The sequence below is a fragment of the Mustela erminea genome, chromosome 9, assembly GCF_009829155.1.
Source record: "Mustela erminea isolate mMusErm1 chromosome 9, mMusErm1.Pri, whole genome shotgun sequence".
Lineage (NCBI taxonomy): Eukaryota > Metazoa > Chordata > Mammalia > Carnivora > Mustelidae > Mustela > Mustela erminea.
Window position 1 is genome coordinate 80,159,312 of NC_045622.1, and position 72,089 is coordinate 80,231,400.

A 72,089-nucleotide genomic window follows, 5' to 3' on the forward strand; every position below is an offset into this window, starting at 1 on the left:
TGCGTATTGATCAAAGGCTTGACATGCTGCGGGGCCTGCAACATGATACAAATCCATCCAAATAATCACCACGATCCCTAAATCCCTTCCAAATGTCACAAGCCACAGTTCAAATTCCATGTGTGTGGGTGGGACATGATAGCTCTTAATGACCTCATGGAAAAGACCCAGGGTGATAAGAGAGCCATGGGTTATGCTCTGAAATTTTATTTCCGAGTGGTAGGTGTATCTTCTTGTTATCTGGAGTTGAGATCTCATTCATGTTAAGAAGAACCACAGAGGAACCCTGAATACCTACTACATGCCATCGGCTTTTTGTATCAAAGACAAAGCAATGAAAAAGACAGGGTCTCTACCCTCATTGATAAGACAGTAAATACAGGACACTCTGGTAGCTTATTGAAGGGCACCTAGCCTATCCTTTAGGTTAGTGGTCAAGGAAGGCTTCCTGGAAGACATGAGCTAAAGGAAAAAGAAGGAAAAAGGGAAAAGGGTTGGCAGAGAGAACACTGAAGCCCAGAAGAAAGAGAGAGAGAAAGAGAGCAACTTTTGGAACTGCGAGTATTTCTCTAAGGCCAGACCAGAATATGCAAGAGAAGGAATGATATGAGATATGTGGATCAAGTCCGGAAGGAATTCTGTGAGTTGTTTAGACATTTCTGTTTTATTTTGAGGGCAATAAATAAATAGGAAGGTGATTCTTTTTTAAATTGGGGGTTTTGTTTTCAATGCCAGAAAGGAAACCAGATGCCTTAAGATTTGCAGGTAGTTTCTTCTTTCATTAGATGGATTAGGCATCATTTATAGTTGAGAGAAGGTTAAAGCAATAGACTAGACTATGAAGCAGGAGATGGGCAATGGTATTCTTGCCAATCTGTTCTCTGGGCTTCCTCTGTACTCTGTGGTGCTGTGTCTTGTAGAAGTGAGCATAGTCCTCCCTTTCTTGGTCCGATGTCAGTGTTGACTATCCTTCCTAGACACTGGGATCTTGAAAAATGCCGTGTCAGTAGCCAGGAAAGGAGCTGGGGAGCTTCCCAGAGATACTGAATTTGAGGTCACAATAAAGGATTTTTAACTGCTTATTTTCATGAATTGCACTAAAAGCACTTCTAAGGCATCTCCATTGGCACTATTTCTGCCTTAAATCTCAAATGGGATACTCCACAGAACAATTTCTATGATTTCATTTAATCTTTTCCAAAACTGACGTCCAGGATTGTGTTTCTCATTTGACAGATGAGAAACTCTGCCTCAGAGTGGTTCACCCAGTCACAGATCTCATTTGTGGAAGGGGACAGTTTGGGAACTAGGCATCCTGATCCAGAGTGTGGTAGTAATTGCTCCCAATACTCAAAACCAGGCAATATGAAGAAAGGCTGCAGAAATACGGAAGGGTGGTTTTTAGCCTAAAGAAGAGAAGACACATTTGAAACGTTCATGTGTCCAATAAATTGAGTGTCTGCTATGTGCTAGGCAAGTGATGAGGAAAACAAAAGTGGCTCCAGCTAATATGGCATATATGATTCAGGGGGAAGATGGGCATTTAACAGAAAAACCTCAATATTTTGTGGTTTCTTGGGATTTCTTCCTTTGAGAAATTATCCATTACCCTTTTCATAGTGGAGCATGAATTTTTCTGAAGCACTGACCTTATTAATTTCCCTGTATGTCTATTGAACCCAGAGTGGGAATTTGACCTAGATCTGGTTCATCAATGACCCCTGGCTTTAGTGATTGGTTTAAGCCTGGTCATGATCATGCCCAGGAATTCTGTGGAAGTCACTGGGGAAGATACCTGTGCTCTTTTCTTGGGGATCTTGGTCTCTAAAGAAGTATAATAGTGGCCATATTTGCTATCCCATAGGGAAAAAACATCTTCAAAATAAACGTAAGCATGGAATAAGGCAGAAATTAGCAGATGAAGAGAGAAAGAGCACTAGAAACTTTATGTAACTCCTGAGTCTAGAGACACTTTTGGGTTGGGTAGGATTTATTGCTAATTTATAGATTAAATTAGCTAGTATTGGATTTCTGCCCTGGTTGACACAAAAAGAGTTCCATAATTTCAAATTGTGGCAAGTACTAAGAAAAGAACCAATGTAAGACTTTGAAAGAGCATAATTGTTGGGACGTGGTTCCTATAAGTTTGTTAGGCAAGTGACATTAAAGTTACAACATGAAAGAGAAAGAGGCTGTAGTGGGAGCCAAAAGTGGGGACAAAATGTCCTTGAGAGAAAAATAGGGAAAGGCCTAGAGAAAGAAAAGAGCTGTTGCAAGCATTGGAAGGGCTGTTAAGCAGCATGAAATAGATTTTATTTAGCTACGTTGTACTATATGCGTCAATGACTACTTGCAGTAGGTCGGGCATAGATTGAACAAGAAGAACTTGCTAGCGGTAAGAAAACCATGATTTCCCCACTTTAGAGGATATCAGAAGTGGATGTTCTTACAAATCAAGGTGTTTTACAGGGAAGTTCATTTACTAGATAAGGGGTGGCTGGTAGTCATTTCTTTCTTTATGCATTCAACAAATACTGTTTGAGATCCTACAGTGTTCCAGGTCTAACACTGTACAAGACGGTAAACAATGTTCAGTATCACAACTGACTCAAAGAACTGACAGGCTAGAAGGGGCAACCAATCACTCACTTGTCAGCTCCGCTACAGTCTGGCAAGGGGCCGAGCAGGTGTAAATACAAGGTGCTTTGTGAACATTTAAGAGGACAGCTCACTCAACTGAGAATAATCTTAAAGGTGGGTCCCAATCCTGTAAAAGTATGATCTTGAATGTTGGGTAAGTTTTCTGTGAAACCACCAAATGGGATCCAAGAGCAAGTTCCTGTTATTGATGGTAAAATCCATCTCCAGGATAATGTCAAATGAATGAATTCTAGCGCTTATCAGGAGAATTAGGTAAGCAACCTTTGTCGTAGAATGGCATCTTAGCAAAGATTATAAAGTGAAAATATTACATCTGAATAGTTAGCATAGAATTCATCTTGGAGAGGGCCCTGTCTCTGGGAAAATATCTCAAAAATCTATGAGGGGAGGACCATAAAGAATCGGGGCACAACGGACAGCAGGAAGGTTCACAGTAAAGTGAGCTGGTTAAGCTTTTCCGCAGGAGGCAACAAGAGAAAGTGTTTGGTTTTGTTTTGGTTCTCTTTTCTCAAAGGTTGAGTGATCAGAACGGCAGACAGAAGAGAGAAGTCAAAGAAGTAGACCATAGAACTCTCTCTGGCCATTGGCATGTTAAGACCGGAAGAGGCCCAACGTTCCATTTGAAAAGCCTGCATTATTTTTCCATCTGCCCTGGATCCCTGACTCTTCAGTGTAGTCTACCCCTCTCGGGAATGCCTCCAGAAAGGGTTTGTATATGTTCTAGCTGGGTGAACAACTAGGAAGAAAGGTGGATTTTTCATGTATCGGTGTTGCGTAAAACAGAGACACCATGCATGGACATAGAAGCCCAGTGGTGACTGATAACACCTACGCCTACTGATAACACCTTCTATGGAGGCACAGGATAGAGAATTTTAGACCAATTTTGTCTTGATCTCAAGGGACAAGGAGGACTCAGCACCAGGGTCTCTGGGTTATACTCACCTTATTCTAGAATGAGTATACTAAATGTTATGCTTCTGTTACAAGATGACTTATATCATAACACATATGGTTTCCTCTCAGTCACCCCCACCCCAAGTGTGAAATCCCTGAAGTTCTTTATAGTTCTTTGGTGCCTAGTACCTGCCAAAGATGGGACTAGATACATGCTTGTTTGGGGTCTTGTGCTTTTCCCCTAGAAGCACAGAAGATATGAATCACCCTCAAACCACTAACAAGTTACAAGCTCCTAGACAAAGGCTTGCATCGGTTCTGGGAATTGTGATAATGAGGCTGCAGAGGGCCTCTGAGCTGAGCCAGCTGCTAAGGACACAGGCCCTGCCCAGCTCCTACCTCGTGTGGGCTCTAACTGGAAACAGGGATGTGGAAGCTCATTAGGGAGGAATGATTTAAAAAAAAAAATAGCATCATCATCTCTAATCAGGCAGTGGGCTAAGGGTCAGATCCCTCTTAACAGGAGTGTGGGCTGGGAGGCCAGGGATGGGATAGCCGTGATAGGGCACGAAGGGGCAGCTGACGAGTGACACTTCTGGTCACCCTCGCCCACCTTCAAGGGCACTGTGCTGGAAGGTCTTAATTAGGACCCCTGCGGTGCAATCGGTTCCTTGGGAAACACTGCCAGCCAGCACGGCCAGCCTGACAGGAAAGAGCAGATGTGCTCAGGCCTGGGCTTTGGGACGGAAAGGCGAGGCCGGCCTGGCACGGAGTAAGGAGCAAGAGGAGGCCGATCGCACCCACACAAGCCTGGCCCTGCCAACAGCTCTGGGCTTGTGCTTCCGGGACTTCTGATGGGAATGCTGAGAATGGCTGAGGGGAAGGCCCAGACTTCCTCCCCACACAGACACTGCTTATTGGAAGGATGTTGGCGCAAACCACACTGCTGGCTGTCCCCCGCTTCCCCTCAGCTCAATTAAGGCAGTGATCGGTATTTCTTAATTGCTGCTCCTGCTCCATCTCCTGCCCCACCCCCTCTCTCCGTCCACCGCAGTGTGGTACCAGGAGACCAGTCTGTCCTCCGGGCTGGCCTGGGAAGGAAAGGAAGTAGCTTGAGGAGGCTTAATACCCTTCACGCCTGACAGGGAAAAGCCTTGCAGAGACAGCGCTCTAGCTGGAATACTACCTGACCAGGCCCAGACCCGAACTGGAGGCTCCCCTCCAGCGCCGAGGGTGATATCGGTGCAGCATCTGGGTTTCTCTCTACCTGGCCTTGCTTTTCCAATTCCAGTTTCTCTAAACTCGATTCTCATTTTATAGTTATGGTCTTTCATTACAGGGGTCATTGTCTGGGGCGAAGCTTCTCACATCTTTGTGGAATGAGGCTAGGTATAAACAGAAAAAACAAAACTACGATTACTTGTGTGGCAATAAAAACAACTGGGTAGCTTGATGGTGAGTGACTGGTGGGTAAGTGGGGCGCAGTTAAAGGAGGGCTTTTTGATGCTGTCAAACCCAACTTAGATGCCCTCCTCTGAGGAGACAGTGAGGTGACTCGGTATAGGAGCAACTTCAGAAATTTGAGGGTTCGTTCCTGTGGAGGTGTCTGGGGAGTGTGGGGGAGCCTGGGAGACTCTCTGGAACTTTCGGATTAAGATTTTCTTTTTTTTTTTTAATTTAAATTTTTTTAATTTTTTATAAACATATAATATATTTTTATCCGCAGGGGTACAGGTCTGTGAGGATTGAGATTTTCTAATAGGATGTGCTTCTTGACTCTCCTTCCTTCCCTTCCAGCCTTTCTCCCTTCTTCCACTCCTTCCTTCCTCGATCGTTCCTTCTTCCTACCTTCCCACCTTCCATCCTTCTTTCATTTACTTCCTTTACATTTAATTGGTATGACGTTCAAGGTTCTGTATCAGGTAAGAACGCAAAGATAAATGAGATAGGAATCTTTATTGGAAACTTTCTTGGATCTGTGTTCTAAGAAAGGAGATCAGATATGTTCACACACAACCATCCTATGGGGTAGGCAGTGAGAAGTGTCTTTGAAGAGACACAGCTAAAGCATGAGTGGAATTCTTTATTCCCCACTTGTCCCTCATCTTGGCCGTTCACCTACTATATCCAATGCCCAGAAACGGTATTCGGGTATTCTTTACACTTTTTTTTTTTTTTTTAAAAAAGATTTTATTTATATATTTGACAGACAGAGATCACAAGTAGGCAGAACGGGAGGCAGAGAGAGAGGAGGAAGCAGGCTCCCTGCTGAGCACAGAGCCCGATGCGGGGCTCGATCCCAAGACCCTGGGATCATGACCTGAGCCCGAAGGCAGAGGCTTTAACCCACTGAGCCACCCAGGCGCCCCTATTCTTTACCCATTTAAGGCAATCTCCCTTGGGTGGTTGACCAAGATTCTTGGGTCCTGTGAGTCTTTGTCTCAAGGGAAATACCTATATGAAGCACAGGGAGCCAAAGGTCTATTTAACTCACCTCTTGAATAGCTCTGAGAAAGTGCCCAGTTGATGTAGACGCTCTTAATTGGTGATTAAGTTGCCAGTGCCAGCCTGTCTGTGAGAGGCTGACAGAGAGTGAGGATGGTATGAAATCAAAATCCAGCCCAGAATGATGGACTGCAGACAAAATAATGCTTTCCCCCAACTTGACTTTGAAATTGGCCTCTATTATACATAACTTATACATCTTCCAAAGCTCATTTGTTAACTCTTCCTGAACCCAGCTGAGAACTGATGTGGCAGAAAAGATCATGCTTTCTATATTCTGGAAGTTCAACCTGGCCACTGACCCCTAAGAACCGCTCAGGCAGCCTGGGAAGTGGTCAGTGGCTCCATGCAGCTGTCAGACAATGTGTGAACAATGTTATAGCTTGGAACAATTCTAAGACTCATTCAACCATTTGGACCATGCTCTCCAAAAGAAAAACATAATGTGAATCACAAACATGAGCCACTATATCATTTACAATTTTGTAGTAGTAGACTTATTTTTTAAAAAATGGCAGGATTTCACTTACTTGTGGAGCATAAGGAATAACACGGAGGACATTAGGAGAAGGAAAGGAAAAGTGAATTGGGGGAAATTGGAGGGGGAGACGAACCATGAGAGACTGTGGACCCTGAAAAACAAACAGGGTTTTGGAGGGGGGGTGGGTGGGTGTTAGGTGACCCTGGTGGTGTGTATTAAGGAGGAGGGCACGTATTGCATGGAGCACTAGGTTTGGTGCATAATGAATGAATCTTGGAACACTGAAAAAATAAAATTTTTTTAAAAAGTGGCAGGATTTTAAAAAGTAAAAGGAAACAAGTAAAATTAATTTTAATAATATCTTTAATTCATTATATATAAATATCATTTTAACACTTACGGGGAAAAACCAATTTTTTTTCCTTTTTCTTTTTTTGTGCTAGGTCTTCAAAATTTGGCCCCGATTTTACATTTACAGATTAGTCACACTTTAAATGCTTAGTAGCCATGGAGGACTAGTGGCTATAAAATGGAACTACAAACTTGGGACAGTTGGGAGAAACTTCTTACCACTAGAGCCCATTGGCAAGAAATACCAGCATTAATTTTTATCTTCATCCCATACATATACACATTGCTTTTCTTTTCAAAATACAGCTTATCTATGTATGTATGTTATCCCCATTTTGTAGATGAGAGAACTGAGCTCAAAGAAATGAAATAATGTGCCTTACAAATTACTTCGACAGGTAAATCATAGAGCTGGGACTTGACTCCTCTTCTAAATCCCATCATGCTGGCATTTTCCAGAGTCTTATAAACCCCACAAGATAGATTTAGGGTCAAGGATATTTGTGGAATGTTCCATTTGATGGCTCAGTCTTGGGGATTCGCGGTACGTATTCCATGTGGAATGTTCCAGGAAGTCCTCTAGTTAAAGGAACCTGTTTACTTTTGTTTCATCCCAAGTTTCCCAAACATGGAATATAGAACTGTTTTTCTTGCCACATCTATTAACATTCTAAGGAACTAGCGTTTCACATAACTGGCTTTGGGAAATGCAGTCTGCCAATGGAATTCTACTTATTGGAACAAGTCTCTCAGCCACAGAAGAGGTCAAATCACAAGTAATGACAGGATTTTTGAATGTCAGCCTCAGGCGTTCAAAGGAGGCACTGTCTGGTGACTTCAGTTCAGCAATAATATTGTTCCTATTTGGCCCCTTCAGCTTCAGATTAAAATCATGGAGTGTGACCCACAAGGTTCATCTTGGCCAGCCAGAATTCACACAGTACAAGAGCTCAAATAACGAACTCTTTCTCCATCTCACACAGTGAAGATTTATGTTTGTAATGTTAATTGGGGTCCTTTAAGACCTTAGAATAACTTCTGAACCAAAACACAAAGAAACTTGCATCCATACAGTGTAGTTTTAACATAAAGTAAAAGTGATCATATTTCCATTTTTTTTGGAAAATCACCAGTTTGCATTTGGGAACACTGGTGCTTAAGTTGATTGAGTACTTATATGTATTCAACATGGTTTGAAGACTTCATGGCAACTCAGTGGAGGTAGGAACCATTATCATCATCATCACCATTTTAAGCTGAGGAAACTGAGGCATGCAGGGGTTCTGGAACATTCCAGAAGCCATGCTAGAAAGCAGCAAGGAGTCTTTGATTTCAAGGAGTCTGGCATGTAACACATACGTTTAAGCCATCACCATGTAATCCTGAATCAATGAATCCTCCCTAACCACCCATTTTAGAACCCAGTTGGACAAAGACGGTGGATGTGTGTGTGTGCATATATGCAGAGAGATAGAGAAAGAAAGATTCATAACAGAGAGAAGAAAACTAGACCATATTAGAGATTGAGAGGGAAGTAGTGATAGAACTCCCAGTCAAAAAATACTTTATAAAGAGTTTATATATATAAATATATATATATATATAATCTCTTTATAAAGAGATTATATATAATCTCATTTGATCTTCAGAATAATTTATTTGAGTTAGGAACTAGGGCTTCTAACAAAGTGGCCGAGTAGTAGAGGACTTCTAGGGCTCTGCTTCGAGGTCACAACCCTGGCTACAATGAGACTGTTGCTCAAAGAAAATTCCTTTCAGCCTTCTCTACTTGCCTTAAATCATCTAGAGGCGTGTTAAAATAAGGACTGCATCCATACTTCTAGTACATATCACAACCCTCCTTAAAGTTCCGAGTCCAGACACCATCCAGGCTTCCCTCCACATTGCTAAGGCCCCAACAAGACTGACCAACAGTGTGGCAGGGAGCCAGCATTCTTATTTCCTGAGGTTGGATGACTGGGAGGCCTCCGGGTGTCTCGGCCCATTTCCCGGCACACAGCTGCTGTGGCAGAGCCTGTAAAAATGTTTCAGCATCAGACTGGGAAATCGCATGAGGGACCATTTGGAGAATGGAAACAATCTCCTTATGTCAGTGTCAGGAAAGAGGGAAGCAAGCTAAAGCTTACAGGGGGGCCTGGATGGGAACCTCTCTGGCGGGTACCCTGGAGAACCTCTGACCCAGGTAACAGCTGAAACCCCCAAACTCTTCCCAGTTCTCAGTTGCCCTCAGAGACCCCAAAGGACTGGCCAGGGACAAGTGTAGGACTTTCATCCTGGGGGTAGGGTGGCATGGGGTGTGTGAGTGTGAGTATTAGAGTCCCTCAGCCCAGTCCCTCTGCTAGAGGGTCACATGGACTGGCTGTTCCTTTGAGGGGACATAGGTGACATCCTGGCAAACCTCTTTGTTTCCATTGCTGGTTTCTTCCAGATGCAAGTAGAAGGGCCTGTTTTATATTTCTGCTTAACAAATTAGTTACACCTTTTGGGTTTTCTCACATAAGCCAACACATCAAAACATGCCTGAGAGCACTGGAGAATGTCCCAATGGGTCCCAGACCCTCTGGAAAAACATTCATCTGGACAGCTGCAGGAGGTGGGACCAAGGACTTCCTTTGAAACCCCTTAGTTGGAGGAGGAAACTTGCCAAAATGGCCCCTCAAAAGGATTGGGGAGGGAAGCTATGACGAACCTGATTCTGTGACCAAAATGGATTCTTTTACTAGAATGATCATGTTACTGAGAATGGTCATGTTACTAGCTACCACTTATTGAGTATTACTTAGCAAGCATTTAACACATTCATTCATTCATTCATTCAATAAAGATCACTTCACATTATCTTATTTAGTTCTCACAATAACCCTTTATGAGCTAAGTATTATTTTCTCCAGATGATAAAATTGAAGGGTAGAGCCTTTTTAAAACTTGTTTGGTTTCCCTCAGCTGGTTTTTATAGTGGAGGTGGGATTTGAGGCATTGATTTTTTTTTTTTTCTGATTCCTAAGCTCATATTCTTTATTTATTTGATCATCCCTTTATTCATTTATTAAATGAATATTTATTGACTGACCACTATGTGCTAGGCATTCTTCTGTGTCTAGGGTTGTAGGAGTGAACAAAACAGGCAGAGCTTTCATTCCAACAGAGAGACAGACAAAATCCAGTGAGCTAGTGAAATTGTAATATTTTAGATGTTGATGGGCAGGAAGAAAATGATGCAGGTGTTAGATGTTAAGTGCAGGAAGAAAATTTAAGCAAGATACGGAGTATAAGGAATACTAGAGTAGGGAGGGGACTTTCCTCAGCTTAAAGTGATGATGATGATGATAATGGTTCCTACTTCCATTCAGCTGCCATGAAGTCTTGCTATTTTAGATTGGCCAGTGAGGAATATCATTGCTCACAAGGAGACACTTAAGCAAGGACCTAATTTAAGAGAGCCATTTCAGTGAAGAGGGTTCCAGCTGGGGGAGTAAGTGCAAAAGCTGTGAGGAGAGACTATACTTGGCATTGGAGGAATAACAAAGAGACCAGTGTGTGTAGAGTGTGGCAGAGTAGAAGGAAATTGGGTCAGAGAGGAAGCGGGGGCCCAGTTCGAGCAAGGTCTTGTATGGGGTGAGTGAAATGAGGAGCCAAAGGAAAGTTTGGGTCAGAGGAATTACTTGAACTGACTTACCCTCTAAAGACTGCTGTGTATGGGTATGTGTGCATACATATAAATCATAGTTCTGTCTGCTGATGGGGCCTGGAAGCAATGACATCCCCCTACTAGCAGGTACGTTTAGCACCTAGATCTCAGCTTCTAAATATCATTTCCCAATGAAGAAAACCAGGGATCCTTAAAAAAGTTGTTATTTCCAGGATTAGGGGAGGAAAAATACAAGATGGAATATCTTTTGGTGCCAGCAGTAAAGGAAGTATCTGTCTGAAAAAAAGTTTGGGGGCATTTTGAAAGGAGACGGAAATCAACTTAAAGGTCAAATCTAGGACAATCTGAGCAGCAAAATAAATAGTGGCAGAATTAGATTAAATCCACAGAATAAAATAAACAGTGATATAAACATGTAATTCATTAAATAAGTAAAGGGGGGAGGAGAGATGGAAGAATTCAAATTAATAAATGTAGAATCAATGAAGGAAACATAAATTCACTATTAGTACACCATCTTAGTAGATGCTGCAGGCAAGTTCCACCAATAAATGCTCAAGTTGGATAGTGAAAATTTGAATAGAATAGAATATTGACACAGTTTTGAGGTATATCCTCCAAAATATTGACTAATTACAAAGGAAACAACAATAACATGGTAGTGAAGAAACCCAATAAATGCCATTTGAAATTAAGTGGTTAAGATTAACATCACCAATAAGATGTTGATATCTTACACCTTCTTACCTCACCATCATATGTAGCTTGAGTATGGTACACTGAGAACACATTTCTTTGGTGTGCTTATTAAAATGTAAAATCTTGGGGCACCTGGATGGCACAGTTGATTAAATGTCAGACTCTTGGTTTCAATTCAGGTTGTGATCTCAGATTCATGGAGATTGAGCCCCTCGTTGGGCTCCCTGCTCAGTTTGGAGTCTGCTTGAAATTCTCTCTCCCTCTTCCTGTGCCCCTCCCACTCATTCTTTCTTTCTGTCTTTAAAATAAATAAATAAATAAATCTTTTTAAAAGTGTATAATCTTAATCTCACCATGAGAAAACACCAGACAAACCCAAGCTGGTAGATATTCAACAAAATAACTGACCAGGACTCATCAGAAGAGCATTAAAGTCAAGGAGAAACAGAAATTGTCACAGATTACAGTGCACTAAAGAGATAACATTATGTAATGTGGGATCCTGGATTGTGTCTGTGGAGAGGAAAGAAAAAACCTGGGACAAAAGGGGAAATCTGAATACAATCTGCAGTTAATAGTCTTGTTAATGTCCTGGTTTTGACCACTGTATTATGGTATGCAGTTGTTAACATTAGGGGAAGTTGGGTAAAGGATATACACAAACTGTCTGTACTAGTTGGGAAACTTCTGAAAGTCAGTAATTCACAATTAAAAAACCCGTGTAGGGAGGCCTGGGTGGCTCAGTTGGTTAAACAGCTGCCTTCGGCTCAGGCCAGGGTCCTGGGATCGAGTCCCACATCGGGCTCCTTGCTCGGCAGGGATCCTGCTTCTCCCTCTGCCTCTGTCTGCCACTCTGTCTGCCTGTGCTCCCACGCTCTCTCTCTCTCTCTCTAACAAATAAATAAATAAAATCTTTAAAAAGAAAAACAAATGTAACTAGACTTACTGTGGTGGTCATGTCACAATATGTAAATATATAGAACCATTATGTTGTATACCTGAAATGAATGCAATGTTATATGTCAATTATATCTCAAAAAATTTTTTAAAAGACTAGATTAAAAAGTCTCAAATAAAAACCTTTAACTAAAGGCTGCTAGATTGATAATATGCTGTATGGGGCAAGACTCTCAGGAGTCAGAAAACCAGTTAGAAGCCTACAATGGACATAATTCTGGTGAGACTGATGGTAGTTTGGAGTAGGGTATAGCCAGGCAGGATGTGAGAAGTAGCTGGATTCTGGAAATTTCTTGACAATAGTGCTGACAATATTTGCTGGTAGAATGATGTTAGGAGGAAAAGAAAATAAAGAACGCAGGATGACTTTCACATGTTTACCCAACGAACCAAACTTCCAACAGAAGACATCTTTTAAAGTGCTTTACTTGTATTATTTCAATTAATCCTCACAAAAAATTATGAGCTAAGTACTTTAATCACCCTATTTTAATAGTAGTAAAAACAACTAATATTTCCCAAGTATTTACACTGGGTACTTCACATGGAAAGTCTCATTTCATCCTCACTTTGTCATTATTCCTATTTCATATTTGAAAAACCAACACCCAGAGAGTCTAAGGAGCCCTCCCACTGGCACCCAGCTGGTACCTAATAGAAATGGGATTCAACCCTCTGGAGCCTGATTCAGGTGCCCGTGCACTGAGCTGTGGCACTCGACTACCTAATTTTATAGCTGGGGAAATGGAAATTTAGCAGGTTGCATAATCTGCCAGGATTCACACTGTTCAAATGTGGGAAGGCCAGAATCTGACCCCAGCTGTGATTTCGAAGCTTGAGCTCTTCAGCTTAATGCCCTGCTGTTGGATCCTGTACTTTAGAGCAGAGATGGTGTCAGATAAGGAGCTCTCTGGCACAACTTACAAACTGTTGGCTGGGGGCTTTTGGTGGCCAGAGGCCACGAAGGGTAAATCGGCCACCTGTGGGGACCAGGCCCCAGCCAGCGATTGGAGCGGCTTCCTTGCCATTCCATGCCCTGAGCAATGAGGAGGGAAACGTCATCACCAGCCCAGGCAGCACCACAGTTCCATATGCTGGAGCCACACGTGCCCAGGAAACCTGCTATGCCCATCAGCCTCTTTGGTCAGTCGCCAGTTGGAAAGGACAGATAAATCATGTACTCATTTTAATGGGCCAAAAGGTCCCTGCTTTCCCTTTCTACTCTGTAGCAGGCCAGCCCGACCCACCCTGGCCCCAGAAGCACAGAGAAATAGTCTCAGTCTCTGAAAAACAGAAAAAAAGTCTTCTCACAAGGAAAAAATATGCCCAAATAATCAATCTTGAGTGTCCTGGGTAATAATTAAAGTCTAAGAACTAAGAGAAGGTGATTTTTTCCCCCTGATTCTTTCTATATTTTTTTCTTTTTCCAACTTTTTATAATGATCATGTAACTTTGAATTTCTAAAGTATCGATTACTTGGTAATTATTAAAAAAAAAAAACTAAGTGTGGACTCTGACTTAAGAATCCTTACATTTGAATACTAGGTCTATCTACCACTTACCAATGTGACCTTGAGCAAATGAACTATTTAAGTCAGAGTCTCTGTATCTGTGGAAATGGGTTAACATAAGATCCTACTTCATGGAGTTTTTAAAGAAGGATTAAATGAGATGATATATACAAAATAATTTAGCAATAACTTCTAGCTGTATTATTAAATTAGTATTAACTTTTCAATTTTATCCAATTTTCTTTTCTCCATGCTATCCTCTCTCTTTTGCTCCCATCTGGGTGCTAAACCAATTCTGCTGGGGAACAGGACTGCTGGGGAAATGGGGGGGGGTTCCTGCCAGTGGGTGGTCTGAAAGTGGACTGCGGGAGATTTCTCTAGAAAAAGTAGCCATTTCATCACTACCATTCTTAGCAAGGCAGTCAAACAAAAGCTGGTGGTTTTTGTTATTCCCGTTCTCCGGGGAGCACATCCTCAGTGTCTCCAGTAAATTGGACTTTCAAAGGTAAATGTAAATTCTAGTGTTAATTTATTTAAAGTAAATTATTCAGAGAATCATATGTCAGCAAACCTCATTTTGTGGCACTATATTAATGTCTTCCTTAAATACAGCTCGCCCTTTCTAAAAGCTGTTTTATGGGTCCAGGAAATCTGTCTATTACAAAGAAGTGCTTATTGTAAAGGATGTTTTAGTCTTAGGGTTCAATTAGGGAGAGAGCCAGGGTCAATGGGAGCCCTATGTGTGAAAGAGCGTTAATAGCTGAGCTGTAGTAGGGAAGTGGGAAGCCCGCTAAAGCATATGGGTTTTTAACCGGCAGGAAGGGATGTGAAGAAAGATAAATGAAGGGCTTGATTCAAATTTCACCAGCCTTCAGGGAGCCTAGTGACAGTGTCTGACCAATGCATTGTAGTGGAAAAAAGGCAGGTTCCGAGTGGGAATTTCTGGGTCCTAGTGCCTTCTCAGGGACAATTCATCTCTCCACATCTGGATTTTTTTTCTCTCAACATTGGGAGAGGAGTGTCTTCCCTCCAGGGCTACTTATTATTGGTATCAAGTGAAACAGCTGTGAAATGCTTTGAAAGATTCAAAGAATCATACAGAAAGCATTTTACATATGGCTATTAATTACTATTTTTGATTATTAGCTGATCTCAGGTACATTGGATTGCATTACTTCTACTCCTTTGTTTTTGAAATGTTATCATCGCCAAGGTCCTTTTTCTTATTTATTCTTTATTCTTTTTGATCCTGGTTCTTCATCCCTGTTCTGTGCCTACCACCACCGCTTCAAAGAACTACTTTAATGTGTTTAATGTGTTTAGAAAGGACACACACATACTTACACACGCAGGTGTCTCATATGCATGGAGTTGTAATTTACACATGAATAGCATTGTCTTTCAGAGTTCCCAGACCCAGTTCCAACATGGGGGTGTACCCACAGGTTACCAAGCGATCATCCCACATCAGCATCAGATTCCACAGGTTAGGGTCAGTCCCACAAGACTGCCCCCTACTCCACTTCAGAGGTCAGTTGCAAGCACCTGGCATTACCTGTGCATCTGACCAACCGCCCTCATACAGATTGCACTAATGACCTCCTTATGTTCAATTAATTTGTTAGAGTGGCTTATAGAACTCAGAGAAACACTTCCTTATGTTTATCAGTTCATTAAAGGATATGATCAAGACTGCGAATCAACAGTCAGATGAAGGGATGCATAAGGCAAGGTATGGGGAAAGGGTGCAGAGTTTCCAAGACCTCTCCAGGCATTCCACTCTCCCCAGGCTCCATGTGTTCACCAACCTGGACCCTCTCAGAACCTAGATCTCTTGGGTTTTTATGGAAGTTTCCTTGTATAGCCATGATTGGCTAAGTCATTGACCCTTGGCTGATTGAATGTCTAGTCCCTCTCTCTTCTCTAGAGGTCAGGGTGGGACAGAAAATTCTAATCCGCTAATCACATGGTTGGATTTTCTGGCAACCAGCCCCTGCCCTTGGGTGGGGTCCAAAATTCACCTTTATTAACATAACAAAAGACATAGCATTATCCTTATTACTGGAAATTCCAAGGGTTTTAGGAGCTGTGTGCCAAGAACCATGACCAAATACATATGAAAAATACATGTTGGTTGTCTGAATGACCAAATACATACTATAAATCAAAATATCGTATATCATTTTATAGATCATTTTGTTTCTTTTACCACCCATTTCTCCATTTCTAAGAATCTGTGCTTCTACCCATACATCTAGTTAATCACTTAGAATTGTCACATAGCACCTCAGAATATTCATTCACTCATTGTTCATTTTGAACAATTAACTCTCTGAGTGAAAGGCCTTACCACTGTCTCCAGCTCCTGGCCACATCAAATAAAAGCAATGATTACTTTTGTGCACTGCTCCTTTTGGTACATTTAAGAATGTTTTTTGGAAAAGAGGTGCCTGAGTGGCTCAGTCGGTTAAACCACTGCCTTTGGCTCAGGTCATGATCTAGGAGTCCCAAGATTGAGCCCCAGGTCGGGCTCTCTGTCCAGTGAGGGGGAATCTGCTTCTCTCTCTCCCTTTGCCCCTAGCCTGCTCTCCTGCACTCTCTCTCTCTCTCTCTCCCTCTCAAATAAATAAATAAATAAGTAAAAATTTTAAAAAAGAATGTTTTTGGAATATAGGCCTAGGAGCTGAATTGAGCAAAGGACAAGAATAAGCAATTTTTTTTTTAAAGATTTTATTTATTTATTTGAGAGAGTGTGAAAGAGAGCATGAGCAGGGGAGAGGGGCAGACGGAGAGGGGGAAGCAGACTCTCACTGAGCTGGGATCCCGAGGCAGGGCTCTATCCCAGGACCCTGCGATCATGACCCAAGCCAAAGGCAGACCCTTAACTGACCAAGCCTCCTCAGCACCCGAGAACAAGCAATTTCCAGAAAAGGAAGGACTAGCAAGCATATGAAGTTTTGCTCAAATGTATTAGTAATCAGAAAAATATGAATCAAAACAAATGAGCTATTACTTAACATATTTTAGATTGACCATAATTAGACAACTTAGAAATGTCAAGTGTAGGTAGAGATGAGGAATATAATTGCCCTTATTCACTGCTGGTGGGGAGTGATGGGGAGTGGCAGCAGGCATTTGACCAGTATATAGCCAAATTCAGACACAGAGAGTTTCAGAGAGTTATTATATTTTATGATTTCCTCATCATTAAAAATAATTTTCAAGGGTGCCTTGATGTCTCAGTTGATTAAGACTCTGACTTTGGCTCCAGTCATGATCTCAGGGTCCTGGGATCAAGCCCTGCCTTGGGCTCTCTGTCTTCCTGCCCCTCCCCCTGCATGTGCATTCTCTGTCTCTCACCCAAATAAATAAAGAAAATGTTAAAAAAATATATATATTAAACACCTACTCTTCTCATTCAAAAATAATTATTCAATCTAATCTAATTCCATGTAGCTCTACGGGTGCTAAAGCTACAACAGTGTACTGCTCAGACATGGTCCTTGCTCTTAGGGAACTTAAGACACAGTGGGAAATGCTAGATCATCTCTGTATTACCAGGACCTAGCAGCGTACTTAGCTCACTCCTGCTCACTGAATGTCTGCTGGATGAATGAACAAGGAGCGGCAGATATTAACCACACCACTGCTTTCCAATCTTACCATAAGTATGGATCAACTTTCAGCTCTAAGACAGTCACCCAGGCAAGGCTAGTACTTTTCACTCCGTAACCTACTCTTGGCCTCCAGGGTGACCCTTAAACCCACCTCTCCCACCTTAACCACCACCCCTTCAAGTTATCTGCAACTAACATTACTTATCTTCCAAAAACTTGGCTAAGCTTCTTTACTCCCTAATATACATTCAATGATGTAGGTACTACTACTATGCTTCTTTTCTGGATGAGGAAACAGAAGCTTGAGCAGGGCTGAAAGATGCCCAAGATCATACATCTTTTTGGGTTCAGGCTGAGCTCTGCCCCAGATCGTATTCTGCTCCATGGCTTGAATTCTTGCCAGTGTGTTTTGGGTGGGTGGGTGGTGGGATGTGCCTTAGTTCGGGCTGCTATAACAAAACACCATGGATTAGGTGGCCGGGGAGGGCCTTCTTGGGGTCACAGACTTCTATGTGCATCCTCACATGGCGGAAGGGGCAGGGAGCTCTCTCGGGCCTCTTTCGTAAGGGCCTTAATCCAATCGCCTCCCCTAAATCAGCCTAATCACCTCCCACCACATTGGGCATTAGGATTTCAACATATGAAATTAGAGGGGACGTGGACAGTCAGACCACAGCAGGGAGCATTTACCTTTGTGGTAGGACCTATCACCTTCAGATAGATGCAGAATGTGCTTGGCAAATAAACTGCTGAATGAAAATGGCATTTATGACTGTCTGTTAAGGCTTTAGTTTTCACCGCAAGGTCTGGTTCGAAAATGACCAACACCAGCCTCCTGCCCTCACCCTCCATCAGCAGAAAGTGCTCATTAGAATGGAACCCCAAAGCTTTGCCTTAGCTCCTCCCAGGAACCTCAACCCGTCCCCTCCCAAGTGGTTCTGACCGAGGGTTGAAAAGATTTATGGCATCCTCTAGCTGTTGACAGTGTTTCCCTATTGATCCTGCTTCCGGAGCTCTGCTCAGAAGACAGGGAGTGAGCAAAATGCTAAATTTTTGCCAGGCTCACTGTGAAATCAGCCAGACAACCCAAACCCTCTTTGGGATCTGGAGCCAAAGGCGAAGAGCCACTGAGTCACACATGGTTTCTTCTGATCCGTAGTGGGCAAATTGTCCCCTCCTTCAGTCAGTGCCTCAAGAGCCAATTTACAGGTGTAATTCAAAGTGTTTTCTTTGAAGGTTTCACTCTTGAGACATTTATCCACCATGGCGCCACCACACCTCACTGTACATCCACTAATATCCCTTTCACACTGCTGGCTGAGATCAGTCTAAAACATGTTTATATTTTCTATCAGCCTTTAAACTCTGAGGGCAGGGACTGCACAGCTCCAGCACTTAAAACAGGGTCTGCGGTGGGTAATGTTGAATGAAAGAATGACACACTTACTGGTCAATTTTCACGGCAGGAGCTAAGACTATGAGAAACTACTACTACCGTGGAGGAGTTAGAAATGGCAGATCTTAGTTCCACGATTCCGGAGAGCAGGAACATTCCTTGTTTCATTCTTAGAGACAAGAGACCTTATCCGGGCACCTGGGTGGCTCAGTTGGTTAAGCAACTGCCTTTGGCTCAGGTCTTGATCCTGGAATCCTGGGATCGAGTTGTACGTTGGGCTCCCTGCTCAGCAGGGAGTCTGCTCCTCCCTCTGACCTTCCCCTTCTCTTGCTCTCTTTCTCTTTTATTCTCTCTCTCAAATAAAAAATAAATTAAAAAAAAGTAAATAAATAAAAAGAAAATGTGGCATGAAATTAAAAAAAAAAGAGAGAGAGAAAGATCTTATTCATGGGACAAAAACAGCTCATTGAGAGCCAAGTATATGTCCGTATATCACCCCTCCCTGTGATCACATCTATGACAGATATTAGTTGTTCAAGGCATCCTATTTCACGGAGAATCCAGGCAGCCTTTATAAACCATGAGAGATGAAATCTGTGTCATCCTTTGGCTAGAAAGAGTTTGCCACGTCATGCTTTCCACCACAGTTTATACAAAGCCATGGTTCTCAGAGTCTAATTGGAAAGAAAGTGCTTTCACATATGAAAAAGTATTAAATAATACTACAGTGATCCAGGATAGCTTATTCATTTATTTAACAAAAATCTATTGTGCATCTAATAATGCCAGCTGTTATATGAAACGCTGGGGATATATGAAAATGCCCGTTCCTGCTTCCAAGGAGTTTGTAGTGCAACAGAGGACAGGGAACATGCACTTAATATGCAATGTGGTAAGCTGGTATTGAGAGTGTGGGGCACGATGTGGACCAGAAGTGGCCTTGAGAGATCTAGGAAGGACCAGAGAAAGGGCACTGCATTAGTTTCTTGATTACCACTAATTAGAGACTTAAAACAACAGAAATCTATTCTTTCACAGTTCTAGAAGCTGAAAGTCCAAAGTCAGGATCATACTCCTTCCAGAGGCTCTGAGGGAAAATCCTTTCTTTGCCTCTTCCAGCTGTCAGTGTCTGCCAGCCTTCCGTGACTTGTGGCCTTGGCACTCAAGTCTTCAAGGTCAGCATCTTCAAGCCTCTCTCTGCTCTGTTCTCTCATCGCTGTCTCCTTTGTGTTTGTGTCAAATCCCCCACTGTCTCAACATTATAAAGATACAGGTGTGGCATTTAAGGCCTAACCCAAATGATCCAAGACCCTTAGTTCAATCACATCTGCTGTTCTTCTGTTTGCCATATAAAGTACCTATCACGGATTCCAGGGGTTAGGATGTGGATATCTTTTGGGGGGCATCTTTCAGCTTCCCACAGCACTCTACTTGAACTGTGTTTAGTACTTATAGGCACTCAGTAAATGTTTCATGCATCAGTAAAGTTGCAGCTAATCTGAGAACCTAAGAATGAGTATGGAGAGAATTGCTAACTCTTGCACAGAGAGGAACTAAGAAAGGAATCAAGAGGAGGGGTCATGAGGCCATGTAGCCCGCCAGGCCCGGGAATTCCACAAGCCACAGGTGTCCCTGGGCATCCCTGGCACCACCCTCACCGTGGAGCCCCCCAGAGCTGAGCTCACAATGTAAGCTGAGCCAGTGGCCTAGAGCCAGCTGGCAGGCATCCTGGAGGTGGTGGGCATCCTGGAAGTGGTGGTGCTAGAGGCAACCTGATGTGCAGCCTGGCCTTGGCTGATAGCAGCACGATAGGACAAGGGCAGGGGTGAAGGTTGCAAAGAGGATAGAGGTAGGTAGGAACTGGCAGAGACCGTGTTGGCAGCCCAGCTCCCTGCCCAAGTGCTGGTGACCCAGGGCCCCATGTCTACCTTCAGGGTTGCAGGTGAAGGTCCCAGGCTGCGGACCAGGAAAGCCCAGTGAGACACCAAGGGAAGGTCGTTGTCAAATAGGACCACGAGAAGCTGGGGAAGTACCTTGACATAGAGGAGTGAATTCTGGGGCAGCTCACTCACCTCTATAACTTCCAGGAAGAGATCCCAGAATTAGAATTTGATGTAGATGAACTCTTGAATGTGGAGAGTGATAATACCATGCCTGCCAGGGTCAAGGAGTAGCTGGGTGACTGTGATAAACCCACTGGGGCCTTCCTTGGACTACTGGACAAGACCTGGGGAATGCAGAACCGAGCACACCCCAGAAGAAGGAAGGGTCCTTGACCAAGCAGACCAGTGGCTCCCCCAGGACCATCGCTGTCCCTCAACTCCACAGAACTGGTAACAACAGCAAATACCAGGGTGCTTTGAGCCAAGCCATGGGCCATGAACAGGCCTCTTTGTGCATCTGGCCTAGAGTCCTCCTCCCTACCCCCTCAGTTTCTATTTTGGGCTTGTTTTATTTTAAATTGTTATTAAACTGATGGAACTTTAAAAAAAAAAAAAAAAAAAAAAAAAAAAGGAAGAGCTGAGGAAAGAAGCAGGAAGACCAGAAGTTCAAACAGATTCAGGTGGATACCAAAGTGGAGCAGGCAGGAGGTAGGAAGCAGGGCAGGGGACTATGGTGGGCAAATGCAGAATACCAAGAAGGAAAGTCAAGGCCAGTGTAGGATTAACCTCTACAAAATAGAAAGTTCACCATGCAGTTTAGGCACGACTTTGATCCCTTTGCTGAGCAAGGACAATTGTGGGGAGAGTGGTCAGGACTCTATGATGCCATGGGCTCCACAGTTTCCTACCTGTCCCTTGTGCCTGTGGTGCCCTTGCCCCACAGCTTCCTTGCCAACTCCTACTCACCTTTCTGGTCTCTGTCCATGAGTCTGTTCCTGATTCTGACTTTCTTATTACCCTGCTCCCTTCCCACAGAGCCCAGGGTAGCCAGTGGGAGAGGGGAACAGCAGCAGCATGGTGGGCTGTATGGCAATGGAAGCTCTGCCCTGGCAGAAGCTTCACAGGCAAGGATTTTGCCTATTTCCTTCACTGTGGTGTGCCTACTGCCTGAAACAGTGCCTGGCACACAGTAGACACATCCTTGTCTACAAAATCAGGATACTAGTATCTGCCTCATGGGATTGTTCTGGAGTGTAGAAGAGTTAATATGGGTAAAACATTTATTATTTTTTATTATTTTTAAAATATTTAAATAAATTTAATTTTTTAAATTAACGTATGATGTATTATTAGCCCCAGGGGTACAGGTCTGTGAATCACCAGGTTTGCACTTCACAGCACTCACTATAGCACATACCCTCCCCAGTGTCCATAACTCAACCTCCTTCTCCCTAACCCCTTCCCCCAGCAACCCTCAGTTTGTTTTGTGAGATTAAGAGTCTCTTATCGGGGGTGTCTAGGTGGCTTAGTTGTTAAGCATTTGCCTTTGGCTCAGGTCATGATCCCAGGGTCCTAGGATCAAGCCCCAAATCGGGCTCCCTGCTCACCGGGAGGCCTGCTTCTCCCTCAGCCTGCTGCTCCCCCTACTTGTGCATGTACGCTCTCTCTCTCTCTCTTTAAAAAAAAAAAAAAAGAGTCTTATGATTTGTCTCCCTCTTAATCCCATCTTGTTTCATTTATTCCTTTCCTACCCCCCAAATACCCCACGTTGTCTCTTGACTTCCTCATATCAGGGAGATCATATGATAATTGTCTTTCTCTGATTGATTTCTTTCTTTCTTTTCTTTCTCTCTCTTTTTTTAAAGATTTTATTTATTTATTTGACAGAGAGGAATCACAAGTAGGCAGAGAGAGAGAGGGGAAAGCAGGCTCCATGCTGAGCAGAGAGCCCGATGTGGGGCTTGACTCCAGAACCCTGAGATCATGACCTGAGCCGAAGGCAGAGGCTTAACCTATTGAGCCACCCAGGTACCCCTGATTAACTTATTTCGCTGTGCATAATACCCTCTAGTTCCATCCACGTCGACATAAATGGCAAGATTTCATTTCTTTTGATGGCTGCATAGTATTCCTATATATATATATACACACACACACACTATACTATACTATATATATAGTGTTCTCTCTCTCTCTCTCTCTCTCTCTCTCTATATATATATATATATATATATATGCCACATCTTCTTTATCCATTCATCTGTTGATGGACATCTAGGTTCTTTCCATAGTTTGGCTATTGTGGACATTGCTGCTATAAACATTCAGGTGCACATGCCCCTTTGGATCACTATGTTTGTACCTTTAGGGTAAATACCCAATAGTGCAATTGCTGGGTCATAGGGTAGCTCTATTTTCAACTTTTTGAGGAACTCCATGCTGTTTTCCAGAGTGGTTGCACCAGTTTGCATTCCCAACAGTGTAGGAGGGCTCTTCTTTCTCTGCATCCTCGCCAGCATATGTCATTCCCTGACTTGTTAATTTTAGCCATTCTGACTGGTGTGAGGCGGTATCTCATTGTGGTTTTGATTTGTATTTCCCTGATGTTGAGTGATGTGGAGCATTTTTTCATGTGTCTGTTGGCCATCTGGATGTCTTCTTTGCAGAAATGTCTTTTCATGTCCTTTGCCCATTTCTTGATTGGATTATTTGTTCTTTGGGTGTTGAATTTGATTATCTTTTTAATTTTTAAAAAAGATTTTATGTGTTTATTTGAGAGGAGAGAGAGAACACAGAAGGAGAATGAGGGTGAGAAGCAGACTCCACACTGAACAGGGAACCTGATGCAGGGCTCGATCCCAGGACCCTGAGATCATGACCTGAGCTGAAGGCAGATGTTTAACTGACTGAGCCACCCAGATGTCCCTGAGTGAAATGTTTAGAATTGTGTCTGGCCTAGAGATATTTTTCAAATCTATACTACAGAGATACTCAGACGTTCTCCAAAGTGCGGGAAATATTTAATTTTAAAATATATTCTAAACTATTTTAAAAACTGCAGCTTACAAAAGGATACACATGTGTCCTGTAGCAGAATCAACATCCAACAAAACACCAGTGCTTCCCTTTGCTGCCTTCTTATTAACTTTAAGATCAGTACCTGATATTATCTAAATTTTCAATTTAGAGCTCTTCTAGCAAAATAACTATTAATTCACTCTGTTGGGTTTTTAAGAAGACGTTTTGCTTGAACACAAGGTCCATCCCCTGGGGGAGATGCTGGCAACCACAGCCACTCTCAACCAATTCCATTAATACAGTGATAAGATTTGATTCCATATGTTTCCAAACATATAAAAGAAGGTGGTAAAGTTTGCCTTATTTGAGGTAATGTCCTTGTTCCGGCCCAAAGGAAGAGGGAAGGGTTATGATTTGTTCAATCACCAGCGTCTTTCCCCTTGTGTCCTACTGTGGTTACAAACTGTGAGGCACCAACATGGTGTCGGTTATCAGCTCTGGAGGCTCACTTAGGGGAAAGAGAGTTGTGGCAGAGATGGCAAACTGATTGAATGTTCTTTTAAAATGGATAGCTTGGCTGGGCCCCTCAAGCTATTTTTTAATTGTTCTTCTTTCTGGCAATGAGAATTAACAATATGTGCCAGGTGCCAAGGTTGTGGTCACAGTAGAAGCAAGATAGACAAGTTCCCACTGTGATTGAGCATGGAACTCTTGTGGGGTGGGGTGGAATGAAAACCTCACAGAAGAGGAAGTGTGAGAAATCCTCTGCTAAAGGGAGTGCTTCCCTGTGAGAACTAGAGTAAGTCACTTAGTTCTAGAAGAAACTTCCTTGGGCTTTCAGAGGAAGAGATACTTAAGTTGAGACCTGAAAAGAAAGTGTGGGGAGTCCAGGGGGAGAAAAATAATCCTGCAGAGAGAAGGCCATCCATGAAGGTATAGAGGCTGGAGACAGCAAATCATACTTGCAGAATGGCAAGAAATTTAATATACCTGGACCGTAGAGCTGGGATTTTCACCATCATCAACAGCCCTTATTTTTCAAACATGCTCACTGGTTTATCACTCAATGTATTTCTTGGCCTTTAATTTCTTTTTTAATTTCACCTCTCTTTTTTGATTGTTGCTTGCCCCAATACAATAGCCACTTTTCCAGATGGTCGCTACTCTTTGCCATATGTCCAACGTACCTTCAACTTTTTGATCTTCTCTAGCATCCCTGACTCGGCTTTCCCATTGTAGTATAAATGACACCTTCTTGTCTGGTGGCTGCCCAAAAGTTTTTCTCATCTGCCTCTCCTGGGACTCAAGTTTCACACTCACAGATAACAATCTTCAAAGAGAGATTGACTCAGTGTAATAAACTCTCCAGCTTGGGTTTTACAAAATGAAGTGATGTCTTTGATCCCTTTCTGGGTGCCCTTGGAAAGAAATAAACTCTTTGAAGTTTGGCACACCTAGAAATGACAAAATAGGACCATAGGAATTACAAGGTTAAGACAAAGAGGGTGCTCCATGCCGGTTATTTTGTTAAAGAATGGATTTGAGAAGATGATCCAAGAACCTAGGTTTAGACTGTCAAAATTAGCATCAGAAACTAGATGATGATTCAAGCTGAAAGATCTTCCCCCGCTATCCTGGCTCTGTGCAACTGGGTAGCAATCCCAAACCATTACACATTCTCCCCCTAAGAACTTTCCAGAATGTATTCCAGATGCCATACAAATCAATATTCAGATTAATTTCTCACAGTCCTCAAACACACACTATTTGCCTTCTAGAATTACACCTGGTAATGCACTGGCCTCTCTGCTAAGCGTTATGTGACCCATGTGCAAACAGCAGTGCCATCTGAGCACCAACGCACCAGCACTGAAGCCATATGATTCACACCACGAGGGAAAGGAATCCAAAAATGCCAAGTTTACTTTGTAATCACGTCCACGGAGCAGGGATGGTTAAGGGTTGCTCTGGGGCCTGGAAGCTAGCCCCAACAGCCCAATCTACCCTGTTTCTTCACTAAATCAACTACATGTGCTGAAGAGTGGTTAAAGCATGTGTTAATTAACTGTCCTCCAGATGAAGACCATAACCAGCCTCGAACAGGAAGTGTTATTACCCTGTGCTCCATTCTAGCACTTTGAGTTGCCAGTAGGTGGCAGAAATTCAAAAAAATTTATAATTCTGTTTTCTTTTAAAGCAAGGTCTAAGTGTGTCGAACCCAATCACCAATAGTCTTGTCACATCTGTATGAGATTAGAAGTGGTGAAAGACATGTTTGCAAGGCTGATAGATAACCAACTTTGATTTACCATATTTTTAAGTAATTTTGGCAATTTCCCCTGAGGGTGTGAATAAACCCTGTGATGCAAACTTGATCCATTGTATTATTTTTACAACTCTTCGTAAGGAATTGCTCTGTATTGCATGGGTTTTATTCTCTAGCCAAATGGAGTCTTGGATCTTTTCTCACTCTGTCTACACTCACCACCCTTGAATTTTGAAATGTTATAGTTCGAAGTTTTCCAAAGAGGATGAAGTGGCGGCTTTTGATGAACTTTCCCTTCTTAGTCTACAACCAATAGTCCAGTAGGTGTTAAGTTTCTTTTACCCCTTAAAAATAGTTTTTCTTTTAAACACACAGTTTTAATATGCATTCAGTGGGCAGAATTATGTGGAAATAAGAATTAGAGATGTGAAGAAATAAAATTTCAAGTCATGGAGAAAAAAATCTGAAATAAATATTTCAAATTAAGATCTGCAATATAGGATTTATAGAGTTTCAAGCTGGGCCATTTGAAAGCATTAGGAAACACACAACATATGAGATATCCTAAAAAGTTTCCCCTCTTGTAGAACCTGGGAGAAAAACTAAGTTTTGGTTAATTTTTTGAAAGACAAATCCAACAACACCCAGAAGCCTCTTAGAGGTTTTAGAAGATTAATGGGCTCTGTCAGTAACTTTAAAATTCTTTAGGAAAGACTACCATAGAAATACAAAACATCATGGTTATTAAGGATGATTTTCTGGTGATACCAAGAAATCAAGTCACAGTTACCAAAAAGTACGTATTTTTTTTCCATGTTATTAGCTTTTTCCCTCCCCTTTGATAGACAGAGAGGCAAGACCCAACTTAATTTCACTTCAAACAGATATTGAATTTCTCTCCACCAGCTCTGGTGAGATCATCTCCAAGCCAGCCTCTCCACTTGGTGGTTTTGTCCCTGGGTGATCTGCCAATAACCACACAAGTTTGTCACTGTGGTTGTTCTTTAGGTTTGGAAGCAAAGAAAGAGGAGGGTGGGGACTCAGCCCAGATTGCCTATACTGCTATTACTCATACTCTAGGCCAGTTGTTTTCAAATGTGGGTCCCAAACCAGCAACAGCAATATCACCTGAGAATTTGTTAGAAATACAAATTTTGGACTCTCCTTAAACCTACTGAATCAAAAACTCTGAGGGTGGAACCCAGCAATCAGAAGCTTTCCACGTGCTCCTAATACACACTTAAGTTTGAATCTTCTAAAGAGTAGAAGCCCATTTTACCCAAGATTTAGGGCCTTCTCCTGGAAGTTATAAAGTGCACCGCTAGGTTTCAATGGACAAAGAAGGAAGACCTTGGAACCTCACTGGTCATTCTCAGTATAAGAAAATGATTTATTTTATTCTTTGACTGAATTATTTTTCCATAACTGATTTTATTTTCTGAAAATAAGTATGGTATAGCGTGAGAGAATGGTCTCTATCACCTGTTAGCTGTGCAACATTGAGCAAATTACTTATTTGTGCTGCAGGTTCCACATCTGTATAGTGAAGCAATACAAATTCGACTTTTCTCAATTGTAAGAATTAAATGAGATGATGCTTGAAGAGTGTGAAAAGTAGTGCCTGATACATGACAGCTACATAATAAATGTTAGGCATTATCATTTTCATGGTCCTTCAAAATCAAACTCTCTTGTCACCCAATGTCAAGGTCTTTCTGCCTTTGTCATTCTGTTGATTGATCCTTATCTGTGCTATGACAATATTTCATCCCTAGCATGTACACATTTGTCTAGGTCATGTGCGACCCACCTTAGTGGAAAAGGAGTGGTTCTCCAACTGAAAATCAGGGTACCAGTACTAGAAGAAAGGGGTGGGGATTCCAAGTAGGAAAACTCAACAAATGTCTCTATTAGGCATTATACTCAGTCTTTGCAACTCCTCGGTTATCTGAAAAACCAAGTAAAACTAAAAGCAGTCATTGATATAGTCTTATCGCAAGTGTTAGCTACATGGATATCCAATGGCTACCCACATTTTGATCAAAAGTGAGCCATATTGTATGTGTTACAATTATATTTTTTCCTTGTATAATAGGTGTCAGAAGAAATTATGAAAGACTTTGAAATGAGCAAAACAAGATTACTGCATGAAGCTGATCTATCTAGGCTTTCACAGTCATTCATTTCTTTGCCTTTCATTGTCTCTGACCTTTTTAAAAATAATTCTATAAGTTGCAGAAAACTAATAGTAATACATATTACCATTATTCATAGAAACACAAATGGTTATGTATGGTGGAGTGCTGTGGTAAACAGAATCTAAGATGATCTCCCAATGACCATGTCCTAAGAAAACCTCCTCCCCTTGAGTGTGGGAAGAACATCTGGATGAGATATCACTCCTGTGACTATGGTGTATTACATGGGAAAGGGAGATTATTTGAGATTATTGAGTCAAATCTAATCCCATGAGCCTAATTTCATGAGCCCTTAAGGTAGAGGGTTTTCTCCAGTTAGAGACTGAAGAAGAAATTGGAGAGATTCAAAATACCAGAAGGATTTGATATACAATTGCTGGCTTTGAAGTTGTGCAGAGAACATATGCAAGAACCAGGGGAAGGGTTTCTAGTTGTTGATAGCAATCCCAGTCAACAGCCAGCAAGGAAATGGGGTCCTCAGTTCCATAGCTGTGTGGAATTAAATTCAGCCAGCAATCTGAAAAAGCCTGGGAGCAGATTCCTTAGAATCTCCACAGAAGAGTCCAATCCAACCTACATCTTGGTAAGACTTGTAAGACTAACCTGAGAACTCAGAGAACCCACCCAGAGTTCTGACTTACAGAACTACATGAGATCATAAATGTATGTTGTTTTGAGCTGGAAATTTGTGGTGATTTGTTACATAACAGTAGAAAATTAATATGAATGAAACTGATTGCTGCTCTATGAATAGATCATTTTGCTTCTCTTGGTAAATTCATTTTAGAATTCCCTTTTCCTTATATATGATTCTCCTCTTTAAATTTACCCTTTGTGTCAGTTGTGCCGGTTCTCTCCTAAAGAGATGAATTAAACAAAATCATTGACACATGTTCATTTTGTATTTGTATTCCAGTCATAATTGCGTCTTTTGGGGATTTTAAGAAAATTACCCTTTAACACTGGAATGGACAATTGTTTTTGTTTGTTTGTTTGTTTGTTTTTGGTTTGCTATTTACTGTGCATCTTGTTACTCATTCAGTCTAAAATGTTCTTTCTTTCTAAAAATTATGCAATATGTTAAGTCACACCAGATAGTCTATCCACTGTCCTCACCCCCAACACTTCCTAGAGCCTTCAATCCTGCTACTCATTTGGGATTGAATATCCTCTAAACCTGCAGAACTGTCATCCTGGAACTTCTCTTTATCACCACTCTATGAATTGCTGTCACTTCTCTCCTTTTTCTTATCCCTTTCCTTGGATTTTTTTTCTTTGATTATGCCCTCATTTTGTAGGAGAGCATCCTTCAGTAGCTCCCTGAAAAAGGATACATGAAAGATAAACTTTCATCTCTAAACAGATTTTTCTTCTACTTTTATTTGACTATGATATAATTCTGTGTTGGAATCATTTTTCCTTGAAATTTTGAAGGCATTATCCATTTGTGTTTTAGCTTTTAATTCTACTCCAGGAAGTCTTATGCTATTTTGAATCCAACTTTTTATATGTGGCTTGTTCTCATTGCCCCTCTCTGAACTCTTCCAAGGACTTTAGAATCTATTTTTGGTCTGGGATATAATGGAATTTCTTAATGATGTGCCTAGATGTGGGTTATTTTAAATTCCAAGTACTTGCCAATGGATGGGTCCTTTCAATACATAACATCAGACTATGTTATACCTGACTCTCAGCAACAAGCAGTATAACTGGCCACTCTCTTCTTCCTGAAACACTCTTATATTTGACTTGGCTAATGCCTCAATCTAATAGTTTTCTTTTTAGCTTTCTGATGGCTCCAATTTGATCCCCTTTGTATTTTGTATTTTGGGCACTTTGTTTTTCTTTATCTTTAGTATTTTCCTGGGTACAACCAGTTCCATTCATGGCTTTGAATGCCATCAATATGACAACCAGGCCCAGACACATATCTCCAGCAGACTTTTCGGCTCCAGATCATATGTGCAGTAACCTAGTCAACACCTTACATTTCAAACTTAATACATCTAAAGCTAAACTTTTATCTTCTTACATCTATTCCCCAGGCCCCTGCTTCCCCCAACCAAGTGGCCTCCATATTTAACACCATTTCTGGGAAACAGAAATGTTTCCTTCCTTCCCCTTATCATTACATTCAATTCCACACAACTTCTGCATCTTCTACCTGTAGAACATCTCTTGAATCAATCCTCTTTTCTCTATCTCCATGGTCACATTCCATCACCGATTTCCTGGTGGCTGTAGTAGTTTCCCCATTGATCTCTTTATATCTGTTCTTTCTCCAACTCATCCATTCTCCAAATAGTATTTTGATCAGGTTTTAAGGCCAAATCTAATCATATTACTTGTCTGGTTATAATTCTTCAATAGTGTCAGAATGTAGCTAGAACAAAATTCAATTTTTTTTTTTAAGATTTTATTTATTTATTTGACAGACAGAGATCACAAGTAGGCAGAGAGGCAGGCAGAGAGGTAGAGGGGAAAGCAGGCTCCCCGCCTAGCAGAGAGCCCAGTGTGGGGCTTGATCCTAGGAGCCTGGGATCATGACCTGAGCTGAATTCAGAGGCTTACCCCACTGAGCCACCCAAGTGCCCCCAAAATTCAATTTTCTTAAGGGACCTCCATAGCTCAAATGTTCTAGTCCCTACCTACCTCTCTAGAACCACGGATGCCACTCTCTCCTTCCTCACTTTGCTCCAGCCACACTGGTTTAGTTTATGTGTCGAAAGTGCCAACTTTTTCGACCTCAGAGCCTTTTCCTGGAATATTTCATTCTTTCCTTTTACACAGTTCTTACTCATTGCTCAAGACTCAGCATAAAGTCACCTTCCAGAAAGGCTTTATTTGACCACTGTAGCATATATAAAAGCCCTCTTTCATTCCTTTTTATTATAATACCTAGCAAAATTTTGTAGAATTTGTGCAATCTATTTTTTTCCTATTTGTCTTTTTCCCTAAAATTGTGGATTTCAAAAAAGCAAAAACAATGTCTGCTATTCCTAGCACCCAGCATGGAGCCTCCTTTGTTTAATAAGTGTCTATTAATTTGGAATTTTAGTAAACTGACTCCAGTCCTGGTCCCTCTACTAATTGTGCAAATTTGGGCAAGTTACTTAGCCTTTCTTGGCCACAGTTTGTTTAACTGTAAAATGAGTATAATAGTATCTACTTTACAGAGCTGTTACAAAAAATTAAATGAGGGAATCCATGAAAAATGTTTTCCCAAGTGCCTGGCACATATTAAATGCTCAGTAATTTTAGATGAAAATAATAACAATGTTAAGAGGTTATAATTTCAGATCTAAGAGTGAGAAAAATAAGGTGAAAAGTTAAATAAAGGGTTTCAATTTTTCTACATGTCTTAGTCCATTTGGGCTGCTACAAAAAAATAGCATAGATAATACAATGAACTTTTTTTTTTTTTTTTCACAGTTCTAGAGGCTAGAAGTCCAATATTGATGTACTAGCTTTCTGGTTTACAGATGGTTGTCATCTTACTGTGCCTTTACATGGTGGAAAGGGTGAGACTGTTCTCTGGGGTCTCTTTTATGAATGCACTAATCCCCGTCATGAGGATGGAGGATCGAGTCCTCATGACCCAATCACCTTCCAAATGCCCCACCTCCTAATACCATCACATTAGGGATTAGGATTTCAACATATGAATTTGGGGTGAGGGCAGGGAAGGTGGGCACAAATATTCAGTACACAATACCACATGAAGCTACACAGACCGCTCAACTCTGTTGTATATAATGACAATATTAAGTACCTAGCTATCCCACTGTCTGTTCCATGGATGGGTGAATACACAAGACAGTGTTGTTGTCTACCCAAAGTTAATTTCTTTGGTTGGTTCTTGCTAATATAACATTCCCTTTTTTCCCTCCAGAGATTTATCCTCTCTGGACAACCTTATGCCTCAGTCAAGCCGATTGTGTGAGTCCCGCTCAGCTTGGCAGTGACTGATTTAGAGTGGGCATATAGTTTAGTTTTCAGGGTGAGACACCTGCTTGGGGTTGGGGAGAGGCTGGGAAAATGTTTCCCATTTTTAAGAAGGTGTACAAGAATAAACAGTCCTCTGCTGACTCCGGACCCTGAATGTGACATCCATAACTGTGGAAGCCATGTTCTGATCCCAGGGAAACTGATCTTAGGGAAAAGCTGCTACAGAGCAGAGTGGTAGAAAGAAGATGGGTCTCTCCTTTTCTTTCCTTTTTAAAGATTGGTCTTTGATAACATCTTTCAGTTATGTTGTACCAGCCTGAGACTTGGCCTCTTTCTCTTCTGGGTTTCTGGCTATAGGAGACAATTTCCCCTAATATTTAGGCCTGAGTCAGGCAATGATGTTACGTGAAGCCCAAAACATCCCAACCAGGACCCAATGTCTAGTTTTTCATTAGAGACTTGTGTGACCTGAGGGCCATGAGATCTCTGATCACTCTTCCAACTTTGAGATAACATAATGCCATTTAGTCATTTGTTAGACAAAAATTACTCCAGCAGGTGAAGAAGAGGGAGTTTGAAAACACTTTTGCCAGTAAACAGAACTCCACATTTGAGTGTTCATAAGTGGGTGGAGTGATGCAAACTCCCCACTCCTAGCTGCAGGACTGCGGCACAATGACTCCAGTGAATAGACTCTTGTTTCCACAACATTATTCTTCCACAGCCTTGCCAGATGGAAAACATCATGTGTTTTTCCTCTAGAGATAGGGGATCAATTCATTTCCCAGTGTATTCAAAAGAACATTCATTGTTTTGGTTCTTTTTGGCCCTGTTTTGGATGACTTTTATTACTTATCCCAGAACTCAGAGGTCTCAGAAGATACTAAAATGAAAGTCTTAAGCTGATCTGAAAGGCACCAAACAAAGGTCTGTTAGGCACTGGCAGAAGAAGTGGTCTGAAGATTTTGTTGTTCAGAAGACATGTATCATGCAATTTCTTACTCTGTGCCTATGCCTGTGTTAGGCCTGGGGAACACTGGACAGTAGTTTAGTGGTATTGCATTTATGTCAAACTAGATTCTAAAGTTAACACCTAAGACAAAATTGCATGCAGTCAAAGTACTCTTGAAAAAGTCCTTAAATAATTAACATAGAAGATACACAGTTTGCTCTATACAACCATACCTATGTATGTCTGTAGAAATGAACAATGTATTTGGGAATCTATAGTAGTATGTAATAAAGAAGATGGGAATGTGTGAAAAATATACATCTTGGTTAGAATAATACCTGATTAGAACAATACCAAGGCAAGATGTTCATGCCATGAAAGGAACTGAGACTATAAAGGGAGCAGCTGTTTCTTATCTTCCATCGTATGCGCCACTCTTATTCCTTTCTTAAAGGAAGTCCCTGTAATTACCTGTATATAGCCTTTACACTGGAGGGTTATGGCTGAAAGTTTCTTTATTTTTAAAATACAGAAACCTAGGGAAAAGGCCAGAAAACTTGTTCGAACTCACAATGGTTACTGGGGGTAGCAAAACCCCATAAGCATAACCACCACCAGGAGGCTGAGTGTGTTTGTGTTAGAAGTTCACATACCTGCGCAGGTGTCCCAGTACTAGGAAGTCATGATGCTTTTGCAGGACACCATGGAAAAATCAATGTGTGAATCTTAAAATGATTAAATCAATAATCTGCTGCCAAATAAGATCTGAAATGCACTGGCAAGCGCCAAAGGCTTAAGAAAACGTTGTTCTTTAAACAGCTTCTTTTCATTTTTCTTTCTCTACCTGTTTTACTGGGTTTTCGGGGAAAAAAATGACCTTTGGAAATGTTTTTTTTTTTTTAATATTTTATTTATTTATTTGACAGAGAGAGATCACAAGTAGGCAGAGAGGCAGGCAGAGAGAGAGAGAGAGGAGGAAGCAGGCTCCCTGCTGAGCAGAGAGCCCGATGTGGGACTCGATCCCAGGACCCTGAGATCACGACCTGAGCCGAAGGCAGCGGCTTAACCCACTGAGCCACCCAGGCGCCCCGGAAATGTTTTCTATGAATTTCAAAGAATGATAATGTTAATTTTATATTGTTTTAAGAGGCAAGGAAATCCCAGTCCGCAGGCTCTCCTTCATGAAATTGTCAATGAGAATGGTAAGGAGTTATGAATATAGACATTGCACATGGCTCCTGAAAACTTGAAGATTGCTTGGGTTTGGGGAGAAGGAGGCTGAGATTCTATAATAGTGATAGGCCCTGAACATTTGTTGATCAGGGCCATGAATGCTGGGACTCTCGAAGGGGGCATTGTAGGTAGAGGAGGGGAGACTACATTAAATGATGAGTCTAGTCTTGCTAAGGAATTTCCCTTGAATGGGCCCAATCAAAATGGAGAATGGGGCCCCCACCTGCTAGTGCCTCTAATTTCTGGGCACTAACTAATGATTGATGGAATGTGGAAACATAATACAAGCCATATATGTAAGCTTAAATGTTCTAGCAGTCATATTAATAAAAAGTAAAAAGAAGCACATAAAATTAATTTTAAAAATATACTTATAGAACCCATTAGATATCCAAAATATTATTTTGCAACATGTAATCAATGTAAAAAATAGTAATGGGATGTTCTATGTTTTGTTTTTTTGTACTGAGTCTGAAATCCAACATATATTTACACTTACAACACATCTCAGTTAGGACTAACACAGCGTAAGTGCTTAATAGCCACATTCATCTAGTGGCTACTATGATGGACAGGGCTGACCTAGCAGATCATATCACCTCCTTGAGTCCCATCTGTCTCATCCTGGGTGTATATTTTATAATGATAAGTTCAGGAAGGCAGGAATTTGGGATATGTCCTCAGCACTGACAGTAGTGCTTAGCACATAGTAATGGCATAATAAATACTCGCTGAAGGAACTAATTATTGAATGGTTGTGTATTTTATCTATGAATGGAGAAGACTATATAGCAAGATGACAAGAGTGGTTACTTGGAGGAGGGATAGGCTGGAGAAAGTGATCATAAGAAACTTCATCTATATGTGTTATGTTTTCACTTTTTATGCATGCTTTCATTTTTATGTGTATTTAGATATTACTTATGAAATGGAAGATAAAGTACTGTTAAGAAAAAAGATAGTTATTATTTACAATTAGAAAAATTAGTAAAAATCAAGAAGAATTAGAAAAGAACCAGACTTGGGTTTTCACTTCCTATGACGACTTTGGCAAATTACCACAAACCTAAAGGGCTAAAGACAACAAAATTTATTTTCTTATAGTTCTGAAGATCACAAGTCCAACATGGCTCTTACTGAGCTGAATTGAAGCAGCAACAAGGCTACCATCCTTTTGGAGGGTCTTGGTGAAAATCCATGTTCTCACCTTTTCCATCTTCTAGAGATTGCCCACATTCCTTAGTTCTTGGCTTCCTCTCCATCTTCAGAGCTAGTGATCATATCACTCCAACATCTGCTTCTGTCACCATGTCTCTTTCTCTGACCCTCCTGCCTCCCTCTCACTTGGACCCTCATGATTCTATTGGGTCCACCTGGATAGTCCAAGATAATTGCCCAGCTCAGAATGCTTAACTTTGTCACTTCTTCAAAGTCTCTTTTGCCATGTCAGGTAACACATTTACTGGTTCTGCAGATGAAAATGTGGACATGTTTGGGGGCCCTTATTCTGCCTATCACAGTTACCAAATCAGACTCAGCTGACAGGCTGCCTGTGCTATGGAATGTGTTGTGTGCTCTGGAATTGTCCTGTCTGTGGGCTGACAGGAAAGAGACCTGGCCCTCCCTCCCAAATTGATCACTTGCAGAAATCAGGAGGGAATAATTTTGTAGTTCCTACAATTTTTGGCGATAATTTCCCCTCTTTTTGTGAATGCTGGTTCTATTTCCTGAACTTGTGTGTCTAACGTCTAAGAAGGCACTCCAGTGACTCCTACCTCCTGGGATCCATGCTCACCATAACCCTCTCCCCTTAACTGTGGGCTGGACAACTGACTTGGTTTTAATGATAGTATATGGCAGAAGCAATGGCATGTCACTCCCAAGATTTGCTTATGAAATCATGGCTTCTATCTTGGGTGTTCTCTCTCACGCTCTCTTTGTCCAAGGAAATGGAAGCCAGCTGCTAAGTTGTGAGCTGCCCCCTAGAGAGGCCCAAGTGGCAAGGAACTGATTCTTCTGGCCAACAGCTGTAAAGGACCTGAGGGCTTGCCCTCATGACTTCATCTAATCTTGATGACCTCCCAAAGGCCTCACTTACCTCTTAATACCATCACATCTGGGGCAGGGTTTCAACATATGAATCTGGAGTGGGGAACACAAATGTTCCATCCATAATAGAAACTCAGCTAAACAGTGCTTGGATTTCAGATCCACAGAACCTGTGAGATCATAAATGTGTGTTTTTATTGGCCTGATCTTATTCTTTAAGAGAACTTATCCTAGAAAGGGCCAGATAGTAAGTATTTCAGGCTTTGCAGGACATATATTATCTCTGTCTTAGAGTCTCTTTTATGGTTTGCCAACCCCAGGGATCCACGCATTCTGGTTCGGAAGCAGTTTCTTTAAGTCTGTCTCCTCCAGTAGTTCTTCTACTCAATCTGTTCCATAGTTCCCCAGATCTCTAGGAATAAAAACAAAGTCCTGGTGATGGTCTGCAAGGTCATAGGCATTTATGGTCCATATCTGTTACATCACTGCTGCACACCCTGTTCCAGCTGCACTGGCTTCCTTGGCAGTCCTCATGTGTGAGCAGCCCACTCTTGTCCCAGGACATGCATGCTTCACGCTCCCTTTGCTTGCAGTGAGTTTCCCCCAGAAACCCACAGAGCTTGCTCCTTTACCTCCTGCCTTTCTTGACCATCCTATTTAAAACTGCATCCCTCCCCAAACACCTTAATTCTTCTCTCCTTTATCTTCTTACACCCTAGATATATTTACTATTATATATATATCTATTATATTATATATTATATATACTATTTTATATATATATACACTATATATACTATATATATACTAATATATATATATATATATATATATATATATCTTACACCCTAGATATATTTACTCATTTACTCATTTATGCTGTTTATTATCTGTTTCCCTGTTAGAATTTAAGCTCCATGAAGCCAGGACATTTTTTGGGAGGAGGATGGCAGGTCTGTTTCCCCGCCCCCACCCCTGCCACTGCTGTAAGCCCAGTATTCTAAAAGTGCATGGAATTTAGTAGACATTCAATAAATATCGGTTGAATGAGTAATATTTTTTAAAAGAACACTGGTCTGGATTTAAGGCGCCCTCAGTTCTAGTTTGACGATGCTAATATTACCTGTGTAGATTTAGGCAAGTATAAAATATTGAGCAAAAATTATAATAAATAGGTACTATCATGGAGCATAAATTTCATGTCATTTTCTGTGCTAAGTGGTTTATAGATGTTACCTTATTAATGGTCACAGCAGGTACTATTATTAGCTCTTTTTAATGGATAAGGTTTACTGAAGTTGAATCTCATCATCCATAAAATGAAAAAGTTGGAGCCAAATAATTGCAAAGGTCTCCTTTTCCCCCTCAAAAGTATTATTATTATTTTTTTTTTTTTTGGTAAGATAACTATGTCTTTCTCTTTGAAAAGATCCATTTCTTTATCTACGACTCAAAGAAGAAAGTCAAGTCTCAAGGCTCCATCATAAATGTGAACATCAATGCTACCTTCAGATAAACAATCTTTCACTTCTTTTTATTCTAAAATGCTCATCTCAGTTTGCTGGATCAGGAATAAGTTCATAGAAATGAATTATCACCACAGTACACTCCTTCACTTGCAAACACCTGGCGGCATGTACATGCAAAGTGTGAGGTTAAACCCCTACATTTTGAAAGAAAATCCATGACCAATTATTTTTAGGGCGCCTGAAAAAAGTTCAATGTTCATTATTGGTTTTCTATTAGTAATGGAATTCAGAGCTGTTGTCACTGAATGTTCTTTGCCTCTAGCCTAATAGTCCTTCTTTAGCAATTTGTCTCAGGAAAATTGGATTAAGGAAAAGCTTTATGAGACTCTGTACCTACACCTCAAATCACACACTTGAGGGCTGGAAAGGACCAGAGTGATACCTGAGGTAACCCTCTCATTTTGGAGAACAGGAAAAGGAAAGCTCAGAGAAGGTTAGCTCCTTACAGAAACAGAAACAGCTACTGGGCTGAGGAATTGGAAATTTGAACCAGTACCAGCTTATCCAGTACCAAATCCCACGCAAGCCTTTTCTACTTCATCACACTTCCTTACCGTGACCTTGAGAGGCACATTCCTCTATGAGATTTTATTCGGAGCATCAGTGTTTTTTCCTCTACCGTAATAAATGTAGCAGAAGAAACTCATGTGTATAATACGTTCTCATGGTGTATTCCAAGTTTGATAGAAATCAAACACTATTTTGCATGAAAGTAAACCAATAGTACCATGGGGCATTTACAAACACTACCACAATTTATAATTGGCACAATTGTGCAAAAAGAATATATATAACAGATTAAATGAGTTATAAGCACTTTCCTGAGTTTGAAAATACTAATGAAAATGGAACCAAAATAATAGCCTTAATTAAATACTTATTATGTGCCAGGTGTTGCACTAAGCATTTCAAGTTCAAATGCAGATGCAACAAAGTTGCATCTGGTTGCCTGGATTCTGATTCCCTTGCTAGGGACAGGGCAAATTCTTTGGGCCATTATTCTTTATTTAGGCCTGTCCACAAAACAAGGAGAACTACAGCAGCTACATCACAAGATTATTTTAAGGCTTACATATGTGGAATGCTCATTGAGGTTTTCCCACTTGCCAGGCTGGGTTCTGAGCCCTCAACAAATGTCAACTGCCATTATCTCATTTAATTTTTCCCAGAACCCCCCGGAAGGTGAGCTCCATGAGCCCAGAGATGTTTGCTTTGTTCACTGTAACTGACGCAGCCATGCAGGAGGACGTAAGCTGCAGGGCCCGGAACATGGTAGAAGCTCAATAAATATTTGTTCAGTGAATAAATCTGTGAGTTGTGTACCCTTTCTACCTTCATTTTGCACTGGAGGAAACGGAGTCTTCCTTTTTCCAGAATCACATGGCGAGGTCCTGCGCTGTGATGGCATACCCAAATGTGTGATAAGGAATCATATCAAAATGCAATTACATGAGCGTGAGACAATAGAGATGACCCTCAATCTTTTAAATAACTTGATTATTTCCAAATATGACTACTTTAGCTATTTTAAAGCATACATTATTAGAGGCATACCTGATATGATTGGGAAACGTCAGTGACTGGGACAAACCCGCAAGCAGTGCAGAGCCACAAGGCTTTAGACACAGAGGGATGTGTGCAAAGTCTTTAAGGAAGAGAAGTGTGGTGTAAGTGTGCATGAAAGATCGGAGGGCCAGGGGCTGAGTGCAGGAAGAGTCGGACAGCAATAGGATGGGTTGGAAAAGTACAGAAACCACCTTCGGGTTACCCCAAACTGTTAGATAATTCTGAGGGCACCATCTAACTCCCGGATCTCATTCACCAGGACACAATGAGTAGGTGGAAACCTAATCCGAGCTGGCAAATTCCAAGTGGCCTCCAAGTACCCCCCAGCCCAGGTAAGAAAGGCTAGATGGGGAGTCTGCCTGACCCCAGGGATATTGATAGGGTTCTTTTCAGGGGAAGAGAAAAATTCGATCTGGGATTTACCTGTGACTGTCAGAGGGGGTTGTGTGCACTCATGAATAATCCAGAGGGAATTCAGAACCCTGGAGTGTCCGCTGCCCCGCAGTGGCTGGCCTGGCTGTCAGCAGAGCCAGGCTGGCGGGTGTGACCTGCAGGGTCATTCCACCCCAAGACATCCTGCTCCTCGGCAGCAGCCCAGCATCACCGCAGCAAACACACTGGGAAAGGCATTGGGCCAAGGGAGTTTAGGGAGAAAGGAAAAACTAAGGTGGAACGTGCTAGACACAGGTCTTTCTTGGCCTGAGGGCAAGCTACTGGCTGTTGAGCAAGTCAGGATGAATCACGTCAGCCTCAGTCTCACTGGGGCCAGTAAAGACAGTGTGGCCTCAATGTATACCCAGCCTTTCTACCAGTGAGAACCAAATGCAGGTCTGGAAAGCAGAGTGTGATGAAAAGACAGAGGCTGCAAAAGAGAAAGGTAAGGTGGTCTTGTGACAAAGCTGGCAAAGCGTCAGGACCCCTTGACTGTTACTGGCAGCTGTATTTGCAATGGTACACAAGAGGCGATGACTACATTTGGGCATGTACAAAGGGAATGAATGGAAAAAGGAAAGCGTTCCTGAATCAGTGGGGGATCAGCCTGAAGGAGACAATGTTGTGCAGGAAAAAGAGTAGACTATAGGGGTCAGAGAGACCTGCGTTCAAATTCCAACTCAGCCAGTTTCTGGTTGTATGACTTTGAACAGAGCGTGTCCCCTATCTGGGGTCCAGTGGCATCATCTGTAAAACAAAGATGACAATGATGCTAATAAAATATAACAGCGAATGTTTTAAAGCACTAAGATATGTCAGAATCATAATATATAGCCTCATGCATAAAATTTGTATGTCTAGATCACACTACATGGGTTTGAGTCCCACTGCTGTGACTGATTAAGTAAACCCGAAAAAATTAACTTCTTTGAAGTCTAGTGTTCCCATCTGCTAAATGAAGACAATAGCAATGTCTGACTTCCATGGCAAAGGCCCTTAAATATTACATGAATGAGGGTGGTTTGACATATTTTGACATACTCTGAACTCCCTAGAATGTAGGCTGCCTGAGGGAAGAGGGTTGTGTCTGTTTGGTTTATTCTTTATCTCTGGCTCCTAGAAGAAGGTAGGATCTCAACACACAATTGCTGAATAACCGTGTCGTGTGATCCTCATTACACCTCTGTGACTTTGGTAAGACAGGTGTTATTCTGATCATTCACATCTATAACAAAAGCAAAAGGAGGCTCAAAGGCATTGGAACCCCAAGACAGGACCTGAGGGTTAGTGGAGCTGAGATGCAGACCTTATTCATAGCCACAAAGTCCATCTTCTTTCCAATAAACGGTCTTTCTCTCCATGTTTATTTGCCCAGCTAGATAGAAGTTCTGCCCAAGCTGTCTGTATGAGACAAGCCCCTCATGCAGATGGACAGTTCCTCCAAGTGGAGCGCTCTCTGTGATAATTTTCATGCTGGCTTTTTGACTTGCAGGTATTGCGTCTTCTCAGGATCCAGATACCTACCTGGCCTTTGGTTTGCCAATGTGAAAGCCTGCTGAGCTCAGCTCCTAGCCAAGAGTTCCAGCAGATTCTCTTACTAATGCCTGGCTATGCTAGGATTACTAATCCCCTGGTCAACGACAGACCCATGTGACAGTGTCATTTCTTCATAAAGCCTTCAGCATTCAGCTCATTTGACAATATGTATTGATATACATTTTTTTAAGTGCATATGCCTTGACAGTCTTTGTCCAAAGGTAGAGTTGGAGAGGATTTTAGTTTCTACTTTACATATTTGGCATTGAAAAAAAGCATAACCTTTTTTACAAAGATTACTATTTTTATAGTCAGCAGAAAGGAAGATTTTAAAAATAATTTTTATTTAAATTCTAGTTCACATATCATATAATATTGGCTTTAGGAGTAGACTTTAGCGATTCATCAGTTACATATACCACCCAGAGCTCATCACAAGCACCTATCACCTATTGAGCCCATCTCCTGCAAAGATATTTTCATTAAAAAAAAAAAAAAAGATTTTTGGCATCAGCTCAATAAGACACACTAAAAATACTCCAGCAGACACTGACGATATATAACCTTAGTCTTGAATTGTTCCACCTCATTCACTTGTATCTTGGTCCACTCTGTCCATTCCTTGTTTTGCTCACATAGTGGTCCCTTCAAGTTACCAGGCTCCAGTTCTGTTCTCCCAGCTTACTTATTTTCATTTTCTCTTTTTGCTCAAACCTCCATGAGACCCTACAACTCCTTTTCTGGTGGATGAGCAAATGATCTGTGAAGGTGACCTTCATTCATCAAGTAGGGAAAGAATCAAAGGAAAGATGGTTGGAATATAATGCTCCCTTCTCTGACCTCAAGGAATTCATGTTCTTGCCATACAGTCAGGCACTAGGTGATAAACCTGATTGTTTTCTCATTGGTTCTTGGTATTTGCCTTATCTGTCCGACTTTATTTTAAATTCCTCAAAGGCAATATTTGAAATAATAGTTCTCTTTATCCCATGGAGAAAGGCTAACTATGTTTTCTATGCTCTGTATCTGGGTTCTTTCCCCAATATTCTGCACAATATTGTGCAAAAGAGGTTTCCCAGGACTTTCACTTGCTGCAAATGTCGCTCACAGGTGTACTTGATAAGTGATTACGCTCAAACCATGTATTATGGTTTACAAAGTTCCTCATAATTGAGTACCAAACCATGTCAGCAGGCTCATCTTGCCTTCTGCTTTCCTCTTCCACACAGGGAAACCAGTCCCCAGGAATAATTAATTTCCTCCCTATTCCACAAATATATCAACACCATCATTATTAATCACCATTAACGGTTTTACATTTTGATGTCTTTGCCCACTGTATATGGAATAACCTTCTTCTTTCTGTCCAGTCTGAGAAGCCCTTCTGTTCTTCTAAGACTTGTTTCAGATCACTCCCCTGCTGGAAAAAATCTTCCAGTGTTCCCGAGGCAGATCTAGTCTCTCCTATGTGCTCCTATAAAACTTTAACCCTTATCACCTTACATGTATGATTCTTTCTCTCTGACTTGCTCAGGGTAGGACTTGGGTCTTATTTATGTATTTATTTTTGTGGATCCCTAGCAGTACTTTTTATAATACCTGACAGAGTTGGCACATAATAAATATGTGTTGCATGCGTGTGTGAGCAAAAGACAGAAGTATTCTCCAGGTAGTTCCCATGATGGATTCGAATGCAGAGTGATGGTGAACAATGAAAGAAAGGAAGGAAGGGGGTGGGGGTCATTTTACTGGAAGTCAAAGGGATTCGTTCTTGTATCGCGCAGTGCAGCTGACCGCTCCCAGAAGGGAGACATCCAAATGTAAGAAGCAGAACATTAAATATTGAAAGCAAAAGTTAAATATTAAATTTTAATATGAAACATTAATGCCAATAAACAAAGCCAGCCAGAGGGGGACAAAATTAGGACCAGGCCACAGCCAAAAAGGAAAGAGTCATGGCTTAGGTTAGAAGCTGACCATGGCCTGGACTTTCCCAGCAGGGCTCATTGGTAATGGTCACACCCATCAAATTTCCCTGGGGGGAGCAGTGGAGGGGAGGGAAAAAAAAAAAAAAAACCTTTTATAACCCACAGCCATAAAACCCAAGTCTTTCCTACAAAACAAAACACAGTGAAGTGTTTCAGGACCGCCAAGGCTTTAGAACTCATGGTACACTGGAACAAAAGTAGAGGCAGCAGAGAGGAAAATATGAGGTTGCTGAACCCTTGGGGCAGGAATCCTATCTTTGCTTGTACTGTCTGGGACTGGGCTTGTGTATAGCCAACTTCAGCAGAAAGAAATAACAAGAGTCACTAAAAAAAAAAGCAAAAATAATGGGATTGGTCATGTTGGCGCCAATGGGTGTTTGCCTAAATGAGAAACAACCCCGGCAGCAGAAAATTGAAAATAGTGCTCAAAACTTTAACTTATTAAGGTCCAAAACTTACCCCATCTAGAGGTGCAGGAGCACTTGTGTCTACCATGGCTATTCAGGGTCAAGGGCCTGTCAACCTTATAGGACTCAAGCTAAACCCGAAAATCTCATAAATTGTGCATTTTTCATCAGAAAGCCAATGGTGTCGGTTGGTAAAGCTCAATAATTAGGTAAGTTGTTGGGTTAGGTTCAAACTGATCTGGATAAATTACTCTTATGCCTATATTCAAATTTTGCTTACGAAAAACTCTTATTCTAAACATTGAGGCTGGGACTGCAGGGACAGATCAGATTCTTCTGGGGGCAACTATGGTGAAGTATTAGGAATCGACATCCGTGACCATTGAAAGGAAATAACTTCACGGCATTGGCCTTCAGGGTCAGGATGACACAGAAGACTATTTGTCTTGCTTTAAGCCTTGGAGTCCAGGGGAGAAGCAGAGAATTCTGGGAGCAAGACCCACATCACAGCAAAGGTCTCACATAACCCGTGCCCAGGTTATAGGAAATTTAAGAGGTCACTGAATGTAAAGCCCTTACTCCCAGCCAGGCTCTCACTTAACCTGGGAAAGCACAAATGTGTGCAGTACATCAAGACAGAGGAAGTCTCCACCAAGTCTCCCATTCCTCAAGAACCCTTACAGTTTCCAGGGGAAATAATGGGCACAATGATAAAGGAATGAGGGTAATTTAGCTGGAAGGATAATCTTCACAAGAAATTAGCAAGCATCAGGGGGGAAATGAGCATGGATTGGTGGTTTAATTTTAACCATATGGAAGGATTAACTGATCGGTGCTATCGAGTAACCCTATCAAATGAAAGTCAATCAGGAAACAGCTTGGGGGAAAATTAGGTTTTCTTAAAGGAAACAAGGTATGAAAATGGAAGCTGGAGCCAAGAAATGCATAGTCCATATTATGTGATGTTTTCTTTCCTTGAGGTCTCTTTTTTAGGATATATTTTGGTTGCTTTCCCTTCTTTCAAATCTATTTGAGAATTTTTACCTCACTTCTACCTCTTTCTCCCCACTTTTTTGTAGCCCACATAATCACATGAGGCTGGCAGAAGTTAGCCCTAGGAGACAAGGTAGTCTGCTGAGTTTCAGAAGAGACAGGGAATTTTAATGTAAGTTGTAGTATTTGGGTGTATACAAAATCAGTATATATACATATAAACAAACATATGCACAATTTATCTAGATCTGGCTTCTCTGATAAAATATTGCCTCTCAAATAAATATCGATCATGTTTTATAGGAAAAATAGAAGTTATAGTTTGTATGCTATTGGCAACATCAAATTATTCTTAATGCCTCACAAAATGCAGAAAAAAGATTAATGAGCCAGATAGTCAGGAATAGAGCCCAGCTTTCAGACTGACTCATGAGGTGACTTGGAGGTGATTACTCAACAGTACTGGGGTTCAGTTTCCATGACTGGAATATGACAGGATTAGACCCATAGGTGGTTCTCAGACTATAACCCAAAGGCCCTGGTGGTTGATGGAGAGGTGATGCAGGGTCCACCATAAAGGCAAAGGGGGAACTGGAACAACTTAGCTAGTTCAACCAGAGTTGCTCCATTTTAGTCAATTTATTTCTATATTGGACTTTTGCATGACAGTTTATGTTTAAAAATGGATTCATACTTAACAAAATTAAAAACTCCTTGCATTCTGATAGATGATCACTCAACAAAGCTGCCAGGTTCTATAGCTTTTCACATAAATAGTGAACCATCACTTCTGAGTAGGAAGGAATTGTAGGGATCACATGGGTAAACTCCTTCCTTTGACATATGAGGAAACTGAGGGCAAAAAGCAGAAGTGACTTGCCTGAGGACCCATGGCCAGTTGGTGTTTGAGCAAGTTTAGTCTCCCTTTTCTCCCAGACCTATTGCTTCCTCCACGAGGTAAGTGGTGGTGAAACCTGAAGTATTAGTTCTCTAGGGTTGCCATAACAGGGACCACAGACTTGCGGCTTAAACAACAGAAATTTATCCCCTCACAGAACTAGAGGCTAGAATTTCAAGGTAAAGAGGCTGGAAAGTTTGGCTTTTTTCTGAGGTTTCTGTTGTTGGCTTGTAGATGTTGTCCTCTCTGTGTGTCTCCACAGGATCCTCCCTTTGTGCTCACCTGTGTCCTAATCTCTTCTAATAAGGACACAAGTCATGTTGGATTAGAGCCTACCCATAAGACATTTAACCTTCATTATCTCTTTAAAGACTCCAAATATAGTCACATTCTGAGGTACTGGGGGTCAGGCCGTCAACATGAATTTTGAGGACAAATAATTCAGCCTATACCACTTCATGATTATAGGGATCACTCAGAGAGGTTTTTGTTTTTGTTTTAAATTGTTGTAATGCTTTTGAAAAAGAAATGTATGCACTCATTCAAAAAATGCAAGCACTTTGAAAAGTTATACAGTGAATAACCACCTCAGTCCTCTAGTTTCCTTTCCCAGAATCAATTACTCTTACTTTTTCTTCTGCATCTTCCAGAAATGGTTGATGTATATTCAAACCTATAGTATATGTGTGTCTCCCTTGTGTATATTGGGGAGATTTAAAACAAACAATAAACTCCTCCGTCTCAACCCCAGATGAATTAAATCAGAGTCTTGGCAGCTGGAGCCCCCCAGGTGTCTCCAGGAATAGGATAGACTCGGAGAATTGTTCTAGGCCCTCGATTCTCAGGGAGTGTCTGAGGTCCAGCAGCATCAGCATCACTGGGAATTTGTCAGAAATGCAGAATCTCAGGCTCTGTCTCAGACCTACTGATCCAAATCTACATTTTATTAAGATCCTCCCTTGGGTAATTCAAAGGCAGGCAAAGTTTGAGAAGCCAGGTGACTTAGGTTTTTACAGAAATTTCTGCTGGACATACGAAACAGTGGATTGTCCCACTAAGCAGGCCCAACCCAGAACAGAGAAAAAGGGCTGATGCTTCCAGGGGCAGGAAGTAGGCTCCCATAGGGTGGCCAATCACTTGGACCAAAAAGTCCTCTGACAACATGTCTCTCGGGAAGAAGAGAAGCAGCAACGTCAAGAACCGCCTTGCCACGCCTTTCTTTAGCAAATGCTCAGGGTCCACTTTGGACTGAAGTTACTGAAGAGCCCTCTTCAGATCTTTCCAGTTTTGCAATTGGATACTCTTTTGCTAGTGAACAACCGTGCCCACAGCGAGGTGGAGAATGGCTCTGCTAAACCACAGTGAACACACTGCAGATTCGGCAGCCTGGCATTCCTGTGCGATAAATTGCTGAGGCCATCATCCGTGGCAAATAACCCAGCAAGGCTGCCTGGCAGCCTGCGGGGGAGGGAGCCAGTGGTGGGGAAGTGTCAGCCAGTCAATTAGCCACGGAAACAGCATTCCTTCCTCCAGGGTGGATTTTCCTCTTTTCAGCACCACTAACTCAAATGTCAAACAAGTTGTAACTGCCATGGAGAGCAGGCCCTGGTTACAATATTTGCTTTCTGTAAGAGAGAGAGAAAACAACCTGCCATTTCAGCTTTACCTTTGGAGTTCTGGGACTTGGAATGGGGCCAAGTGAGCTGCTTGTTAGGAACTTTCCTACTCCCACCCAGCTCCTGCACCTAGTGCTGCTAAACGAAACCACTTCTGAGTCCTCTCAGTGCTAGTTGCAAACCCAGAGCTGGGGGAGGAGGCGGAGCTCTTACATGAAGAGTCTCCCTTCTGGGGCAGCTGTGGCTAGATGTCAGCCCCAGTCATATTAAGGCATGTTTCCAGCATCTTAGAACCCAACTAGAGAAGAGTTAATGAGGCCTTGGAGTGCACCCAATCCTAGAATGAACTGAGAGGCCCTTCACATCCTATAATGCCAGGTGTTCGCCTCAAAGAAGCATTTATGAGAGTACTGGTTTTGGCAATTCCCTTTGGCAATGGCAACTGAGTAATGGGAACTACCTCCTCCCCCTTTAGGGGGTGTGGATATTAGATGCAAAGAGCTTCTGTGACTTGCCCAAGATCCCTAGGCAGGGAGACCACTTGGATCATAAACTCTCTGAACCTGAGCTCCCAGAGGGCAGACACCAGTTTGTGAATTGCCTTAACGTCGCATCTGGGTTTTCTTTGGACGGGCATACCTGGTCCTACCTAGGATCTCAAGCAGGTAGACAGCTCATTTGGGAGCAGGCAACTTTCCAAAGCGATTCTCGTTCTCCTCCCTTACTCAAAGAGGGTGGGAGGGAGATGGTAGTGGACACTGGATTTCCACTTATGGGAACTGCATAGACCTAGGCAAATTCTGATGTTCAGAGGCTACAGGAGCATGTTAACAAGGCAGCCAAGAAGAGAAGGAAATGTCAAATGAGCAAAAGTAGACTCCTTTGAGTGATCTGGATGGTGGAGGCTAAATCCTAAGAAGAGAAAGCAGGGCTGGAAACAGAACGGAAGGACGAATAGTAAAAAGTTGAGTAGGACATGAACAGACTGTGGAATGAGACAGAGTAGAAACAAAAGCCTGGGGGCTTCCAACTTTTTTTCTGGTTTCTAGCTGATTAGGGTGTAGGCATTATCACTTCATTTAAAGATGTAAAGTAGGGGTAAACACAATCTTGGGCACAAAGTACCAGATCCTCCTTCCCTTCACCTGCCATTAGCCTGGCTAAGCTGTGCACATAAAGTTGTAGTTATGTAGGTCCCTCTCCAGAGCTCTGGCCATTATGTACCAGCAGTATTTTAATTGCATCCTTGGGTATGTGGCAATGGTTTCCCAAATCCTGGTCTAAACTACTCCCTTTACTTCTTGGAGCAATATGACATCCATTGAGAGCTTATCTCATGGTTTCCTCTCCTGGACAATCAACTAAATTAATAGCTGATACTAATACAATGCTTATTGTGTTTCTGGTATTATTCCACGTACCATAGAAATATTTTCTCATTTAGTCATCACAAGAACTACATCTATAAGGAAGGTACTAATATTATTCCCATTTTATAGAGGAGATAATTGAGGTACAGAGAGAATGAGGAACTTCTCCGGGGTCATTTGGTTAGTAAGTGGAAGAGAATGGATAGAAACCCCAACAGTCTATCTCCAGAACTGTGCTTTTAACGTCTATACTGAATTGCATTTTAAGCTTGTTCTTCTACTAATGTAGCTAAATCCACGTTATTTTCCTCTGGATCAGCTTGGGGGACTGGCAAAAACACCTACATGGTAGACGCTTTATGAAAATCCTTCACATATTTGTAGTAAGTATTTGAGCTAAGCCTAGGTCTTCTCTGCTGGGGTCTCTATGGAGCTCATGGATAGACTTCAGGAAGTACTTTATCCAAGAAGCTACAAAGCAGAGTTCTCTAGTAGATCCACAGCCAATTGAGGAGTATGTGGCAAGTGCTTCAAGGAAGTGGAATATAACTTTAATATAGCTGGGAGCCCATATGGTCCAGTCTATGCCTAGAGTCATATACAAAAAAGTAGTCCAGAGCCAAAAATAATTATAAATGCATTTTGATTTTTCAGTTTTCTTCCCAAAAAAGTAAATGGGAACCCTCTCATAATTCACACAGTTTTAAAAAAATCCTTTTGTCTCTCTTTCCTAATTTATTCATACCCTGAAACCACTCCACTGCCTCTCTCTTTTCCAGTTAACACAGTTTGTTCTCTCAGAGCTCTCCCTGACAGCCATGCCACCCTTCTTCTAGAAGTGGTGTCTGGAGATCCTTTCCATGACTGTCAAGGGACTTGGCAGCTCTGGGTCATCTGTTCTTTGCTCACACCCCAGGGAAGACAGATAATCTTCTGGGAAGCTTAGTTCTTTTCTTGTTTTGACTATTTCTCAGTGAGTAGTTCTCCTGGACAACTTCTGGAAAACAAAATTCTCACTTATTACATTAATAAATACCACTTTTTAAGTCCTCCAACATACCATCCCTGTGCTAAGTCCTTTAAGATTGTTATTTCATTTTATCGTCACAACAACCCTCCTAGAAATGTGTTGCTGCTTTATCAGTTTTACAGGTGAGAAATTTTATGCTCACGGAGATTCAGTAACATGCCTAATGTCCTACAGGAAGTAAGGAGCGAAGTCAGACTTAGTCAAATTCTTGTATTTCTTAAGGAATGGTCTGCAGAACAGGGTGATCAGAATTCTCTAGGGTCCTTGATAAACATGTAGATTCTTGGTTCTAACCTAGACCAAGTTATTATGGGGAGTGGTGCTTAGGAATCTTAATTAATATTAAAATGTATGATCTTATTACTATACTTCGGCCTCATTGGCTATGGCTGCCCCATCCCCCAACTCTCTCTTCTCTAGTCAGGCCTCTGGTAGATCCAGGATCTGCCAGGCATTTAACTAGGTTCTTCCTGCAGGTACAACCCAGGCCTTTGACTTCTCTCCCCTTTCTCCACAGAACAAGGACAAGCTGCATGCACTTGCTTCCTGCTGGACTGGGATTTGTATTTCCATTTGCAAAACACTGTCCTCCCTAAACCCTCTGAGGTCTGTGACAGGGTGTCCAGTCTATTCAAAATCAGAAAACAAACAAGGCTTCCTGCTGGAAGGATCCAGGGAAGGAGGGACTCCAGCTGTCTGTGGCTACTCGAGGGAAGCAGCCAGGCCTCAGTCCAGCTTTCTGGAGAGGATGACACCTGGAAGGAAGGCCATTTGACATATTTGAAAGAGCTCTGGCTGGGAGTGAGCAATCCAGGTTCCAGTCCTTGCCCTGTCACTAATTCCCCACAAGTCACAGGCCTCTCTGAACTCCATCTGTATGCTCAGTGGTTAAGCAACATCTACTCTAAAGATCATGAACCTGTGATGAACTTGTGATTCCAGAAAAGCAGGATCTCGGGTCATTTGGAAGACATCCCGGAGAAGATATGAGTAGGACCTTGGGACACATTTCATCTCAGACTCTGGGTCATCCTGGCTGGTTTCATTCTCTTCTTGAACATCCAACTGCAGCAGAATTAGCACTTCTGCTTAAGCAAGGCTGAGCCTGATGTGGTCCATGGTGAAGAGTCAACCTAGACATTCATTAAACACAATTTACTAAGTACCTCCTATTGGCCAGGTACTGTACTAGGTACTGGTGATAAGGCAGAGGTAACACTTGTGGAGTATTTACTATATGCCACGCACGATGAGTGTTTCCCATGCACTACCTTGCTTAATACTTAAAACAATCCCACAAAGTAGGTGGAATTATTATCCCATGTTATAGATAAAGAAGCTAACAATCAGAGAAGGTGGTGTAGAGTATGATTCCAGGATGTCTGACCTCAGAACTCTTGCTCTTGGGGAAGATAGCCCTCCTGTCAGTTGATGGCCTTGGACAAGAGTAGACCATGTGGTATGATGATGCTGAAGAGCTGGAATTCTGAGGTCCCTGGTGTCCTTGCCTCCCATAGATGTCTACATCCCATTGCTGCCCCCATGGCTACCAGTCCACCCTACTACTTGGCTGAACTCTCCTAGGCCTACATACTACAGTCCAGACCCTCACTCACTCTCTCGAGATGAGGGCCATGCCCACCTGCTGACTTTCTGGGACCCACCCTGCTCCATCCATGCAGGCTTCCTGAGTCATCTTCCACCAGCTCCCTGGCAACCAGATCAGCTCAGGACAAGTCCCACTACCACCTCTATGGTTCCCACAGCTCACATTATATCAGAAGCAAACTTGACATTCCAGAGGCCCCCTGTACCCTAAATGTTGAGTATCTACCTCAGCTTGGCCCTCACTCTTATCACACTCCTGAGAAAAGAGCAATTCTGTGGGGTTGATGTGTCTTATGCAATATGGGTCTCACAATAATTCTGCTATTGTTTTTCCAAGGTTAGTTTTTTCCAAGATCAGGCAGCTGGTACGCAGTTGGAATTTTAGTCCAAGTCGTGTGGCTCAAATCCCATGCCCTACACTGACATTTTCCTAATTTCAGTTATTTATTTGCTATTTTCATGATTTTTTTTCCATATGTTCATACACTAACCTTATCATTTACTATTTTTCTTTCAAATGAACCCCCACCTTCTTTATTCACTTTAATACATCTTGCCTCATCTTAAACCAAAACTCCAAAATAACCATAGGTTTGATGTGCTGGTTGCTTTTTTCTAATAAACATTTGAATCGTATTTTTGTACATTTACCCTATACGGCCCTGTTTCCCTTAACTTTCCTCACTGTTCTCCACAGATATGATTCTAATGACAGGGCCAATGCCAAGGAGCCTGGGGTATTAGAAAGAGCCTGAGCCAGGGGAAGGAAAAGCTGGCTTCTCAGCCTGGCTGAACAAAGCTATGAAACCATGTGACTTTGGGAGAGGAGACTCCTAGGTACTACTGACAAGTGAAGTCACTGGAAAAGAGTGATCTCTAGGGCCTCTTTCAGCTTGCCACCCTGAGCTTTCCTTCTCTTAGAGCATGCAGTAAGCAACCAGGCAGCTGGGAAAGTGCCCCTTCCAAGCCATTTTCTACGGCTGCTGTGGGGGTTTGGTCCCTCACCTATGCCAAACACCTAGCATAGTGCCTGGCACAGTGTGAGCTTATTATATTAGCTGCCTCTCCCTACTGGGGCTGCTGCCTCTGAGAGGGGACCCAGGCTTGAGAATTCAGGGGGTGACAGAAGGAGAAAGTAATTCCTTCCCCCTTTCCTAACCCTCTGTCCTAAGCCCCCTCTGTCTGCCAGAAACAAGAAGGGAAAAGAAACCAGAAAGGAGAGGCTGGTGCAGCTGGAGCCAGGGCGGGCTGTAAAATAATCGGAGGGCAGCCGGCAGGTATCGCTTTGCAATGATTGCTCTGGGAGGTTGTGTCAAAGTGAGAGACTGAGTCGCAATCATGAAACATTAGCACACTGACACACGTGGCCCCAGCAGAGCAGGGCTCTCTGGTTTCAAGAGGGCATGACCTCTGCCCTAGCCCCTCAAAGCCGGGTGATGAGGACCCTCCAGCTACAGATCTAGGGTCCAGCCTGTGTGGGGAGCCCCAGTGCCCTGGAGGAACTCTAAACCACTTGCTTACCTATGACCTGTGGCCCTGGAGAGGCTTCTGGGGGAGTTCCATGGTGGGGGGGACATCAGTGCTCCTGTCGGGTGCTGGGTGGGTGGTCTGCTGATGCCAAGGCAGCTGAAAGCTTTGTTTCAGACTTAGTCATCTCTTCCAGGAGCTTGCAGCCAAGCTGCCTGGAACTCCACCTCTGAAAGCCTGTGTGACTTTGTAATGCCATGTAGACTCTCTGAGTCTCAGTTTCCTTGTCCATAAGTGAGGATGAAGAGATCAAGCTGTCGAGCTTAATACGAAGGGTAAATCAAATATTTAACCTGATAAGGGCCCCAGGGAAAAATATTTAGATAAGACCAGGGGAGAGTAAAAGACTGACAAAATAGTAGGGGCAATCAAGATAATATTTGGTTTTCCTTTCTGTAAAGATAGCTGGGTAGGTATCTCAGGTTGACTGTTGATGCCTATGGTTTTGGGGGAGGGTACAGAATGAGCTTTTAACAAGAGCTTTGTTTGCAGATGGGAGGCCCTGCCTTTTTGGATGTGTATATAAAGTCAAAACGCTGATAAACACAATTTAGGGACTTATGTGTGATCCCTTAGGCAGACCTGTGAAAGACATGAGGATATTTGAGCTCAGAGAGCAGCTGAGCAATTTCCCCCACAGTTATCTTTTTAGTGTCATTAGTGTATGATGTCCACATGTCTCCTACCTAAGGCCTGGCCTTCACCAAGCTTCTTCCCCATGAAGCCCCCATGATGGCCCCCAGCAATCCTCATGGTATTCAGACTCTTGTGTTATCTCCTCAGACATTGGGCCAGAGACAGGTTGTGTGACCAATAAACTGTTGCAGAAGTATAAGGTGTGACTTCCAAAGCTAGGTCATAAAAGGTGTCATGGCTTCCACCTTGGTCTCTTAGATCACGTGTTCTCCAGGATGTTGGCTGCCATTCTGTAAGAAAACTCAAGCACTATGGACTCTGTGGAGGACTCTGGAAAGGACTATGTGGAGAGGAGCAAAGGTATTCTGCCAACAACCAGCATGAAGATGCCAGCCATGTGAGGGAGTCATCTTGGAAGTGAATCCTCCAGCCCCAGTCTTCAGATGACCGTAGCCAAAATCTTGGCTGTAACTTCAAAACAGCCCTTGAGCCAGAACCACCCACCAAGCCACTCTCGAATTCCCATCCCACAGAAAACATGAGAGATAATAAATATTCATTGTAGTTTTAAACCACCAAATTTGGGGATAATTTTTAATATAGGAATAAATAACTAATACCGAGCATCTCAAAAAGCCCCATAGATGTGCTCCCATGTTAATGGAAAGCACTTGGCATTGAGGGGTCTGCATTTAGAAGATCAGAGGCAGCTGAAAAGGGATTTAGAAACATAAACATGTTTTTTTCCATTCTGGAATCCCATCTCACAGATCTGTATTAGAATCTTTTTAAGTGTTTGTGAAAATACATATTCCTGAGTCCTGCTCAAGGAAATTTGGACTCATGAGGTCTGGAGCTCATGAATCTATATTTGACTGACTTCTATAAGTTTCACAGTAGTTTTGGTGAATAGATAGTTTAGATCTAGACCAATTTTAGATCTAGACCTGATTTTATAGAGCCGCAATGTTGAGATAGGAAATGGCCTGTCAAGACCACAAAGCAAGGCAGGAACAGAAGAGAATATAGAAACTCAAGGATTCTGGAATTAGGTCTGAGGCTCTTGCCCCAAATTCACAGCTTAGTGGAGCTCAGACGTTAAAACAGGAGGGCAACTAGGGAGAGATTTGTCTCAGGTGTGGAGACACATAGCCGCCCTTTTCCTCTAAGGAAGTGTTGGGTGGGCTGCAGCCGGCAGGCAGACAGGCTCCACCGCCTCTGTGGCTGGGCTAATCACACCCATCTCTGTGCAAATGCCAGGTAATAGCATTGTAATGAGCCTGCTGTGCTTTTAAAGTTGCACTGAAGGCGGCATCTGAGTAAAGATGGCTGCCGGGTTTAAGATGGACTTTCCACCTGCTAGTCCCAGCCAAATGCAGCAGTAACCACGGGGACGGCTGGGACTTCATTTCCATGAGTGTGTGCATGTGTTTATGTGCCTCTGAAATAATGAGCACGTGAGTGCAAAGGTGTAGCTCTGAGTCCAAATATGTGGATTTATGCCTATAAAAAATATGAACACACACATCTCTGTGTGTGTTTCTGTGTGTGTGTATGTGTGTGTGTTTATTCCTACCATCACATCCTGTATTCCAGAAAACATGCATGATTTGCAGACACAGGAAATGTCTTTGATGTCATGCAGGCTTCTTGTCCATTCTTGGTGCTACGCATGGTGGTTTACAAAGCCAACATCCCATATTTGATCTGAGCGAGACCTGACACGGAGCCATCAATCTGGTGGCTTTGTAAATATTTTCAGTGCTCCAGTCACAATGGGCACTGAGAGCTCTGTGAACATCAAAGGCCTCACCTCTGCCATGGTATTTGTAGGAGGAAGGGATGTAGCCAAGTAGGCATGAGGGCGTTTGTAGAAGTATTATTAGAGAAGAGTGTGGGGGACAAAAGGTCACCTACCAAGTGTACCTGCCACCCCATCGCTCCCATCCACCCCCCCAGTCCCCCAACACCCCAGCCCCCAGCTTAGGGCTTCAGCTCTTCTGCCTGTGGGCCTGTTGCCAGCTGAAGTAGGAAGGGGTGATTTTAAGCAGCTCGATGCAGTGTTTGGCAACTCGACTACTCATCAGTCTCTGACTTTAATGTCCTAGTTCTAACAACTAATTGCTGGTGATTCCAGCAACTGCTCCTCTCGCTCTTCCTGAGGTTTTTGATATATATGCTTCTGTGAGAGTTATTTATCACGTTGTATTACAGAAATTTGTTCATGTGCCTGACTCTCCTGCTTCCTAGTCCTGGAGCTTTTTTTTTTTTTTAAGATTTTATTTATTTATTTGAGAGAAAGCTTGAGAAGGGAGAGGGTCAGAGGGAGACGCAGACTCCCCATGGAGCTGGGAGCCCGATGTGGTACTCGATCCTGGGACTCCAGGATCATGACCTGAGCCAAAGGCAGTCGCTTAACCAGCTGAGCCACCCAGGCGCCCAGTCCTGGAGCTTTCTCAGGGCAGTCTTTCTATCTTGTTTACTGCTGTGTCCTCAGCCCCAGCCCAGTACCTGAAGCCCAGGTGATGGCCAGTCAGCAGTGGACAAACAGATTGAATTAGGGCCTTGTTCCTGTAACCAAGCCTTTCCTCCAACCCTAGAATCTTAATACCTAGATCCCTGTCTTACAGCCTCGCTTCACACCATTGCTGGAGTCCCGGATCCATGACTTGTCCAGGACACCAAGTTTTCCCTCTGGACACCAGACATTGTCCTTCCTCACCCCTACCAGTGACGAAAGAAGCTCAGCTCCTGCCTCTGCCTCCCAGACTATGCCTGATGAGAGCCTAAATTGAGCACCATATAGAATCTACAAGTGCAAGAGGCCTGTGGTGCCCCACTCCAACTGCTGCCCAGTCTGAGGAGGCCACCAACCTCTAGATTCCCGTCCTTTGTCTTCATATTAGATTGTTACATCCTAGTGTTTCAAGAGCCAACGCAGTCCCAAAACTCTGTTCTGAAAAGGAATAATAATTACAGTGATTCACATTGAATTATAAAACTACTGCGTCTCTGGTGCCAAGTGTTTTACATACTTGGATTCTCACAGAGAAGATTCTCACTATTTTACAGATGAAGAAACTGAGTCTCAGAGAGGTTTAGTAACTTGCTTGAGGTCACATAACTTATGAAGTCAAGACCAATGGAGGAGGCAGGGTGGGGTTGAGAGACCGTAGGGTATAGGGTCAGGAACACCTGGATTAGAGCTGGGTTGGTAATTGACAGATTCGCCCTGCACAGTGCACTCTTGGAGCCTTATCTGTAGAATAAGGAAAAGAAGAGTTACCTCTCTGTGTTGTTAGGACAGTCCAATGAGCTGTGTCTGCAAAGTGTCCAGCGCAGAGTCTGACACTTAGTAGGTATTCAGCAAGTGTTTGCTTCTGTCTCTCCTCTTCTTGGTCTCTCCTCATTCAATCTTGAGTTCAGGCACTCTGACAAAGAGAAAATACACTGACATAATCTTTGATCAGAACGTCCAGAGCTATACTTCTCTCCTGTCACCTCTTTATTTCTTTGTCTCTAATGGGACATAATGAGAAAGCAAGCGTTCACAGTCTTTAAAAATTTTTCCTCATGACAGTAGATTTATGTCCCCCCCCCCCGCAACTGTTAGATCATTGTGAACGTGACAAGAGAGAGCCTTATGGAGAAGCAATTATCCCGAGCAAATGAATTCCACACAAATTCAAAGGTGAAGATTACAATGAGAACAGAGACGTACATTATTAGAAAATTAAAGTGGAAATCAAATAAGGATTAGGAGCCCTGAGCCTCAAATATTTAATTGTCATAATTGCCTAATTAAAATGGTTTTTTAAGCACTCCTCCCCCTTGCCCATGAGTGCTAGAAGGGCTCTATTGCCAGGAAGACAATTGTAGCACGTAGACTTATCATAACATGAGGGCTGACCCCTGGCAAACCTTTTTGCTGAAAGAAAAGTTACACTGTTCCTTCATTCATGCCTTCATTTAGCAACTACAAAGTAAGTGTGTACTACTACACACTGCTTCAGAGGCAGCCTTGGGGGACCACACCCTGGGGTAAATGGGTGTGGAAGACCTTGAGAGCAGAGCTGAACTGATTTGTTTACTTGAAAGTCTCCTCATAGTTGGCCAAACCAAGAGGGATTCAGGGTGAGTGCTGGTATGGGAAGCTGGGTCATAGCCAGAAGGTAGGTCAGGCTAGAGGGAAGAGGAGAGGCATAAACTGAGATGAGTCACACAGCAGGGCAAGTTGTAAGAGCAGATCAGGAAATGGACAGTTGGTTTGAGTGTGCCGATGAAGATGTTTCCTTTCGTTCATTTGGCATCTGTCTTCCCTTGCTAGACTAAAAGCCATCTGAGGGCAGGGATTTTGTCCATCTGATTGTTGTATCCCCAATGCCAGCACATAGCAGAGGATTTTTAAAATGAGTTGTTTGATTGAATTAAATTAAAATGATATTTCTTTGAAATAGATCTTGATGTAATTCAGGAAGCCAGAGGCCTTGAAGGAGTTGAGCCAGATGGACACTTACAATCCCTGGCACATAGTAGATGCTTATTAAAAATGTGGTGAGTGAATGAATCTATGAATGAATGAATGTCAATCACTGATCTACGCATTGGGATGGATAGAAAGATGATTAATGTATCGCTCTTGCCCTTGAATATGTCCTAGATGAATGAGGGACACAGACTTGTGACCAGCTAATGAGAACCCAGCCTAATCTGAGATGAGTCATACCATTTATCAAGCCCAAGAGCTGGCATCTCATTTTCATTAATCTGGGGACATCTGCCAGGATCATTTTTGTGGGGCTAGAGACTTCACTGTTTCAACTTGAGTGTAAACTTTTGATAGCAGAAACCTGTGTAGACGTAGACTATCACTTTTTATTTGCTAGATGAAGGCATGAATGACAAGGCAATGTAACTTACCTTCAGTGGAAACAGGATTGTTTTCACATTATGACAAGTGCTGTGATCATCTTCCTGAATAAATCCTATGCCTTGAATCCAAGTTCGGCTCCTTGCTTAACAAGTACTTTTTCTCTGACCTTCCAGATATCTGTAAATATTGGGTTGAAATGAACTTAATAAATCTACTGCAAACACTCCACCAGATACTAAGGAGAGAGTAAGGATGCATACGATTTGATCTCTTTTCTCAAAAGGTTTATACTCTAGTTGAAGGGATAAAGCCTAGACCCATCAAAAAGATCACATTAGCAGCACCCAAGCAGAGAAAATGAGATGTCAGGTCTCATATTTGATAAATGGTCACCTCTCCCACTGCCACGAACTTTAGCCTGCCTTGCCATTCCAGTTCTTAAGTGCCACTGCCCTGCTAAATGAATTGGTTAGGCTAGGAACATTGACCTATGGATGGACCTATGTTTTTATCACCCTGGATTAAAAGTAAAGAGTGTTGGAACCTAGGACCCAGAGAAGTCCAGGGCAGAATAAGTGATGAGCTGCATGAGATGCGCAGATAACTAATGATGTCAGAGGTGGGTCAGGGTACAATTCACCCAAGAGGTGGCATTTGAACTGTGCCTTGAGGAGGGACAGAATTCTATATGGGGAGAAGTGTCAGCACGTAGGGAAAAGTGAGGAAGTACGCTGTGATTTGACATATGTATGTATTCATCCTCCCAATAGTCTAATGAGATAAGTCCTGCTCATATCCCCTTTTTGCGTTTGAGGAAACTGAGCTTCAGCAGGGTTGAGCCCCTTGCCCACAGATATCCTGCACCAAAATGGTCAAGCTAGGCCCCGATGCTGCTGCGTGGCTTTGAAGCCCACTCTCCTTCCCCACAGAGTTCCGTGCAGGGGAGCTGGGGATGACAGCATTGGAAAGTAAACTTGAATCCACTGAAATCAATGAGCTAGAGCATTTATAAAAATAGAATTGGAACCTTTTCTAATTTTCTAGCCCTTTCATTTGCTTTCATTTGACTGAGTCGTGTAGTTATTTTTGCCTTCACTTTGAAAGTGAAATCTCTGCAGGTTGGAGAAGCAGTCATATGACTGACAACTCCGGTTGCCTTCCAACTCCAGGTCAGCTATTTGAAATGTCTGGCTTCTGAAAGAAAACAGAACTTCTTTGAGGAGAAATTAAGAGAAGATGGTAGACAAACAGGGGAACGAGGAGAAAGGCGAAAGGGGCCACAGGAAAAGAAATATGATAAACATTACTTTGATTTTCAACATTCATACCAAGGAGACACTGACTCTGCATACCAGAGTTCCTGAGGAAACCAGGAGTGGGTGGTCTCTGGCATTTTCTTGAGAGGAGCTCAAGTGATAAATATAAAGAATGGCTCCAAGTGCCCAAAAAGAAGGACTCAGAGTAGAAATAGAAACAAAGCTCAAAAGAAACCATGGTATTTTTCAGAGTAGATATAGAGATGCTTAATAATTTACTTCATTGCAGGATCCAACGTAACACTTGAAAGCTTCAATAAATAAGCATAATGGGCTCCCTTTAAAAATGTATTGGTTGGCAATTTATTTAGTCATGTATATGCACCTTATGGTATGTGACATGTTGCTCTTCCTCTCTGCGAGGAAAAGTACTCTATAGCAGGCTTTAATTAGTGCTGGTCACGAAGGCCAAAAACTCTTCCCTTGCCTTACTTAATTCCTCTCGTGCGGCCTGGTCTTCCAGATCTGTTTTTTTCCTTCTCTTCTTTTCGTTTTTAATCTTCTCTCTTTCTCTGTCTCTCTTTCTCTCTCGTTCCTTCTCTGTCTCAGTTTCTTTCTCTTTTTTACTTTTTTTCTGTTTATTTCTCTTCTTTGTTTCATTCTCTCCTTTCCTTATTTTTCTTACTTTGTTTCTCTTCTTTTTTTCCCTTCTTTCCTTTGTTTATCCCTTCCTTCCTTCTCTCCCTCCCTCCTTCCTTACTTTCCTTCTTTCCTCCCTTCCTCCCTTTTCATTCTGTCATCACGCTTCAACCAATTTCAACAAATCTGACCCCAAGAACTCCCAGTTGCTTGGGGGAAAAACATGATAAAAGCATGATATAGTGCTACTGGTATTATACATGATGTACATAAGCAGCCCATATATTAGGGCTAGGTAAAATTCTAGGCATGCAAGTGATAGATAAGTGAAGATGAGTATACATTTTCTAGAAAAATATAGAGCTAAAGCTTTACAAGTGGACATACACATTGACCCAGTAATCCTACTTTGAGGAATCAATCCTAAAGGATGGGAGAAAATAAATTCTTGAGTGTGGAGAAAACTTTATGCAAAGGATTTTATCATGTTTATCATGACATTATGCATTACAAAACCCTCCATATTTATCTTTGGAAAAAAAAAAAACCTGAATTCTTTTAAAAACCATGGTGCCTCTACTCAACCAGGACAATTTTCTCTGAGGTAGGAGTTGGAGGAGGATTCTAGAAATGCTTCCTGGAGCCGTTGACAAATGAACAAAGTCCTGGGAAAATAAACAAATGATTACTCCAGAAATAGCATTAACAAATAATTTTGAGCAACTGCTAAGTGATATACAATATATTAGCTGCTTGGTATACTTTTATTTTATTATCCTTTATTGAACACCTACTGTGTGGCAGGTTGCTAATTTTTAAAATTTGTGCTTTGAGGTATGTAATCTTAATTAAGTCTCTTAAGAATTTTGTAAAGGTTAGTATGAATATCCTTCTTTTAAATGTCATGAAAATGAAGCGCAGAGAAAAACAAGCAACTTGCTCAAGGTGAAACAAGTCATAGTCATGGGATGTAAGCATAGGTCTCCTTGTTCAGAGTTGGGTGCTTCTACGAGTGCCTTGGCTGACCTGATGCTGATTTGTAGGTTGGCGCATGACAAAGTACACCAAACTCATAAGCACCCAAACATAGGGAAGTACAGAAGGGGCTTCCTGGGCCATTGTGTTAGTTTCTTTCCCACTGGGGAAAAGTTTCCACACCGTTCTTATAAAGTGAGCAGGACTCCTCTTTGGGAAGCCTAAATTAAGACAGTAGTTACTCAAGTCATAAAATCACGGCAACGGCTCCTCACTGTGGTTAGTGCTGAAAGGCTGGCCGTGGCCACACTGTACTGCCATTTTAATCGAATCACAAGTGACCACCACAGTTTACACCACAGATAGGCTCAGGTGCCCAGAGGAGGGTCATGTCTGAAACACCGTTCCTACCTCTCGATGCCACGTAGCCTAATCTGTTGTTGTCATCAGTGAGAAATGACTACAGGGATAGATCTCATGGCAGTTCCCAAAGGATGTCTACATACATTTAGAATCTTGCCATAATTCTATAAAGTAGACCAGGCAAGTTTTAGCACCCTCTCTTGACAGATGAGGAAACTGAAGTCTGGTAAATGCACATGCTGTGAAGGTGCTGGAAATTGTGTGCATTAATTTGGGAAAGTAATTTGAGCACACATATACAGAAACTTAAAAATATACATATTCTTTTACCCAGTAGTTCCACTTTGGGGAAATTGTCCTAAGGAGAGACTCCAAAAATCTACAAAAAAGCTGTGTACCCAAGACATTTACAGCAATATTGTTTAAGATAAAAATAACTGGAAACAGCCAACATGCTCAGGCCTAGGGCAAAGATTAAGGAAATTAAGGCAAACCCACTGCATAGACTCTTACAGAGCAAATAAAATGGTCTTTTAGCAAAAGGTTTTTAATAAAATGAGAACATGATAACGTATAATGTCAAACAAAGAAAACAAGTTATGTATAAAACAGTAGTACAGTGACAACTATATAAAATTGCTAGAAAGAAATATTCCAAAGTGTTAACAGCGATTACCTCAGGGTCTGGGAGAAATTTCTCAATAACATGCTAGTAATTTTTTAAAAAAGATTTTATTTATACATTTGAGAGAGAGAGGGAGAGAGCAGAGTATGTGTCTGAGAGAACACAAGTGGAGGTAATGGGCAGAAGGAAAGGGAGAAGCAGGCTTCCCACTAAACAGGCAGCCTGATGTGGGGCTTGATCCCCAGACTCCGGGATCATGACCTGAGCTGAAGGTAGGCCCTTAACCTACTGAGCCACCCAGGCGCCCCCATGCTAGTAATTTTTTAAAAAGTAGCATTAGGAACAGTTACAATATGTTAAGTTCTCCTCTAAGCATTTTGCATATATTCATTCATTTAATTCTCATCACACTGTATGGACTGAATGTTTGTGTCCCTGCAAGACGGCCATGTTAAAATCCTAGTCCCCAGTGTGGATGGTATTAGGAGGAGGGTAATTTCGCTGCAGATTAGGTGATGAGGGTGCAGCCCTCATGAATGGGGTCTTTTGATAAGACCCCAGAGAGCCATCTTGCCCTCTTTCTGCCATGTGAGGACACAATCGGAAGTCGCAGTCTGCAGCCTGGAAGAGGCCCTCACCAGAACCTGACCATACTTGGAACCCCTGTCTTAGCCTTCCGGCCCCCAGAACTGATAGTAATACATTTCTGTTGTTTAGAAGCCGCCAGTCTGTGGAGTATTTGTAACAGCAGCCTGAATCGACTGAGACAATATCCTTGAAAGACAGGGAGGGTTACAGAGGAAGCTGAGCACGGTAATCACCCTCTGCCTTGGTTTGCCAGGGGTCCCTGAGTCCATGTTCACGTGCAGCGTTCTGCCGGCCTTGCCATGACAGCTAAGGAACACAGAGAGTGCTGACTAGGCTTCTAGTTCTCACCTTGATCATCCCATCCACCTCGCCCATTAGCACTGTGAGGAATATATTATAATTATTCCCATTTTACAGATAAAGCAGCTGGCGTCTGAAGAAATTAAGTGGCTTGCTCAATGTCCCAAAACCTTGACCTGGGCCTTCCATTGGATCACCACAGGGAGCTGCCTGTTGCTTCTTGGTCATTTCTGTCCTTTCCTAAACTTTTGGCAATGGAGATGTTTCTCACTATTATTTCAATCAGGCGTCACCTAACCATATCCATCATGCTATTTTTTAAATAAAAATTTTATTGGAACACATCGATGCCTGTTCATTTATGTAGTATCTATGACGGCTTTTGCGAACTATGGTAGCGTTGAGTAGTTGAGACACAAGACATCTGGCCCACAAACCCTAAAAAAATTTAATATCTGGTCCCTTAAAGAAAACATTTGCTGACTTCTGATTTAAATCATCACTGAAGTTGTAAGGATAATAAGGAAACCAGAATCCTGGTCTTCCAACTGTTGATTGCTTGGCAGCAGTAGATGGGAAGAGAAATGAAGGAATGTGCCTGTAAGTGAATTTGTAGATGTGATACAGTCAGTCTCCAAATCTGCTATTGGCCCTCTCTCTTCTCAAATCAGACCAGACTAGTAAATTCCAGAACAAATGGTATGACTAGCACATTGTTTTCTTCTCTAAACCATTCCATGAAAGCCTGGATGACTATAAAAGGGGCGATGAATGACTCTGGGGTCCTTTGGAAACTGCCAACATTATTAGAACCACTTTGAAAGATTTGGGTGTGTCCACAGGATAAAAAAAATTTGAGCAGACAAATGAGAATTGAGTGTTTTTAAAGAGCATTCCAGTCATTTCAGAAGGTTCCCATCTACACAAAAATGCAGTAAATGGAAGACACACCCTTTAGAGAGCCTTCCTGCAAAAGTGGGCCTTGGGGGCATTCCAGACTGGGAGAGGAGTGGAAAAATGTTCAGTGTCCCCTGAAATTGAAGTAAATGTCCAAAGGGCCAAAAAACCAGATGATGAGTTCCGTGCAACTGAGAAACTGGAAACAAGTCAGGTATTATGTGAGATCAGTCTCTGCCTCCTTGGGCTGGGGTTGTTCTTATAAACCCAGAAGAAAGTTTAAGGAGATCGAGAGAAGTGAGAAGAGGGAGAGAGAAAGAACATCTTTTGAAAACTTCTGTATGTTTCAGAGAGGATGTTACATTGTCCTTAGGTGTCATCTTACAACATTTCTTGGTGTTATCCCTAATTTACAGATAAGGAAACTGAGCTTCAGAGAGAGACCAAAGAATTCCCTCATATCTAGGCTACATATCTAATAATAATAATAATAATAATAATTATATATAATATATAATATGATACAATATATAATATATAATAATATAATAAATAAATAAAATAATATATAACAATAATAATTATAACGAAGACTTACTGTGTGCTGCATAGTTCAGTGGTTTGGAGGACAGATTCTGGAGCCAAGACCTCCAGGGCTTATATCTCAACTGTGTCACTTACCTTGAGCAGATCTCTCACATTCTCTATGGCTCATTTTCTTTACCTGTAAAGTGGGGATGATGAATTGCTCTCACTCTGAGTAGATGTGAGAAGTAAATGAGTTGATTAATTTGTAGTGCTTAGGATACTGACAACCATAGGGAATACAATTAAATGTTTAAGTTAAAACTACATGCTAGGCAGTGTCCTAAAATACTTCGTACACACTATTCATGTAATCCCAACAATAAGCCTATAAAGTAAGTATTCCCTCATTTTACAAATACAAAAGCTGAGGCCCCGAACAAACAAGTGACTTTCTCAAGTGGAAGAGCCAAGGATTGAATACAAATAGCCTAACTCCAGAGCTAACTCTCAACCTGTCATTTATCCTGCCTCTACCTCTAGAGTTCTATCCGTTTCCCACGCTCGTGATCTAGAACTTTTATGACTTGGCATCCTCCTGGGCGCTACGGCTCTCTTTGGACACGTGTTCTATCACGGAAGACCCAAATGGCCCAAAGCCCCAAAGTCTGGCTCACCCAGTTCACCTTCTTTCTCCTGTCTGCGTTTGCCCTACACCTGGACCTGAATCCAATAACTGTCTCTTTACCAACCCTCAGAGGCTATGGGCTGTTTTTACATTAAGAGAGAGAGACTTTGTTTAGGTTAGTTTTTAGCTGAGCCTTTTCAATGCCTTCCACATGCTCTGAGAGAGGATAGGCCAGGGAGGAAACATGCCAGAAGATTGCCGTAAAGCAAAGAAGACATGACAATTGAAATCTAAGGATGAGATCCAAGACCCGTGTGTTGGTTGGTGCAGGCTGTAATAATAAAGCACCACAGACTGGGTGACTTAAAGAACAGAAATCTACTCCTCAGTTCTGAAGGCCAGAAGCCCGAGATCAAGGTGTTGGCAGAGTTGCTCTCTTCGGAGGCTTCTCTGCTTGCAGCTTACTGCATTCCTTCTGTGTCTCTTCACATGGTCTTTCTCTGTGTGTGTTTGTGTCCTCATCCTGTCTTCTTACAGGGACAGCAGTCCTGTTGGATAAGGGCCCACCCATATGATCTCATTTTATCATAATTACATCTTTAAAGAGGACCTATCATCAGATGTAGTCACATTCTGAGATATTGGGTCTCAGGACTTGAACAGTTGGTTCTTGGGAGGAACACAGGTTAACTCATAACAACCAGGCTCCACCACTGTTTAGTTGTATGACTTTGGGCAAGACATTTAACTGCTCCAATTTTTACTCTAGGTCAATCTGTGAAACAGAATAAGGAAACAAGATTGTCATGGAAGGCAAAAGAGACTCTAAAGGACTATACCAACATATGGACCTGCAAATTTGTCTTGTCACGAATGACAACAAAACACAGAGATGACAGTAACATACTTGGGATCTTTGCTTTTGGACATTGTACTTTAAGAGGAACATTGGCAAATTGGAGTAACCAGTTTGAGAAGGACCAGAATGATGAATGATCTGGAGGAGAGGACATGGAAAGAACAGTTGAGTAAAGCAAGATATTTAAGTCAAAGAAGAGATGAGAAAAGAAGGTGCAGAGAGCCATCTCAAAATACTTGTTTACTATTATGACAAAAAAGGGATGGCATGAGTCTGCTTGGTTTCAGAGAGGAGATCCGATAGTAAAAATTTTTAGGGAGGAAGATTTCAGCCCGATAACAAGAGGAGTTTCTAATGGAACATCCACAGTTGAGGTACTGAGTTTCCTTCCTGAGAAGGTATAAGGCTCAGGTGCTTTTCTGAACATCTACTCTGCCAAACACGGTGCTAAGCAATTTCACGTAGAGTGGAGTAGGAAGGGTCTGTCCTTCAATAGGTGGTATGGTAGAATAATTGGCCTCGAAAGTCTCCCCAGTTTTGATGTTCCCTCTCCCATAAATAGTATTGCCTGCGAGACAGGGAAACTTAGGCAAGCAGATTTTAGTTAATGGAGTCATCTTATAAGGAAACGAAGTTCTCATGAGACTCACTGCAAAAAGTATAAGCTTCTCATAAAGGTCTAGGCCTGGAAACTAAAGAGTTTTCAGGGATAGAAGCCCTTCCTCATTGTGCATGGCTCTCAAATGCCCCCTTAGTCTCAGATTCACGCTCAACTTTCGGGTCTGGCACACTCAGCTAATCAACTAGAACTTCTGACTCTCAACTCCAAAGGAACACACTTGTGTAGGATACGCATCCTTTGTTCAGAGAGCTATGGAAGGGCAGGCTGGGAAAGAGGGGTTGCATTATTTGGGGAGCTGTCATGACCCATCCTTATGGGAGGGGGTCAAAGCTTACAGCATATGGGGCTGGGTAGCTGCCCCAAACTAAGTCTGCATCAGGAGTTCTCAAACACCTAGGCAGAGATTTTTGACTTCATCTTCCTTCAGAGATTCTGATTCCACAGCTATGGGGTAAGGTTTGGGAATCCATATTTTTGAGTTGCTCTCATGGGTGATTCTAACACAAACCACTCTACGACGTTGTGATTCTGTCCTTCATGGGACTAATTTATCTAATTTTTCAATCAAAATCCACCCTTATCTCATAGGAATGTGTTTGTGTTCCTCACATGACATCTTTCAAATTACCTTCACTCCAATTTTGTTTTATAACCCCAACTTAGTTATGTGGTCCTGGAGGGCACAGATTATTTCTCTTTCATCTTGCCAGCTCCTACAAGCATTTACCACAGTGTCTGGCACTGTGTTGATTCCCATAGAATCGATATGGTTCTGAGAACCTACGGAAAGCTGCATTAATAGGATGTTTTCTACCTCCCCAGCCCAGGCAGGGAAACCCACTCAGAAAACGCCTAATTGTTCTGTGATTCGACATAGCTGGGTAGTCAGGCTGGGATGAGGGTGATTAATTACAAGCAGCATGCTGTGCTGCCCCAGAGGCTGGTAGCCTATGTTACACAGTCAATTAGCTACCAGACACAATCATCTAGGTTGTTATTTATTACTGGGTATGTCTGAGCAGTGAATCCTGTGAGGCAGAAAACAAGCGAGGGGATCTGTCACTGTGGGCCTCCAGGCAGGAAATATGGGGGGGGGGCACCAGGGACCCCTGAACAGGGGCTATTCTCTCCAAGTCAGGCAGTTGGAGAGGTTCCAGGTCCTTCCTCCTACAGCTCTTAATACACAAGATGAGGAGGAGCTAAACGAATTCCGTTCGTGCAGGGTGTGCAAGCACCAAGGAGGCCCCAGGGGTAGAGAACACAGAAAATAATAAGATCTGTGCATGGGAAGTCTGCAAGCTTGTGAGTGAGAAAGAAGCAGGCACTCGACGAAAGAGAGGTCAAAATAAAAGCTTTAAGCAGCTTTACCTAGCCTCAGCAGATGGGTTGTAGATAAGAAATCAAAAGGCAGCTCACAAATGGTATGGATCATCTTCAATGGGCGGTAAAAGAATATCACTTTTAACCAGGGTGATCTGGAAGAAGGTGAAATGCCAGCCAGACCTGGAGGGTAAGGGAGGAGAATTACAGGGAAGAGGGAAAAATAAAGCTTAGGCTTTGTAGACACCTTCTCTCAAACACTATACTTGACATTGTGAAAGACAGTGCTACATTTCTCTGCTACATTGTGGAAACACCATGGGTACTGGGGCCAGATTCAACCTGACTTTGAAAATCCTGGTTCTGCCGCTTACCTTGGGCTAATTTGTTAACCCATCTGCAGCTGTTTCCTAATTTGCAATAAGGGAAAAAGATATTTATCTCAATGTGCGGTTACAAAGATGGATTGAGATAATCATGTATGTGGAACACCTGGCAGGTGCTCAAAAAGTGATAACTAGACTTCTTATTGTTGTTCAAAACAGACCCACAAAGCTGGCTTGTCCCTTTCACAGATGAGAAAACCGAGGCTTAGAGAAATGATGTGATTTATCCAAAGTGACAGGCTGGAAAGTGACAGGGTCAGAATTTAAACTCATTATCTTTGTGACTCCAAAGCACATTCCTTTCCCAGTACACTTTAAAGAGAAGGGGGGCAACACAGGCTCTATTTAAGGGAACCTGAGTAGGACATTTTTGTGGGGAAGTTAAAGTTCATGGAAAGAGCTATCGCTTACTCATGCTAACAAATTAGTCCAGGATAAAGCCCAGCATTGGCTTCAACTTCTCTGAGCTCCCTGCCCATCTCTGCCCTCCTCTCCTGCACTTCTGGCCTGTCACTTCCTCTGGCCGCTGCCATGCTGAGTGGCCCTGTCTTTCACCGCCTTCAGTTGCTCTTTACCATCCTTATGCTCATTGTTTCTGTTGAGGGTCAAGCACAGCCTGGTGACATCTTGCAGAAATTTTTCTCTTCTTAAACTGAGCAGGCCCGGCACCCTCCCCCTCCCACCCCCATGCCGGTAGAATTTTCTAGGCCTCAGAGACTAGAGGCACAAATGTGAAATGTCACACTTAGCCCTTTTCTCCATGGGGAGGGTCCCACATGGAAGGAAAGCAGGGAGAACAGATTTAGGAAGCAGTTCCCTCGGGAACTGAACACCACAGCTCTCCTTGGATTCTCAGGTTCCAGGACAAAGTATAGATCCTTGGGGTAGATTCCCACTGGGATGAATTGTCCCTCTGGTATCAATCCACTGCCATTTGCAATTTTGTCCCCAAAAGACCCAAAACTTGTGCTTGCTTGGATTTGGCCTTGGGAATTGAGAGTCCATTTTTCTCTAGGGGGTTCTTAACTGACTAAGTCATCCAGATGCCCCTAAACAAATTTATTACAGGACTTCTCAGAGCCTTTATCTTAATGGTTCATATGGATCTCTTAGAGCATGGGTAATACTACATACATTTATAAATTTAATTTTTTGAGTAGGCATTGTAGTTATATGGTTCAAAATTCAAAATCTATAAGAGGATATACACTTCAAGAACCTTTTCTTCTTCATAGCCCCTTTATCTCATCATAAACAATATTTTAAAAATATGTTTTCCTAGGAATATTTTATTAATGTATAGTCATTATGTATTTTTCTATCCATTTCTACACAAATGGTATCATATTATAAACACTAGTATACAACTAATTTTTCTCTCACCAAATTTCTTTTCCATATTAGTACATTAAAAATCACCTTTATTTTTTAATAATACTGTAGTATTCCATTTCATGGATGTGCCAGTTCTGTCTTTTGTGAATATGTAATTTTTTCTCATTTTCCAAACATTGTTGTAATAAATAATTTCATACATATATTTTTTTACATGCGTGAGACAAATTTCCAGATGTGGAATTCCCATGTTAATGTATCTGTATTACAAAGAGGATGCATGTGCCATATCAAATTTCTGGAGATTTGCCAAAATGATAGGTGAAGAATATTTTTCTCGGTGTAGCAATAATTTGCATTTTTCTTATTATGAAGGATGTTAAGCATTCTTTCACAGGTTTAAGAGTCATTTGTATCTATTTTTCTGTGCACTCTTTATAATCTTTGCCAGTGGGTTGTTGGTCTTGTTTTTATTGATTTGTAAGAACTCTTTAGGTATTACACAAATTAGTCGTTTGTTTTGTTTTTTAAATAATCTTTACACTCCACGGAGGGTTTAAACTCACAATCCAAATATCAAGAGTCGCATGCTCTACTGACTCAGCCAGCCAGCCCTTTGTTAATGAGTTGAAAATATTTTTCTCTAATTTGTTTTTTACCTTTTATCTTTAAACATGTGTTTTTTGCCATCCAGAATTTTTTATGTAAAAAAAAATTATTCATCCTTTTTAAAAGACTTTGGGGTATTTTAAAAATCATAATTAGAAAGCTTTTCCTGAAATTGTAAAAGAATTTTTCCAGTTTCTTTTAATACTTTTATATTTTCATTTTTACATTTAAATAATTGGCTTTTTAAAGATTTATCTAGAGGAGGGTGCCTGGGTTGTGCAGTCAGTTAGGCTTCTAACTCTTGCCGGCTCAGGTCCTGATCTCAGGGTTGTGAGATCAAGTCCTGGATAGTGAGATCAAGCCCTATGTCGGGCTCCACACTCAGTGAGGAGTATGCTTGTCCCTCTCCCTTCCCTCTTCTCTCTCTTAAAGAAATAAAGAAATAAAATCTAAAAAAAAAATACACATGTTTTTTTTTTTTTCCAGATGGTTAACTTGCTGTACTGACAACAATTATTAAATAATTCATCTTAATATTTTGAAATACCACTTTTTATTTATTAAGCTTCCATAAGTGTTTAAGTCTATTTCCAGACTTTTCGTTGTTATTTGGATCATTTTCTATTCATGCATCCATAGCATACTTTTAATTATTAAGGCTTTATAGTATGTTTTAATATCTGATAGAACTTGTTCCCATGTCACTTTTCTTTTTCAGAATTTTCCTGGCTATACATTTTTGTTTATTTTTCAAATAAACGATGGAGCTAGATTGTCTGACTTCTTAAAAACTTCAATTGGTATATTTATGGAATTGTTTTAATCTTATAGATTACCTACTGAGAACTGACATCTTTTTGAGGTTGCAGCTTCCTTTCCAACAATATAGGATGCTTTTTTTTTTTCATTCATTTGAACCTTTTGAATCCCTCAAGAGGGTTTAAAGATTTTCATTATATAGATCTTTCTATAGACATTTCTTATTAAATTTATTTCAAGGGGTGCCTCACTGGCTCAGTAGGTTAAGCATCCAACTCTTGATTTTGGCTGAGGTCACAATCTAAGGGCTGTGGGATCAAGCCCTACGTGGGCTCCGTACTGGGTATGGAGCCTGCTTGAGATTTTCTTGCTCCCTTTCTCTGTCCTTCCCTGCTCCTTTTCAAGATAGAGAGATAGATAGATAAATAAATAAATAAATACTAAAAAAATTATTTCTAGATATTTCATCTTTCATTATTATTATGAATGGGGTCTTTTCTGTGACACTATGAAGCTTTTTTGGAAGGTAATCTTTTTTTTAAAAAGTTTTATTTATTTATTTGACAGAGATTACAGGTAGGCAGAGAGACAGTCAGAGAGAGGGAGGGGGAAGCAGGCTCCACACCGAGCAGAGAGCCCAATGTGGAGCTAGATCCCAGGACTTTGGGATCAGGACCTGAGCTGAAGGCAGAGGCTTTAACCTACTGAGCCACCCAGGTGCCCCTTGGAAGGTAATCTTATGAGACTAGTGGCCTGTGGGACCATCTTGGGAAATAGTACTCGATGTTATGCGGCCTCTTTGCTCTAAATAACATGTAGCTGGATGGAAAATGACATTTCCATAGAGTGTCCAGAGACTGTGTGAGGAAGGGACAGAGGAAGACCATTCTTTTGTCTTTGGAAGAGTTTTGGTCCCATTCTGTGCTATATAGGAGCACTCATGGAATATCTGAACTGGAAGACTGTAGAAGATCAAGCAATTAAATCCTCTCATATGGAGTTGAGAAAACAAATGATCAAAGAGAAAAAATAATGTGCAGAGATTGGGCAAAACCTGGGTTCTGGCCCATATCTGTGGATGTCTAGGGCTTTCTATGGTTG